This window comes from Coregonus clupeaformis, chromosome 40 (genome assembly GCF_020615455.1).
Source record: "Coregonus clupeaformis isolate EN_2021a chromosome 40, ASM2061545v1, whole genome shotgun sequence".
NCBI classification, from domain to species: Eukaryota; Metazoa; Chordata; class Actinopteri; order Salmoniformes; family Salmonidae; genus Coregonus; species Coregonus clupeaformis.
Window position 1 is genome coordinate 34,014,071 of NC_059231.1, and position 72,089 is coordinate 34,086,159.

The following is a 72,089-nucleotide window of genomic DNA, read 5'->3' on the forward strand; positions in this document are numbered from 1 at the left end:
TGATCGATAATGTCAAAAGCCGTCTAACAAAACAGCTCCCACAATATTTGTATCATCAATTTCTCTTAGCCAATCATCGGTCATTTGTGTAAGTGCTGTGCTTGTTGATTGTCCTTCCCTATAAGAGTGCTGAAAGTCTGTTGTCAATTTGTTTAAAGTAAAATACCATTGTATTTGGTCAAACACAACTTTTTCCAAAAGTTTACTAAGGGTTGGTAACAGGCTGATTGGTCGGCAGGCAGTGCCCCGTCAGATGCAGAGGGAGGGAAAGGAGCCGAACTCGACGACGACGACGCTGCTAGAGTCATTGAATACTAATCTCACCATAACATCCTGATACCCTTGTCAAAATACACTAAGAAAGTTGGCTGTGATCTATGATTATCCAAGTTAAATAGTGTCCATGATACTTTTAGGCAGTACGTCTTAACCTGAAAACACGTGGTAACTCTTAAGATTAAAGATAGAATACTTATATGCTACATCCATTTTTTGATTTATGAATTAATGATGTATACCCATTGAGTCATGAAGAATACAGTGCCTTGCAAAAGTATTCATCATCCTTGGCGTTTTTCCTATTTTGTTGCATTACAACCTGTAATTGAAATGCGTCATGAGCTTGGTTCAACTGTCTTACAACATCAGAACACCAAATGCAAGATCATTTTACTCAAATGTTTGTAAACAATGTAAATCTAAAGAAACACTGTTTAGCCTCAAAGCAAGTTTAAAAAATGTTAAACAATGGATGATCAGTCCTTGCATCCGTTGCTCTGTCTATGAATTTGAGAGTGGTTAAATTTCTCCCGACCCATCCCTCAGCTTTTTACCAAAACGGAGGTGGGAAGAAGGAATATTCATTGTTTCTATTAAGGATTCTAGATTTAATATAACTAGGAACATTATAATAATAAATAAAAACATTATAATTTTACTCAATATGTATGCTTCTGTGTTTATTTACATGTCCTCCTCTTCCGTGTGGAGAGACTGTAGGACGAGTGGAGAGACTTTGGGACTGTGTTGTGGTACGGTTGGGTGGAGAGATGAATCACATGTTAACATTAACAGACGTCTAATGTTCAGTACCAGTCAAAAGTTTGGACACCTACTCATTCCAAGGTTTTTCTTTATTTTTTACTATTTTCTACATTGTAGAAATGGAATCATGTAGTAACCAAAGAAGTGTAAAACAAATAAAAAACCTTAATGACTTGAAGAAGATCTGCAAAGAGGAGTGGGACAAAATGTATCCTGAGATGTGTGCAAACCTGGTGGCCAACTACAAGAAACGTCTGACCTCTGTGATTGCCAACAAGAGTTTTGCCACCAAGTACTAAGTCATATTTTGCAGAGGGGTCAAATACTTATTTCCCTAATTAAAATGCAAATCAATTTATAACATTTTTGACATGCGTTTTTCTGGATTTGTTTGTTGCTATTCTGTCTCTCACTGTTCAAATAAACCTACCATTAAAATTATAGACTGATAATTTCTTTGTCAGTGAGCAAACGTACAAAATCAGCAGGGGATCAAATACTTTTTTCCCTCACTGTAGCTGACGTGTATAGTGTTGAATCATCCTCATACATAGACACACTGGCTTTACTCAAGGCCAGTGGCATATTGTTAGTTAAGATTGAAAAAAGTAAGGGGCCTAGACAGCTGCCCTGGGGAATTCCTGATTCTACCTGTATTATGTTGGGGAGGCTTCCATTAAAAAACACCCTTTGTGTTCTGTTAGACAGGTAGCACATTATCCACAATATAGCAGAGGGTGTAAAGCCATAACACATACTTTTTTCCATTAGCGGACTCTAATCGATAATGTCAAAAGTTGTCTAACAAAACAGCTCCCACAATATTTTTATCATCAATTTCTCTTAGCCAATCATCGATCATTTGTGTAAGTGATGTGCTTATTGATTGTCCTTCCCTATAAGAGTGCTGAAAGTCTGTTGTCAATTTGTTTAATGTAAAATACCATTGTATTTGGTCAAACACAACTTTTTCCAAAAGTTTACTAAGGGTTGGTAACAGGCTGATTGGTTGGCAGGCAGTGCCCCGTCAGATGCAGAGGGAGGGAAAGGAGCCGAACTCGACGACGACGACGCTGCTGGAGTCATTGAGATGGAAGGAGAAAGGTCGCCGAAGGAGGAGGTCGTCGGGTAAGCTTGGCGTCGGGTAAGCTTGGCTTTAGACATAGCTTGGGCTTTGTCGAGTAAGGCTTAAACTATGTATTTAGATTGTAGTTAGGTATTGTAGGTAGTTATCGTGGGTTGTTGTATGTAATTATTGTAGGTTAGTATTGTATTCGGCTGTGCCCGGTGTAGCACGAAGCTAGCTAGCTAACCCACCACTTGGACTAGCTGGCGAGTAGCTATTAGCAACGGTATAGTTGTTTCACGCCTGAGAGTGCCTGTAATTACGCCAGCTGGCTGCCTACAATAATTACATACAATAATTGCCTATCATTCAGCTGTTTTCTAACCTCATTGTCTGAACCGTTAACGTTAGGTAGCAAGTGGCTACTGTGCTTGAAATTTAGCTAGCTTGTTGCTACCTGGATAGCTACTAGTAAACAATAGCTGGAACGACCTAGCGAACAGACGCGAACTGGCTGAGTCAATTCAGTGGCTAGCTTTGCACTTGGCTAGCTAACAGTAGCTGCTAGGGGTAAGTCATAACCTACATTTGTCATTTGTTTGTGTTTTGTATTTTACATATTGGTAGCCCGAGTCGTTCAAGGAATTCGGGACATGGGTGACTAGTTAACGTTAGTTTGGCTCTCTCTGTGTGTTCGTGCCATGAAAGGAGGGGTTCTTCTTTGTCTGAAAGCAATGGCTAGCTAGTTTGCTAACTATTCTAGCTAACTAACTGGCTGAATAAGTTGACGACGGACTCGCTCAAGCTGTCGGGACTAACCCACAACGTTAGACACGGACACGAACGATCTGCTTGCGTGTTGATACACTGGTGGTTTGTTGTGGCCGAGTATTGGCGCTAAACCGTGTTGTTGGAGTCCGGCATGCTAGCTGGCTGTGGCGTCTTATGACTAGGTGGCCGGACGATTTTCACTGAATAATACTGTACCTAGTTAGCTAGCTGAAAAAACTAAATTAGTCTATTCCTAGAAGACATTGAACCGCTGTAGTTTACAACAATTATAGTTTCTGAGGTGGAAGTTGGGAGAGTTATATTTGGGAGTTGTGGTGAGGGAGGCCCCGCTCTCTCCTTTCCCAGATGTTTAGTTCATTTCATTCCGATCTCCTCTGCATTATTGTAGCCATTTGCTGCAGCCTGTCAACTATGCCTCTGCCTATCCCTGTACTCTCCTCTCCGCATAGGCTATACAAACGCCTCACACCGCGTGGCTGCTTCCTCTCTAACCTGGTGGTCCCTGCACGCACCACCCACGTGGAGTTCCAAGTCTCAGGCAGCCTCTGGAACTGCCGTTCTGCTGCCAACAAGGCAGAGTTCATCTCAGCCTATGCTACCCTCCAGTCCCTCGACTTCTTGGCGCTGACGGAAACATGGATTACCACTGAAAACACTGCTACTCCTACTGCTCTCTCCTCGTCTGACCATGTGTTCTCGCATACCCCGAGAGCATCTGGTCAGCGGGGTGGTGGCACAGGAATCCTCATCTCTCCCAAGTGGACATTCTCAATTTTTCCCCTGACCCATCTGTCTATCTCCTCATTTAGAATTCCATGCTGTCACAGTCACTAGCCCATTTAAGCTTAATATCCTTGTCATCTATCGCCCTCCAGGTTCCCTTGGAGAGTTCATCAATGAGCTTGACGCCTTGATAAGTTCCTTTCCTGAGGATGGCTCACCCCTCACAGTTCTGGGGGATTTCAACCTCCCTACGTCTACATTTGACTCATTTCTCTCTGCCTCCTTCTTTCCACTCCTCTCCTCTTTTGACCTCACCGTCCCCCCCTACTCACAAGGCAGGCAATACGCTTGACCTCATCTTTACTAGATGCTGTTCTTCTACTAATCTCACTGCAACTCCCCTACAAGTCTCCGACCACTACTTTGTATCCTTTTCTCTCTCGCTCTCCTCCAACACTACTCACTCTGCCCCTACACAGATGGTAATGCGCCGTCGCAACCTTCGTTCTCTCTCTCCCGCTCCTCTCTCCTCTTCCATCCTATCATCTCTTCCCTCTGCTCAATCCTTCTCCCTCCAATCTCCTGATTCTGCCTCCTCAACCCTCCTCTCCTCCCTTTCTGCATCCTTTGACTCTCTATGTCCCCTTTCCTCCCGGCCGGCTCGGTCCTCCCCTCCAGCTCCGTGGCTTGATGACTCATTGCGAGCTCACAGAACAGAGCTCTGGGCAGCTGAGCGGAAATGGAAGACAACTAGACTCCCTGCGGACCTGGCATCTTTTCACTCCCTCCTCTCTACATTTTCTTCATCTGTTTCTGCTGCTAAGGCCACTTTCTACCACTCTAAATTCCAAGCATCTGCCTCTAACCCTAGGAAGCTCTTTGCCACATTCTCCTCCCTGCTGAATCCCCCCCCCTCCTCCCTCTCTGTGGATGACTTCGTCAACCATTTTGAAAAGAAGGTTGACGACATCCGATCCTTGTTTGTTAAGTCAAATGACACTGCTGGTCCTGCTCACACTGCCCTACCCTATGCTTTGACTTCTTTCTCCCCTCTCTCTCCAGATAAAATCTTGCAACTTGTGACGACAGGCCGCCCAACAACCTGCCCGCTTGACCCTATCCCCTCCTCTCTTCTCCACACCATCTCCGGTGACCTTCTCCCTTACCTCACCTCGCTGATCAACTCATCCTTGACCGCTGGCTATGTCCCTTCCGTCTTCAAGAGAGCGAGAGTTGCACCCGTTCTCAAAAAACCAACACTCGACCCATCTGATGTCAACAACTACAGACCAGTATCCCTTCTTTCTTTTCTCTCCAAAACTATTGAGCGTGCCTTCTTTAGCCAACTCTCTTGCTATCTCTCTCAGAATGACCTTCTTGATCCAAACCAGTCAGGTTTCAAGACTGGTCATTCAACTGAGACTGCTCTTCTCTGTGTCACAGAGGCTCTCCGCACTGCTAAAGCTCACTCTCTCTCCTCTGCTCTTGTCCTTCTAGACCTGTCTGCTGCCTTTGATACTGTGAACCATCAGATCCTCCTCTCCACCCTCTCCGAGCTGGGCATCTCCAGCGCGGCTCACTCTTGGATTGCGTCCTACCTGACCGGTCGCTCCTACCAAGTGGCGTGGCGAGAGGCTGTCTCCGCACCACATGCTCTCACCACTGGTGTCCCCCAGGGCTCAGTTCTAGGCCCTCTCCTATTCTCGCTATACACCAAGTCACTTGGCTCTGTCATATCCTCACATGGCCTCTCCTATCATTGCTACGCAGACGACACACAACTAATCTTCTCCTTTCCCCCTTCTGATAACCAGGTGGCGAATCGCATCTCTGCATGTCTGGCAGACATATCAGTATGGTTGACGGATCACCACCTCAAGCTGAACCTTGGCAAGACCGAGCTGCTCTTCCTCCTGGGGAAGGACTGCCTGTTCCATGATCTCGCCATCACGGTTGACAACTCTGTTGTGTCCTCCTCCCAGAGTGCGAAGAGCCTTGGCGTGACCCTGGACAACACCTTGTCGTTCTCCGCTAACATCAAGGCGGTGACCCGATCCTGTAGGTTCATGCTCTACAACATTCGGAGAGTACGACCCTGCCTTACACAGGAAGCGGCACAGGTCCTAATCCAGGCACTTGTCATCTCCCGTCTGGATTACTGCAACTCGCTGTTGGCTGGGCTCCCTGCCTGTGCCATTAAACCCCTACAACTCATCCAGAATGCCGCAGCCCGTCTGGTGTTCAACCTTCCCAAGTTCTCTCACGTCACCCCGCTCCTCCGCACACTCCACTGGCTTCCAGTTGAAGCTCGCATCTGCTACAAGACCATGGTGCTTGCCTACGGAGCTGTGAGGGGAACGGCACCTCCGTACCTTCAGGCTCTGATCAGTCCCTACACCCAAACGAGGGCATTGCGTTCATCCACCTCTGGCCTGCTGGCTACCCTACCTCTGCGGAAGCATAGTTCCCGCTCAGCCCAGTCAAAACTGTTCGCTGCTCTGGCACCCCAATGGTGGAACAAGCTCCCTCACAACGCCAGGACAGCGGAGTCACTCACCACCTTCCGGAGACATTTGAAACCCCACCTCTTTAAGGAATACCTGGGATAGGATAAAGTAATCCTTCTACCCCCCCTTACCCCAACCCCCCCACAAAAAAACAAACAAAAAAAACACACAAAAAAAAAACATTGTAAAGTGGTTATCCCACTGGCTATAAGGTGAATGCACCAATTTGTAAGTCGCTCTGGATAAGAGTGTCTGCTAAATGACGTAAATGTAAATGTAATTGAATACTAATCTCACCATAACATCCTGATACCCTTGTCAAAATACACTAAGAAAGTTGGCACCCTTTGCCTTGATGACAGCTTTGAACACTCTTGGCATTCTCTCAACCAGCTTCACCTGGAATGCTTTTCCAACAGTCTTGTAGGAGTTCCCACATATGCTGAGCACTTGTTGGCTGCTTTTCCTTCACTCTTCGGTCCAACTCATCCCAAACCATCTCAGTTGGGTTGAGGTCGGGTGATTGTGGAGGCCAGGTCATCTGATGCAGCACTCCATCACTCTCCTTCTTGGTCAAATAGCCCTTAAACAGCCTGGAGGTGTGTTGGCTCATTGTCCTGTTCAAAAACAAATGATAGTCCCACTAAGCGCAAACCAGATGGGATGGCGTATTGCTGCAGAATGCTGTGGTAGCCATGCTGGTTAAGTGTGCCTTGAATTCTAAATAAATCACTGACTGTGTCACCAGCAATGCACCCCCACTCCATCACACCTCCTCCTCCAAGCTTCACGGTGGGAACCAAACATGCGAAGATCATCTGTTCACCTTCTCTGCAGCTCACAAAGACATGGCGGTTGGATCCAAAAATCTCAAATTTGGACTCATCAGACCAAAGGACAGATTTCCAGCGGTCTAATGTCCATTGCTCGTGTTTCTTGGCCCAAGCATGTCTCTTCTTCTTATTGGTGTCCTTTAGTAGTGGTTTCTTTGCAGCAATTCGACCATGAAGGCCTGATTCACGCAGTCTCCTCTGAACAGTTGATGTTGAGATGTGTCTGTTACTTGAACTCTGTGAAGCATTTATTTGGGCTGCAATCTGAGGTGCAGTTAACTCTAATGAACTTATCCTCTGCAGCAGAGGTAACTCTGGGTCTACCTTTCCTGTGGCAGTCCTCATGAGAGCCAGTTTCATCATAGCGCTTGATGGTTTTTGCGACTGCATTGAAGAAACTTTCAAAGTTCTTGAAATTTTCCAGATTGACTGACCTTCATGTCTTAAAGTAATGATGGACTGTCATTTCTCTTTGCTTATTTGAGCTGTTCTTGCCATAATATGGACTTGGTCTTTTACCAAATAGGGCGATCTTCTGTATACCACCCCTACCTTGTCACAACACAACTGATTGGCTTAAACACCTTAAGAAGGAAAGAAATTCCACAAATTTACTTTTAACAAAGCACACCTGGGACCCTGGGACTAAACGCCTCCCTCTGCAACTGGATCCTGGACTTCCTGACGGGCCGCCCCCAGGTGGTAAGGGTAGGTAACAACACATCCGCCACGCTGATCCTCAACACAGGGGCCCCTCAGGGGTGCGTGGTCAGTCTCTGCTGTACTCCCTGTTCAGTCACCATCATTAAGTTTGCCGATGACACAACAGTGATCACCGACAACGATGAGACAGCCTATAGGGAGGAGGTCAGAGACCTGGCCTGGTGCCAGGACAACAACCTCTCCCTCAACGTGATCAAGACAAAGGAGATGATTGTGGACTACAGGAAAAAGAAGAGGACCAAGCACACCCCCATTCTCATCGACAGGGCTGTAGTGGAGCAGTTTGAGAGCTTCAAGTTCCTTGGTGTCCACATCACCAACAAATTAACATGGTCCAAGTACACCAAGACAGTCGTGAAGAGGGCACGACAAAACCTATTCCCCCTAAGGAGACTGAAAAGATTCGGCATGGGTCCTCAGATCCTTAAAAGGTTATACAGCTGCACCATCGAGAGCATCCTGAATGGCACTACAGAGGGTGTATCATGTCAACAGTAAAGCATCCTGAGACCATTCATGTGCGGGGTTGCTTCTCAGCCAAGGGAGTGGGCTCACTCACAGTTTTGCCTAAGAACACAGCCATGAATAAAGAATGGTACCAACACATCCTCCGAGAGCAACTTCTCCCAACCATCCAAGAACAGTTTGGTGATGAACAATGCCTTTTCCAGCATGATGGAGCACCTTGCCATAAGGCAAAAGTGATAACTAAGTGGCTCGGGAACAAAACATCGACATTTTGGGTCCATGGCCAGGAAACTCCCCAGACCTTAATCCCATTGAGATTGTGTTCAATCCTCAAGAGGCGGGTGGACAAACAAAAACCCACAAATTCTAACAAACTCCAAGTATTGATTATGCAAGAATGGGCTGCCATCAATCAGGATGTGGCCCAGAAGTTAATTGACAGCATGCCAGGGCGGATTGCAGAGGTCTTGAAAAAGAAGGGTCAACACTGCAAATGTTGACTCTTTGCATAAACTTTATGTAATTGTCAATAAAAGCCTTTGACACTTTGATACCATAGTAACATCTGACAAAAATATGTGAAAACATTGAAGCAGCAAACTTTGTGAAGACCAATACTTGTGTCATTCTCAAAACATTTGACCACAACTGTATGCTTGGGGTCATTGTCCATTTTGAAGACCCATTTGCGACCAAGCTTTAACTTCCTGACTGATGTCTTGAGATGTTGCTTCAATATATCCATATAATTTTCCTTCCTCATGATGCCATCTAATTTGTGAAGTGCACCAGTCCCTCCTGCAGCAAAGCACCCCCACAGCATGATGCTGCCACCCCCGTGCTTCACGGTTTGAATGGTGTTCTTCGGCTTGCAAGCATCCCCCTTTTTCCTCCAAACATAACAATGGTAATTAAGGCCAAACAGTTATATTTTTGTTTCATCAGACCAGAGGACATTTCTCCAAAAAGTACAATATTTGTCTCCATGTGCAGTTGCAAACCGTAGTCTGGCTTTTTTATGGCGGTTTTGTAGCAGTGGCTTCTTACTTGCTGAGCAGCCTTTCAGGTTATGTCGATATAGGACTAGTTTTACTGTGGATATAGATACTTTTGTACCTGTTTCCTACAGCATCTTCACAAGGACCTTTGCTGTTGTTCTGGGATTGATTTGCACTTTTCGCACCAAAGTACGTTCATCTCTAGGAGACAGAACACGTCTCCTTCCTGAGCGGTATGACGGCTGCGTGGTCCCATGGTGTTTACATTTGCGTACTATTGTTTGTACAGATGAACGTGGTACCTTCAGGTGTTTGGAAATTGCTCCCAAGGATGAACCAGACTTGTGGAGGTCCCCAAAGAGGCACTGAGTTTGAAGGTGGGCCTTGAAATACATCCACAGGTACACCTCCAATTGACTCAAATGATGTCAAATAGCCTATGTTTGAACAGGTTGGCGCCGACGAAGATGGCGGCCTCGCGACTCGCTCTTAGGATAGTTTGCAGTATTTTGTTTTTTTATGTATTATTTTTTACATTATTAGCTCAGAAAGTGTTTTGCATCATTACATACAGCCGGGAAAAACTATATCAGAGCGGCGGTAACTCACCAGCATTACGACCAGGAATACGACTTTCCCGAAGCAGATCCTTTGTTTGCTCTCCCCAGGGCAACTGAACTGATTCCAGCGGCTGACCCAAAACATTGCCGGCGGAGGAAAGGCACTCGGAGTGGCATGCTGGTTCGACTAAGGAGGCGCGCACACCACCCTCCACTTCCAAGTATTCTACTCGCTAATGTTCAGTCTTTGGTTAACAAGCTCGACGAACTACGGGCAAGGATTTCCATACAGAGAGACATCAAAGCCTGTAACATCCTCTGTTTCACGGAAACATTGCTCTCTTGGGATATTCTGTGGGAATCGGTCCAGCCAGATGGGTTCTCAGTTCATCGCGCAGACAGGAATAAATATCTATCCGGGAAGCAGAAGGGCGGAGGTGTGTGTTTCATGATTAACGACTCATGGTGTAAATTTAGAGTAACTCGAGTCCTTCTGTTTACCCGACCTAGAATATCTCACAATCAAAAGCCGACCGTATTATCTCCCAAGAGAATTTAATTTGGTTATAGTCACGGCCATGTATATCCCCCCCTCAAGCCGATACCACGACGGCCCTCAAAGAACTTCACTGGACCTTATGCAAACTGGAAACCACTTATCCTGAGGCTGCATTTATTGTAGCCAGGGATTTTGAGGACTAGGCTGCCGAAGTTCTATCAACATATTGACTGTTGTACTCGTGCTGCAAAAATCCTCGACCATTGCTATTCGATCTTCCGGGATGGTTATAAGGCCCTCCCCCGCCCTCCTTTCGGCAAATCTGACCATGACTCCATTTTGCTTCTCCCTTCCTATAGGAAGAAACTCAAACAGGAAGTACCCGTGCTAAGGACTATTCAACGCTGGTCTGACCAAACGGAATCCACGCTTCAAGATTGTTTTGATCACGCGGACTGGGATATGAAAATAATTTAGACGTATATACTGAAACGGTGACTGAGTTTATCAGGAAGTGTATAGGTGATGTTGTGCCCACTGTGACTATTAAAACCTACCCTAACCAGAACCGTGGATAGATGGCAGCATTCGCGCAAATCTGAAAGCGCGAACCACCGCATTCAACCATGGCAAGGTGACTGGGAATATGGCAGAATACAAACAGTGTAGCTACTCACTCCGCAAGGCAATTCAACTGGCAAAACATCAGTATAGAGACAAAGTGGAGTCGCAATTCAACGGCTCAGACACGAGATGTATGTGGCAGGGTCTACAGACAATCACGGACTACAAAAGGAAAACCAGCCACGTCGCCGACACCGACGTCTCGCTTCCAGACAAGCTACATTTTGAGCGTGTGTATGTTTACGCTTCCAGACACACTTTATTTTAAGCAATTGGCATTTGTTTCAGCATTATGTGATTGAGATTTGCATGTTAATTAAAAAAAGTGTAGATGAGTGAGTGAAATGTGCAACTGGTTGGATGTGAACCGTGGTGTCCCACTTATCCAAAGATTGGATGTGGAATTGCATTTTTATGAGACGCCATGTTGATGGATGATCCAAATCATTGCACAAATATAGGCATAAGCTTGAGGGTGTTTTCCACCGTATTCAATAACTTTGTTACAAATCCAGGAAGGGAAGTGAACAAATGCAGACCTCAGGGGAAAGGACAGATTAATGGGACAAAAGGCAGAGGCATTTTGGAGTCGACCCGCTCATGACTATCAAATTTCATGAAAGTTTTTTTTTAAAAGTGCCAGGGTTTGTATGAACTCCTTCAAGACTGTTGGAAAAGCATTCCAGGTGAAGCTGGTTGAGAGAATGCCAAGAGTGTGCAAAGCTGTCATCAAGGCAAAGGGTGGCTATTTGAAGACACTTTTTTGGTTACTACATGATTCCATATGTGTTATTTCATAGTTTTGACATCTTCGCTAATATTCTACAATGTAGAAAATAGTAAAAATAAAGAAAAATCCTTGAATGAGTAGGTGTTCTAAAACTTTTGACCGGTAGTGTGTCACGCTTCATTAGAAAGTTGACGCCACAAAATAAGGTATATTGTTTGATGTGAATGCTTCAATGTATTTAAATATATGAAGTTACTGTAAGCCATTTATGTCTGCTGTCTTGCGGTACGGTTGGTTGGAGAGATGTCTGAGGCAAAATTAATCACATGTTAACATTAACAGACTTCTAATGTACACTATATGGCCAAAAGTATGTGGACACCTGCTCGTCGAACATCTCATTCCAAAATCATGTGCATTAATATGGAGTTGGTCCCCCCTTTGCTGCTATAACAGCCTCCACTCTTCTGGGAAGGCTTTCCACTAGATGTTGGAACATTGCTGTAGGGACTTGCTTCCATTCAGCCACAAGATCATTATTGAGGACGGGCACTGATGTTGGGCGATTAGGCCTGGCTCGCAGTCGGCGTTCCAATTCCAATTCACTTTCAGAGGCAGTTTGGAACTTGGTAATCAGTGTTGCAACCGATGACAGACGATTTTTACACACTATGTGCTTCAGCACTCAGCAGTCCCATTCCGTGTGGCCTACCAGTTCGCGGCTGAGCGTTGTTGCTCCTAGACGTTTCCACTTCACAATAACAGCACTTACAGTTGACTGGGGCAGCTCTAGCAGGGCAGAAATTTGACGAACTGACTTGTTGGAAAGGTGGCATCCTATGACGGTGCCACGTTGAAAGTCACTGAGCTCTTCAGTAAGGCCAGTTTACTGCCAAAGTTTGTCTATAGAGATTGCATGGCTGTGTGCTCAATTTTATACACCTGTCAGCAACCGGTGTGGCTGAAATAGCCAAATCCACTAATTTGAAGGGGTGTCCACATACTTTTGTATATATAGTGTATGTCATACTTCATTTGAAAGTTCAGGCTCTAAAGTATGACACTACAAAATAAGGTCCACTGTTTCGATGTGAATGCTTCAATGTTTTTAAATACTATCAAGTCACTGTAGGCCATTTTCCTCTGCTCTGTGACACTTCCAGGTGAGCTTGTTGGAGAAACCTTTGTGAGACAAAATGAATCACATGTTAACAATAACAGACGTCTAATGTACGTATGTCACACTTCATTTGTAAATTCTGATTCAAAAAGTATGGCCCAATCCCAAATCAACCCCTAGACCCATCAAACTCATCTATGGACCTCGATGCCAGTTCAACTGCATTTTTTTCATTGTTTCCCTCTAATCAGGGACTGATTTAGACCTGGGAAACAAGCTGTGAATAATTCATTATCAGGTAGAGCAGAAAACCAGCAGGCTCCGACCCTCGTAGGGTAAGAGTTGAATACCCCTGCCCTAGACCCTACTCCCTATAAACTTGAGGAGATCTGAGAGGATTTTACAGGTGTAAGCAATTTGGTAATACTGTAATTCCAATTAGCTAGGTGGAAGTTTCACCATATTGTTTATACCCATCAAATCGTCTCAGCTCTCCACAAGTGCATAGGGTATAGGGGTCCATTTGGGATTGGGCCTATGACAACAAAATAAGTCCACTGTTTCGATGAGAATGCTTCAATGATATCAACTTACTGTAAGCCATTTACCTTAGAGGTTGAGTAGGTGTTCACAAGTGGTGGTGTCCCACAATTGCTCCATCTTTAGAAAAGGAAAACGGTAGCCAAGAGATTAGTAGCTGTAGGAGCAATCCATTTTCGTGAACGGGGTGGTGTGTCTAATAAACTGTCTGGTGAGTGTACATTGTAGTAGTAAAGTAAACCTGCTCAGCTTTAAATAGTAGACTTCTGTACAAAATGGAGCTGCAAATGAGACAAATAATCAGAAACCGATTAATTACTTAGTAAATGTGTTGTTTTCTCATGCACTTATCATCTCTGTGGTGGCCGTCTATTAAACTGCTTCAAATATAAGGTAGAGAATTACAGTGACTAGAGGATAACTCATATGGTGCAGGTGGGGAAACTGTCCAAGCAAGCTAAAAGTTAAACAAAAAGTGATGTTAAAATAATCAATTTCTATATACTGTAAACTTGTTTTATTCAATTGTGACCAAATTAAACAATTGTTTTAAACCTCTCTTTACTATTTAATTGCAACAATTTCCTTATTTACTGTACATGATGGCTCATGTGACTTGGTTACTATCGTCAGGTACTAGGCAAGTAGCCTGGTCATTCAACAAATCAAATCTATCGCCATCCGTTTCAAAATTATATCCCAATTTATGACATAGCATGAGCGTTATCAGACCTCATTTGTCACTCTTCATGGAAACAAGTTTTTAAAATTGTTTTTATGGTCAGACCTAGCTAGCAGCCAATGCAGCTGGAGAACATGCTAGCTAGGCTAGCTAACTTACGCATAAAGAAACATATGCTGCATACACAACACATTCAAACATAACTATGTTACCCCCTAACACATGTTGTAGTTTTAGTATGTTTCTCTGACTCCTTACCTGTACAAATTGTAATATTAGCAGTACTTGAAACAAGCTTAACTGCCTGGCAGCCATTTCTCCAACTGTCAACAGTTGCTATGGTGACCAAGGTGTCACATGACCATTTGTCTTGTAAACAAATTGTAAAGGAGAATTCAAAAAATGTTTTTTTGGGGGGGAATAAAAAACTAGTTAGCTATTTACAAAATGATGTGCACTCACCTCCACACACACTTGATCTCCTCTTTCAGCAATGTGATCCAAAATGGCCCTTAGATATGCAACGTTCCCAGAACGTTCCCAGAACATATTTTCTTCCAACAACCAAACGGGAACCACAGGGGAACTATATGTAAAAGTTCTAATTCACCCCAAAAATTATGTTATTTTATGAGGTTATTTGAACGTTCTCAGAAAAATGTGTTTCTACGTTACCAAAATATCAACGTTCCCTAAATGTTCTCCTTTGGTCCTTTGAAATTGTCTAATAACCAAAGGAGAACCTTTAGGGAACGTTACAGGAATGTTCTGTGCTAGCTGGGTAGGCCTAATTATGTGCACAAGCACAAATCACCACATCCGTAATATAAGTCTCGTCCGAATCTGCTATGTTGGTCATTTTGACATCGCATGAGAGAAATACTGTATAATTTCAGCCTAGAATAAAAACCTCCAAATCAAATCAAATCAAATCAAATTTTATTGGTCACATGCGCCGAATACAACAGGTGCAGACATTACAGTGAAATGCTTACTTACAGCCCTTAACCAACAGTGCATTTATTTTAAACAAAAAAGTAAGAATAAAACAACAACAAAAAAGTGTTGAGAAAAAAAGAGCAGAAGTAAAATAAAGTGACAGTAGGGAGGCTATATATACAGTAAAATAAAGTGACAGTAGGGAGGCTATATATACAGGGGGGTACCGTTGCATAGTCAATGTGCGGGGGCACCGGCTAGTTGAGGTAGTTGAGGTAATATGTACATGTGGGTAGAGTTAAAGTGACTATGCATAAATACTTAACAGAGTAGCAGCAGCGTAAAAGGATGGGGTGGGGGGCAGTGCAAATAGTCCGGGTAGCCATGATTAGCTGTTCAGGAGTCTTATGGCTTGGGGGTAGAAGCTGTTGAGAAGTCTTTTGGACCTAGACTTGGCACTCCGGTACCGCTTGCCGTGCGGTAGCAGAGAGAATAGTCTATGACTAGCGTGGCTGGAGTCTTTGACAATTTTGAGGGCCTTCCTCTGACACCGCCTGGTATAGAGGTCCTGGATGGCAGGGAGCTTTGCCCCAGTGATGTACTGGGCCGTACGCACTACCCTCTGTAGTGCCTTGCGGTCAGAGGCCAAGCAGTTGCCATACCAGGCGGTGATGCAACCAGTCAGGATGCTCTCGATGGTGCAGCTGTATAATTTTTTGAGGATCTGAGGACCCATGCCAAATCTTTTTAGTCTCCTGAGGGGGAATAGGCTTTGTCGTGCCCTCTTCACGACTGTCTTGGTGTGTTTGGACCATGATAGTTCGTTGGTGATGTGGACACCAAGGAACTTGAAGCTCTCAACCTGTTCCACTACAGCCCCGTCGATGAGAATGGGGGCGTGCTCAGTCCTCTTTTTTTTCCTGTAGTCCACGATCAGCTCCTTTGTCTTGGTCACGTTGAGGGAGAGGTTGTTGTCCTGGCACCACACGGCCAGATCTCTGACCTCCTCCCTATAGGCTGTCTCATCGTTGTCGGTGATCAGGCCTACCACTGTTGTGTCGTCGGCAAACTTAATGATGGTGTTGGAGTCGTGCCTGGCCATGCAGTCATGGGTGAACAGAGAGTACAGGAGGGGACTGAGCACGCACCCCTGAGGGGCCCCCGTGTTGAGGATCAGTGTGGCAGATGTGTTGTTACCTACCCTTACCACCTGGGGGCGGCCCGTCAGGAAGTCCAGGATCCAGTTGCAGAGGGAGGTGTTTAGTCCCAGGATCCTTAGCTTAGTGATGAGCTTAGAGGGCACTATGGTGTTGAATGCTGAGCTGTAGTCAATGAATAGCATTCTCACGTAGGTGTTCCTCTTGTCCAGGTGGGAAAGGGCAGTGTGGAGTGCGATAGAGATTGCATCATCTGTGGATCTGTTGGGGCGGTATGCAAATTGGAGTGGGTCTAGGGTTTCTGGGATTATGCTGTTGATGTGAGCCATGACCAGTCTTTCAAAGCACTTCATGGCTACAGACGTCAGTGCTACGGGTCGGTAGTCATTTAGGCAGGTTATCTTAGAGTTCTTGGGCACGGGGACTATGGTGGTCTGCTTGAAACATGTTGGTATTACAGACTCAGTCAGGGACATGTTGAAAATGTCAGTGAAGACACTTGCCAGTTGGTCAGCACATGCTCGGAGTACACGTCCTGGTAATCCGTCTGGCCCTGCGGCCTTGTGAATGTTGACCTGCTTAAAAGTCTTACTCACATCGGCTACGGAGAGCGTGATCACATAGTCGTCCGGAACAGCTGGTGCTCTCATGCATGCTTCAGTGTTGCTTGCCTCGAAGCGAGCATAGAAGTGGTTTAGCCTCGTCTGGTAGGCTTGTGTCACTGGGCAGCTCGCGGCTGTGCTTCCCTTTGTAGTCTGTAATAGTTTTCAAGCCCTGCCACATCCGACGAGCGTCAGAGCCAGTGTAGTATGATTCAATCTTAGACCTGTATTGACTCTTTGCCTGTTTGATGGTTCGTCGGAGGTCATAGCGGGATTTCTTATAAGCGTCCGGGTTAGAGTCCCGTTCCTTGAAAGCGGCAGCTCTACCCTTTAGCTCAGTGCGGATGTTTCCTGTAATCCATGGCTTCTGGTTGGGGTATGTACGTACGGTCACTGTGGGGACGACATCATCGATGCACTTATTGATGAAGCCAGTGACTGATGTGGTGTACTCCTCAATGCTGTCTGAAGAATCCCGGAACATGTTCCAGTCTGTGCTAGCAAAACAGTCCTGTAGCTTAGCTCCAGGCTTCAGTCATAGGCTTAACTGTCTTTATTGTGGAAAAAATTAGAATTACTGGGATGATTGGAAAAAAAACAATCCCCTCCGCATCGTTCCCTAGAATAATGGACATTCTGGGGTAATAACTACATTACCAACGTTCTCTACTAATACTAGTCCTGTGCGGATAGGGCTTTTGGGCAAGACATTTTAGCTAGACCTGGCAACCCTGGAGGTTATAGATCTACAGTCAGTGTCCAGATTTCAGTTGGGTTACTATTCCATTTAACCCATCTGAACAGTAGGCTTGCAGTTCCCTTGATGTGCCATTTTGAAGTCTCGCTCTTGTGACTGTCAAATTTGTAAACACCTCACAATCATCACACAAAACAGAGTCGGCACTGCTATCATCCTCTTTTACCACTTCAATAAATCTTTACCAAATCTGGCCCTCCCTTCTATTTATTTTCAGCTCTCCATTTCGCAGATTTTCCCTTATTGAGTTAAACTCGGACATTGTTCTTTTTGCCTCAATGGATTGATGTAAACTTTTTCGGCAATTGCCGTGTATTTGGCGTGCTACAGTTAGGCCCTAAATCTTCGGCTACGCACTAACGGCAGAAAAAAATATTAAAAGAAAAACCTAAATGTACCCTATAGATATGAATTGCACAAGACCTCTGACGTCACCTACTTAGGAAATTACCTTGATAAAAGCATTTTCGGAAGTTAAATGCAACAGCAAAACATTTTACAAAGCAATCTGTTAATATGGTTTTTGAACACTATAATTTTGTGTAATTTGTGACTCGTTTCAGGAAACTAGGTGTATGTCGTGTGTCACCACTTCACAGGCAAGGCAATTGCATTTCTTTTCAAAATGCATTTTTTCTCAGAAATGCCTTCTGGAACAGGTGAACTTTCATGTGCTGACTATGTGGTAGATATTGTACTGATAACAAACTTGTATGCCATCTGTACATGCAAATACAATTGTTAAATTACGAACCTAGTTGGTTTAGCCACGGAAAAAGACAGGAACCTTCCCGGTAGCGATGATTGGCTGAGATAATGGATGGGCTGGACATGCTGAGTTCGGATTGGTCTGCCATGTAGCACACCTCTGTCTATAACATGAGCTGGTCAGTATTTTACATTTTAGTCATTTAGCAGACACTCTTATCCAGAGGGACTTATAGTCAGAGGTGGGTAGAGTAGCCAAAAATTGTACTCAAGTAAAAGTACTGTTACTTCAGAATAATATGACTCAAGTAAAAGTAAAAAGTAGTCATCCAAATAATTACTTGAGTAAGAGTAAAAAAGTACTTGGTGAAAAAACTACTCAAGTACTGAGTAACTGTTGAGTAACGTCTGATTTATTTTTTAACACAAGACAACAATCAGACAGACAAAAATACAAAATAATCATCTTTAATGAATTACAAAATAGCTTAAATTAAAATAATTCAGGTAAATTCAAGTATTAAAAAATAATATAATAATAAATAAAAAATAAATAAGCACAAGTAACACACATTTCCAAACCTTTATACTTTTTTTTACCACGCAGAACTAGAACGAGGCAGCCCATAAACTCTCATAAACGGTGTGTGTGTCTCCACAGTGACAGAACAACAGAAGGAAACACACAAACATTTCATACCAGGCATGCTGAACAGAAAACTGCACACCAGAAGGAAGCGGTCAACGTAAAATAATCAATAGGTGTTGATTAGGCCTACTCAGTACCTTTGTATTGCATGGCAAGCAACAGCCCTTTTTCTGTGTGCCTAGAAATGAATACTCTGATCTGTGATTAGGCCACACTGCACATCTCACTGAGCAGAGGAAAAGAGCAGCAGTACACATCAACTGAAAAAGCACCAGTCCATGATAGATGGCCAAATAAAACAATATTGCAGGCCTAGTATCCCAGAACACAAATTAAGCTGAATGCATGTTCTCTAAAAGGCATTAGAGGAGAGTGATGTAGTTGTAGATCGGGCATTATGTTTACTTCCAGTTCCAATATCTAACAAGAAAAGTCAGCAAAAAAAAAGTCACACTAACTATATTGCCACCCTGTGGTTTGTCACTGACACACTATAATCCTAAATGACAGTAACATTATACAGAGTTATATAGGTCAATGTCTACTGGTTCACATTTGAATTGATAAACAAGTATATTTACCAGCATTTAAGATGTTCTCCTCTGTGGTCCAGGATGTTCTGAATCTTGGTAGGAGTATTGCTGCTGCAATCAGCTCAGGCTCTTTCATGACGTCTCCAAAACGTTTCTGGATCCCTTGCTGCAGGGCGTGAACAAGAGGTGTACACATTTTGCAAGTTGACTCCAACTTCTTCAGCTTGTCCCGCAACTGGTAAAGTGTTGGCAGCAGGAGGCCCATATGCACAGATGATTCCCCTTGGAGGATATTAAGGGCCATGGCAACAGGCTTCATCACAGCAGCATACTCGACCAAAAACCCATTTTCAGCTGGATTCAACCTATAAAAGATGTAATGATAAAACAATTACTTATAGCTATTTCTGGTACAATGTCTTTATTATGCATTGTACATGTTAAATACAAAAAATATATATATATATATATATATATATATTTCATTCAAGTCATCCACAATTGTCACACCACCATGCAAAGAAAACGTAGTTACTTGAGACAAGTGGATTCACCCATTAATCAGCAAGGCTTATTTACTTTTATTATTCTTTAAAAACAAAATATACATTTTGTCAACTTACATCTTTATCTTTAATGCTGTGCAGACATTGCGAATTGCTTGTTCTCCTTGCTCTCGGTGAATGCGCACAATCCTTTCTACAGCGAGGAACAGGGAGCTCCAGCGTGTCTGATTGGGTCGGAGAAACTGCAGCTTGCATTCACGTTCCACTAGCCATGCTTGACCTGCTGGTTTTATTCCAAAGAGAATGACATTTTGCAAAAGCAGACCGAGACAGCCTCTTGTAGGTTTCGTTTGCAGCTCCTCCTGCAGCAGTGGCATCAACTGTGGATATAAGATTGAGGAGATGGCATGCACACTTTTGGTGCCTTGGAAGTTGGTACTCAAGGCCTGTGTTGTCATCCAGAATTGCAGACATCTTGATACTCCACCTCTGACTCACTCTGATCTTCTGTTGCATCATCAAGGGTGGAGTCACTCTCCTCTTGTACATTGATGGCTTCCTCCTCTTTCTCCTCACCATATAATCGAAAGGAAGTTTGAGCCACTGTCTGTTGTCGTCCTGGTCACTTTTTCCCTGATGTGGTACTCAGAATGTATTTCCTCTAATGCAGCAGCAAGGACATCAAACGTGTGCGAGCCTTTGACAGGTCTACAAGCCAATGTGGAGTGCCTCTCCAGTGAGGTGTTGTCTATCCAGTGACAGGTGACACCTAAGTAGCTACGTTAGCAACATAGTTCACAGCACTCAGCTTTTTGATGATTATGCTCTTCTTGTGTTTTGCAGCTTCTTGTATTCTTGTGCATAACGTTTTCCTTGTCATTACTGTATGAGGTTGCAAGGTTTCTATCAAAATATTGAAGGATGGCGTCTCAACCACAGAAAATGGTTGGTTGGCCTCACATACAAAATTTAGCATCAGCTTGTCAAGCGTTGCTTGTGTTACCCGCCCTGGGGCAGCAAAGGCTGTGATTTTTGCATTTTTCACAAGAGTATCACTGGAAGAGGAGGACTTACGCTTTCTGTGGTTCTCTAGTAAGTCTGTGTACTTTGCCAGTTTGTTGGGGTGAATCCTCTGTGGACAAAAAAAAAATCTGTGAGGCTACAGGGAGATCAAGACATTAAAAGAGACTTATTATCACATCAAATGTGGATATATATATATATATATATATATATATATATATATATATATATATTATATATATATAGAAAATGTTTAAAACATATGTAACCTAAAAGACAAACATTCGCCTATCCACAGCAAAAAAAAACGAATTTAGGAAACTTACCGCTACATGTTTCCTCAAGTTAGATGTTGAGTTCTTGAATGCTGAAATGTCCGTTTGTTTTGGTAGACACAGAAGACACCGCATAATGTAGCTGTTCTTTCGCACTTTTACTAAGGTAAACATGCTTTCAATATGAGGCCAGGGGTGCGGGTGTTCCTCCTCGTCTGTGTCTGCATTGCCGACGGCTAATTCTGACATTTTTGTGTTGCTATGACTGTAAAGCCAACCCGTCCCGCCACTGAGATTGAGTATGGTAAAGTGACGAGACTGCACAACTACGTTTGATTGGTGAAACACAGTCACGTGGTAGAGCCTTAGCGGAAGTCTCTCTCTCTCTGTCAAAATAAAACATTAAAATAAGGCATATGCGGGGGGGATAAAGACAATGACGCGTAGAATACCAAAGAGGTAAAAAGAAAAGTAACGACCTCATTGTAGCCTAATGTAGCGGAGTAAGAGTACAGTTTCTTCTTCACAAATCTACTCAAGTAAAAGTAAAAAGTATAGTGATTTAAAACTACTCCTAGAAGTATAATTTTTCCAAAAACTTACTCAAGTAAATGTAACGGAGTAAATGTAACTCGTTACTACCCACCTCTGCTTATAGTTAGTGAGTGCATATATCTTTCATACTGGCCTCCCGTGGGAATCGAACCCACAACCCTGGCATTGCAAGCGCCATGCTCTACCAACTGAGCTACAGGAGGCCTGTATGTGTAGGTAATCCTTTCTAAAGTGGCTTTTTGACAATTACATTTTAGTCATTTAGCAGACGCTCTTATCCAGAGCGACTTTACAGTTAGTGAGTGCATACATTATTATTTTTTTCATACTGGCCCCCCGTGGGAATCGAACCCACAACCCTGGCATTGCAAGTGCCATGCTCTACCAACTGAGCTACACAGGGCTTTTGAAAGATATCACATAGTAGAACTGCAAAAGTGTTGCTCTCCTCTTTCTGGAGGACCGAGTTTTGAAATCAGTGGAATGCCCGGTGGAATTAGAGTATGATAGCTAAGGAGAGGGAGAAAATTCTGCCGTTTGATTGCAAATACGCAGAGGGAGTTGAAAAGAGAACACAGAAGGCTGTTTCCGGATTACATCTTCAAACTAAGGGCAACCATGGCATCCGTTTCACTACACCATCTGTATCCTGTGCATGTGACAAATAAACGTTGATTTTATTTGATATAGTATGTGTTTACCAGAGACGGTAATGTGAAGAACATGACCTGCACCAAAGTCAAATTAGGATATAACGTTAGGCCAACGAGACAGTGTCCAAGTTCTAAAACTCTCCGGTAGAATGCCTTGCTTTTATTTAGTCACACTCACAACCATAAGCTATTTTCTTTAATTGGCTCGCCATTAACTTGTAAATAATGATCTTGTCATGAGTTTATTTTCCTGTAATAATGAAGACAAATGAGCTAAAGTGAAGACGTTGTCAGCTATATGAACTGGCTAGCCAGCTAACTTAACATTAGCATACTACTAATAAGCTGGAAACTAACCAAAACATTGTTTAGAAAGTTACTTTTAGTTGCCTGGTTTGATAGATTGACATATACTACATTCATTTTTAATCGGGTGGGTTTATTGGTGTTAAAATACACTAGTTATGCTATTTTGGACCACCAGGCTGCTGATGTCATGCAGCCTGTAATTTTTGTGTTTATACTTTTTCATAACGACAACGACAAGTTTGATGTCGGATGACAATAGAATGATCATGATGTCACTGTGACAACTGTCGATAGACGTAGTATAAACCAGCCTTTAGTATTGAAATATTTGGTTGTTTAGTACATGGCCTCACATGTAAATCCTTAAAGAGATGGGTGGGGCTAAGGCTTAAGAGGGTGTGAACGATGCTGAATGGGTGTAGAAAAATAAGAGCTCTCCAGTAGGTTTAGTAGGAAGTCCACTGTGTTCAGCTCACTCTGCACTAACATAAGTAACATGAGAGTATATACTTCTACTAAGCGTTCCAGTAAAGCAATGAAAACAAGCAAGCATCCCAGTAAAGTGCTCAAAATAGCCCACGTTAACATATGTAGCTTAAGAAACCAGGTTCAGTAAATGAATAACTTGCTAGTAACATATGATATTCATATTCTGACTATCTCTGAAACTCACTTAGACAATACCTTTGATGATACAGTGGTAGCAATACAAGGTTATAAAATGTATGTTAAATACTGTTAAAGTAATATGGCTACAGGTTCATCTGCCTCACCAAAAGCCTATTCTTGTGGGAAGCTGCTATAGACCACCAAGTGACCCTACGCCCAATCTTGTTAAATCCACTCTCCTTCTCCTCTGTTGATTTTTACTCATTACTCTGAACAAACCCTGTTTAGAATCATAGCACCATGTCATTGTCTAATTTGATATTTCTCCTTACATCTGTTTACGTACTTGAAAACCACTCACCTATTCCCCTCAAAAAAATATTGAATTTTAAACGTTCGTTACAGCTTAGCTTTACCACAGATAAGCAGAATTTGACATAATAAAAAAAATGAAAGTCTGCTTACCTGTTAGTTCCGCTGTAAACTGCATCCTGTTCATTTAGATGCCAATCTGTTATGACAAGTTTCTTTGGTATCAAGTAATTCATGATGCAAGAAGATATTTAACACTTAGATGGAGATTTGTTGCAAAGTATTTAATTGATACGGTACCGGGTTCTTCTAACAAACGGCACGTGCTTTGCCTCTTGTCATCCCAACACTGGACAAAGGAAATCTTTCAGTTCATATTCTTCATGTTACACATTTCTTCAACAACATCTGGTAACCATCAGTGGGTACTCCCCACTCTGATGTTATTACCTTGTACCCCAAGTCAGTATATTCCATCTATCAATCATTCTAAGATAACCCCCAGTAAGCTACCTCGACATACTGGAATCCTTGGCATTCAGACTCTGTGGCACCAAGAGTTACCTATCTAACAGATTTAAATTTGTTCCAACAACACTACGACAAGACGTTATATCAACCACCAAGTGCTAACAGTCAGTATCTGGATAACATGTGTGAAATGCTTGATCATGTATGTGATATCAACAGAGAGGTATATTTTCTGGGTGATTTAAATATTGACTGGCTTTCATCAAGCTGCCCACTCAAGAAAAAGCTTCAAACTGTAACCAGTGCCTGCAACATGGTTCAGGTTATCAGTCAACCTACAAGGGTACTTACAAACAAACAGGAAGGAAATCATCAACATGTATTGATCACATATTTACTAATGCTGCAGAAATGTGCTTGAAAGCAGTATCAAGATTTATCAGATGTAGTGATCACAATATAGCAGCCATATCTAGGAAAACCAAAGTTCCAAAGGATGGGCCTAATATAGTGTAGAAGAGGTCATACAATAAGTTTTGTAGTGATTCCTAAGTTGTTGATGTAAATAATATTTGTTGGTCCGTGGTGTGTAATGAGGAGCAAACAGATGCTGCACTTGACACATTTATGAAATTGCTTATCCCAGTTACTAATAAGCATGCACCCATTAAGAAAATGACTGTAAAAATGATTAAATCCCTGTGGATTGATGAGGAATTGAAAAATGGTATGGTTGAGAGGGATGAGGCAAAAGGAATGGCAAATAAATCTGGCTGCACAATCGATTGGCAAACATACTGCAAATTGAGAAATCATGTGACTGAACTGAATAAAACGAAGAAGAAACTACACTATGAAACAAAGATAAATTACATAAATAATGATAGTAAAAAGCTTTGGAGAACCTTCAATTACATTTTGGGAAAAAAGGCAAACTCAGCTCCATCATTCAGTGAATCAGATGGCTCATTCATTACAAAACCGACTGATATTGCCAACTACTTTAATTATCTTTTTCATTGGCTGGATTAGCTAATTTAGGCATGACATGCCAGCAACAAATGCTGACACTACACATGCAAATATATCTGACCAAATTATGAAATAATTCAGTAAAGTAAGTGTGGAAAAGGTGAAAAAATATTGTTGTCTATCAACAATGACAAGCCACCGGGGTCTGACAACTTGGATGGAAAATTACTGAAGATAATAGCAGATGATATTGCCACTCCTATTTGCCATATCTTTAATTTAAGCCTCCTAGTAGGTGTAAGCCCTAAGGCCTGGAGGGAAGCAAAAGTCATTCCGCTACCTAAGAATGGTAAACCCCCTTTACTGGCTCAAATAGCCAACCAATCAACCTGTTAACAACCCGAAGTAAAGTTTGGAAAAAATTGTGTTTCACCAGATACAATGCTATTTACAGTAAACAAATTGAAAACAGACTTTCAGCATGCTGATAGGGAAGGACATTCAACAAGCACAGCACTTATACAAATGACTGATGATTGGCTGATAGAAATTGATGATACAAATATTGTGGGAGCTGTTTTGTTAGACTTCAGTGCGGCTTTTGACATTATCAATCATAGTCTGCTGCTGGAAAAACATATGTGTTATGTCTTTATGCCCCCTGCTGCACCATCGAGAGCATCCTGACTGGTTGCATTACCGCCTGGTATGGCAGCTGCTCAGCCTCCGACAGCAAGGCACTACAGAGGGTAGTGCGTACGGCCCAGTACATCACTGGGGCCAAGCTTCCTGCCATCCAGGACCTCTATACCAGGCGGTGTGAGAGGAAGGCCCTCAAAATTGTCAAAGACTCCAGCCACCCTAGTCATAGACTGTTCTCTCTGCTACCGCACAGCAAGCGGTACCGGAGCGCCAAGTCTAGGTCAAAAAGGCTTCTCAACAGCTTCTACCCCCAAGCCATAAGACTCCTGACCAGCTAATAATTTCTACCCGGACTATTTGTACTGCTACCCGAAATGTTTGACCCAAGTTAAACAATTTAAAGGCAATGCTACCAAATACTAATTGAGTGTATGTAAACTTCTGACCCACTGGGAATGTGATGAAAGAAATAAAAGCTGAAATAAATAATTCTCTCTACTATTATTCTGACATTTCACATTCTTGAAATAAAGTGGTGATTCTAACTGACCTAAGACAGGTAATTTTTACTAGGATTAAATGTCAGGAATTGTGAAAAACTGAGTTTAAATGTCTTTGGCTAAGGTGTATGTAAACTTCCGACTTCAACTGTAAATATTTCAAAAACTAAAAGCATTGTATTTGGGATAAATTATTCACTAAACCCTAAACCTCAACTAAATCTTGCAATAAATAATGTGGAAATTGAGCAAATTGAGGTGACTACACTGCTTGGAGTAACCCTGGATTGTAAACTGTGATGGTGAAAACGTATTGATACAACAGTAGCTAAGAAGTCTGTCCATAATAAAGCCCTGCTCTACCTTCTTAACAGCACTATCAACAAGGCAGGTCCTACAGGCTCTAGTTTTGTCCCATCTGGACTACTGTTTAGTCGTGTGGTCAGGTGCCACAAAGAGGGACTTAGGAAAATTGCAATTGGCTCAGAATAAGGTATTGCCCTTGGATGTACACATAGAGCAAACATTAATAATATGCATGTCAATCTCTCCTGGCTCAAAGTAGAGGAGAGATTGACTTCATCACTACTTGTATTTGTGAGAGGTATTGACATGTTCAAAGCACCGAGTTGTCTATTTAAACGACTAGCACACAGCTCAGACACCCATGCCTACCCCACAAGACCTGAAACCAGAGGTCTCTTCACAGACCCCAAGTCCAGAACAGACAATGGGAGGCGCACAGTATTACATATAGCCATGACTACATGGAACTCTATTCCACATCAGTTAACTGGTGCAAGCAGTAGAATCAGATAAAATAGAAATACACATTTTGGAACTGCGGGGACTGTGAAGCAACACAAACATAGGCACAGACACATGCATACACACACATGATAACATACGCACTATACACACACGTACACATGGATTTTGTGTTGTAGATATGTGGTAGTGGAGTATGGGCCTGAGGGCACACACTTAGTGTGTTGCGAATTCTCTAATGAATGTATTGTAATGTTTTTAAAATTGTATAACTGCCTTAAGTTTGCCGGACCCCAAGGCAGCAGCTAATGGGGATCCATAATAAATACAAATACAGATAACAAAACATTCAAGGGCCATTTTCTCAAAAGTGAGGTTACACTTTTATCAACTTTAAAAGCAGAATTACTTTCCCATTGTTCCTCAACTGTAGTGTATGATATACCATTTTCTAGCTCTGAGTCTCTACTTTTATCTAATGTAAAAAACACAATATCAAGTTTTGCTACATAAGACCTAATCGAGACGGTTGGTCACATTTGTTTACAAGCATGATAGCTGTACTTTTAGCTCATGGTTTAGCAGCTTGTTTTTTCAACGAGTTCATGGCACTTGAATGCATCCAACTGGTATTTACAACTTCACAAATGCTAAATTCCCACCTGCCACTTGGTTACGAATGCAGCATTACAAGGTGGTACTTATTTAAATAAGGTAAGAGAATAAGACGCAGGGGACGTGGTCTGTGAGTTTATGATCAAACTTCATACTTTAGTCATCCTACTTTGATCTGGTTTCATCCAAATATCATCCAATTTGATAAAAACATGATTTTGACTGTGCAGGACCTTTAAAGGGATTGGTCCTGTTGAGTGATGTGTTTCTTCATCTGCATCTAGTATCCTACTGTGTGTGTGTGTGTGTGTGTGTGTGTGTGTGTGTGTGTGTGTGTGTGTGCTTGAGTATTTTTATGGCAAATGAGCTTTGATTAATACCCAGAGTGCACAGGGACACAGCCAGGGGACTTGCCAGTCATTACCGTTCCCGGTTAGAAAATTGCTCATAGTTAGCCATTGTCCACAAGGCCATTCCAAACACCTGTGCTGCTGTACGCTGCCTGGCGGCACTCGCTGGAAAACAAATACGTTACTATTACTGTCAAACATCCAGAGAGAGAGAGCGAGAGAAAGAGACGCTGGCACCAACATAGGTATCTGGCAACTGCTGTATTATTGCTACATTGTTACTCTTTACAGAACCAGCATCCACATCATCTGGCCTAGTTTCAATCTCCTTTCAACACTAAGCTACAAAATGCATTCAGGCTCTTCTCGTTGCGCAAGTCCAAACTCTCATTGCTTTGCCCACTGTCACGTTCGTTTACAGACGGGACGGACCAAGGCGCAGCGTGATATGCATACATGTTTATTTTAAACTTAATAAACAACGACAAAACAATAAACCAACTAAATGTGACGTCCAAAGGTAACACACAACAAACCTCACACGGAACAAGATCCCACAACACCTAATTGCCAATAGGCTGCCTAAGTATGCTCCCCAATCAGAGACAACGAACGACAGCTGCCTCTGATTGGGAAACACACCCGGCCAAACATTGAACTACAAAACCTAGATCACAAATACAACATAGAAAATCACACCCTAACTCAACAAATAAGAGTCCCCAGAGTCAGGGCGTGACAGTACCCCCCCCCCCCCAAAGGTGCGGACTCCGACCGCACAACCTTTACTTAACAGGGTAGGATCCGGCTCCGGGAGTGACAACCACCTATTCTCCGCCTCCCTGTTGTGCCCCTGGTCTGGTCTGGACCTCGGCGCGCTGCTTCCCCTCTCCTTCCTCCCACTATACTCCAAGCCCTGTCTGGACCCTGGTGTGGGAGACCCCGAACCTGGAGAGGGGCTGACGTCTGGGTCTGGACTGGAGCCACTGACCGGAGCGGACTACTCAGGCTCCGGACTGGAGCCGCTGACCGGAGCTGGACTGGGCACCGGTGGAGCGGACTGCTCTGGCTCCGGAGTGGAGCCGCTGACCGGATCTGGAGTGGACCCCGGTCAGGGCGTGACACCCACAGAAAATATTACATGCATAAAGTTGCATGCAGTATGTTAATAATGATTGGTTTCAATCAACAGTTTGTACAGTAATATTTGTCCAGATGGTAAGCTTTTTCAAAATGTATTCATCAAAAATCTTATATTTCTACAGTATAACCAAGGAAACTGCCTCATTCTTTTCGTTCGATTTGAGTCACTATTGCCATCTAGTGATGAGGGTGCCAGGGTCTTAGAATACATCACTGCAGAGTCTCATCTCACTCCTCACCATCACACCCTGATGGAGACCTTGATGCCAAAATCTATTGTTTCTTCGTTATAAAGAGAAGTCTACTTGGACTTTTTTCAATTGGCCTTTTTCCTCACATTGACTGAATATCTCTTCCACATTCACTGTCTAATCTAACCATGGTCTGCAAGGTTAGAAGCCCACTAAGCACTTCTTTAGGATGTATTTTTTTTGTGCATGAGACAGATAGAAGAAATATGAAATATTGCATTCTATTAAAATGCTTACTTCATTGAGAATGTACAGTATAGCAGTTGAAATTTGTCCATAGAATCAATGACTGAAAAATATGAATTTTCAACGTCTGTAAGTGACATCTTTTCAACGTCCGGAAAATAAAGAACCAGTCAAAAGTTTGGAAACTCATTCAAGAGTTTTTCTTTATTTTTAAAATTATTTACATTGTAAAATAATAGTGAAGACATCAAAACTATTAAATAACACATAAAGAATCATGTAGTAACCAAAAAAGTGTTAAACAAATCAAAATATGATATAAAAAAAGTAATATATGTCCAGCCTCTCTCCTCATCCTCATAATCTTTCACTATGCATTCATTTTCTACCATTCCGCATCTTCATTCGGGACAGAGCTGCCTCCAGAACATGATTAATCCCAAATAAAGTCAACCTGGATAATTGTCTCCTCATAGTCAGATAAACAACATCAATCCAACATATTTGGGAACACAGATGCACGGGACATAACGGACATAATCTGTGAGTTGGCTTTGTCAACATCCCTGATTCCCTAATACTCCCCTGTTTATGGACAGCATTTCAGGACGAAATGTATTCTTGAATTACTCAGTTTGTTGTGGTATTTGAGGTAAGTATGAATATTCCAATTTAGGTAGCTCATTAGATGTTAGCTCTGCTCTTCCTTTGGGGAGCACTGGCTGTGTTTGTTTCATACCACAGATTATTTGCATGATGTATTATACAGTTTTATATGCAGTGATAGGAAAATATGTTGTTTGGGGCTGATGACAATGAGACCTTAGGGGCGACTGTGCAACAGTCAGCTTTATTTACTGCCTACATCAAAGGGCACGCTGCTTTGCCCCAATTTCTATTTCACAGTCAGTCAGTATCTTTGAGCAACTCTACCGTTTCCTTCATCACATCTCCCCCCACCGAAACAAGGCTACTGTGCTCTCTGCTTTGACATTGGACATGGTTATGTGTTGACATTGGACATTCTCAGAAACAGTGATACCAACATTTACCAGAGAGTGGAGAGAGAGACATTGTATTCCAAATGTAATAAATCAAATCAAATCAATCAATGTTAGATTTGGACTGCTCTCACTGATGATTATTTGTAGTCCAATAAATAAAGCACAAAGCACTTTAAACAACACAGCACTACAAAATGTAGCACCACATACTACAGTAGGATAATTCCTTGTATACCTGAGGGTCCATTGCAACGAACAAGCTGAACTTCGCACCTACCACTGTCAAAGACGGAAGAGGAAGCGAGAAAATCCATAATACATTTTAAAAACATTCCAACATATATTATGGATTGTATTTGAAATGCATATAAAATTTACAGTATATCACAATATATGTTTAATGCATAAAAAAAAGTATTCATGTTTTTATTTTTAATTTTTAATTTCACCTTTATTTAACCAGGTAAGCCAGTTGAGAACAAGTTCTCATTAACAACTGCGACCTGGCCAAGATAAAGCAAAGCAGTGCGATAAAAACAACAACAACACAGAGTTACATATGGAATAAACAAAACGTACAGTCAATAACACAATAGAAAATCTATATACAGTGTGTGCAAATGTAGTAAGTTATGGAGGTAAGGCAATAAATAGGCCGTAGTGCAAAATAATTACAATTTAATATTAACACTGGAGTGATAGATGTGCAGAAGATGATGTGCAAATAGAGATACTGGGGTGCAAATGAGCAAAATAAATAACAATGTAAATAACAATATGGGGATGGGGTAGTTGGGTGGGCTAATTACAGATGGGCTGTGTACAGGTGCAGTGATCGGTAAGCTGCTCTGACAACTGATGCTTAAAGTTACTAAAGGAAATAAGTGTCTCCAGCTTCAGAGATTTTTGCAGTTCGTTCCAGTCATTTGCAGCAGAGAACTGGAAGGAATGGCGGCCAAAGGAGGTGTTGGCTTTTGGAATGACCAGTGAGATATACCTGCTGAAACGCATACTACGGGTGGGTGTTGCTATGGTGACCAATGAGCTAAGATAAGGCGGGGATTTGCCTAGAAGTGATTTATAGATGACCTGGAGCCAGTGGGTTTGGCAATGAATATGTAGTGAGGGCCAGCCAATGAGAGCGTACAGGTCACAATGGTGGGTAGTATATGGGGCTTTGGTGACAAAATGGATGGCACTGTGATAGACTACATCCAATTTGCTGAGTAGAGTGTTTGTTTGTTTGTAAATGACATCGCCGAAGTCAAGGAACGGTAGGATAATCGGTTTTACAAGGGCATGTTTAGCAGCATGAGTGAAGGAGGCTTTGTTTGCCAAATAGGAAGCCAATTCTAGATTTAACTTTGGATTGGAGATGCTTAATATGAGTCTGGAAGGAGAGTTTATGGTCTAACCAGACACCTAGGTATTTGTAGTTGTCCACATATTCTAAGTCAGACCCGCCGAGAGTAGTGATTCTAGTCGGGCGGGCGGGTGCAAGCAGCGTTCGATTGAAGAGCATGCATTTAGATTTGCTAGCATTTAATTGCAGTTGGAGGCTACGGAAGGAGTGTTGTATGGCATTGAAGCTCGTTTGGAGGTTTGTTAACACAGTGTCCAATGAAGGGCCAGATGTATACAAAATGGTGTCGTCTGCGTAGAGGTGGATCTGAGAGTCACCAGCAGCAAGAGCGACATCATTGATATACACAGAGAATAGAGTCGGCCCGAGAATTCAACCCTGTGGCACCCCCATAGAGACTGCCAGAGGTCCAGACAACAGGCCCTCCGATTTGACACATTGAACTCTATCTGAGAAGTAGTTGGTGAACCAGGCGAGGCAGTCATTCGAGAAACCAAGGCTATTTAGTCTGCCAATAAGAATGCGGTGATTGACAGAGTCAAAAGCCTTGGCCAGGTCGATGAAGACGGCTGCACAGTACTGTCTTTTATCGATCGCGGTTATTATATCATTTAGGACCTTGAGCGTGGCTGAGGTGCACCCATGACCAGCTCGGAAACTAGATTGCATAGCGGAGAAGGTACGGTGGGATTCGAAATGGTCGGTGATCTGTTTGTTAACTTGGCTTTCAAATACTTTCGAAAGGCAGGGCAGGATGGATATAGGTCTGTAACAATTTGGATCTAGAGTATCACCCCCTTTGAAGAGGGGGATGACCGTGGCAGCTTTCCAATCTCTGGGGTTCTCAGACGATACGAAAGAGAGGTTGAACAGTCTAGTAATAGGGGTTGCGACAATTTCAGCGGCTAATTCTAGAAAGAAAGGGTCCATATTGTCTAGCCCAGCTGATTTGTAGGGGTCCAGATTTTGCAGCTCTTTCAGGACATCAGCTATCTGAATTTGGGTGAAGGAGAAGCGGGGGGGTGGCATGGGCAAGTTGCAGTGGAGGGTGCAGAGCTGGTGGCCAGGGTAGGGGTAGCATGGCCAGCCGTAGCAAAATGCTTATTGAAATTCTTTATTATCGTAGATTTATCGGTGGTGACAGTGTTTCCTAGCCTCAGTGCAGTGGGTAAATTGGAGGAGGTGCTCTTATTCTCCATGGACTTTACAGTGTCCCAAAACTTTTTGGAGTTAGTGCTACAGGATGCAAATTTCTGTTTGAAAAAGCTAGCCTTTGCTTTCCTAACTGATTGTGTATATTGGTTCCTGACTTCCCTGAAAAGTTGCATATCGCGGGGGCTGTTCGATGCTAATGCAGTATGCCACAGAATGTTTTTGTGCTGGTCAAGGGCAGTCAAGTCTGGGGTGAACCAGGGGCTATATCTGTTCTTAGTTCTGAATTTTTTGAATGGGGCATGCTTATTTAAGATGGAGAGGAAAGCACTTTTGAAGAACATCCAGGCATCTTCTACTGACGGAATGAGGTCAATATCCATCCAGGATACCCGGGCCAAGTCAATTAGAAAGGCCTGCTCGCTGAAGTGTATTAGGGAGTGTTTGACAGTGATGAGGGATGGTCGTTTGACCGCAGACCCATTACGGACACAGGCAATGAGGCAGTGATCCCTGAGATCCTGGTTGAAGACAGCGGAGGTGTATTTAGAGGGTAAATTAGTCAGGATGATAAGAGCGTCTGCTAAATGACAGAAATGTAAAATGTTTGAGGGTGCCAATGTTTACGGATTTAGGGTTGTACCTGGTAGGTTCCTTGATAATCTGTGTGAGATTGAGGGCATCTAGTTTAGATTGTAGGATGGCCAGGGTGTTAAGCATATCCCAGATTACGAACTCTGAGGATAGATGGGGGGCAAGCAATTCACATATTGTGTGTCCAGGGCACAACTGGGGGCTGAGGGGGGTCTGTAGCAAGCGGCAACAGTGAGAGACTTATTTCTGGAAAGGTGGATTTTTAGAAGTAGAAGCTCAAACTGTTTGGGCACAGACCTGTACAGTATGATAGAGCTCTGCAGGCTATCTCTACAGTAGATTGCAACTCCGCCCCCTTTGGCAGTTCTATCTAGACGGAAAATGTTGTAGTTCGGGATGGACATTTCTAAGCCAGAATTCAGACCCTGCTAGAACATCAGGGTTGGCAGAGTGTGCTAACGCATTGAATAACTCAAACTTGGGGAGGAGGCTTCTGATGTTAACATGCAAGAAAATAAGGCTTTTACGGTTACAGAAGTCAACAAATGATAGCGCCTGGGGAGTAGGAGTGATACTGGGGGCTTCAGGGCCTGGGTTAACCTCTACATCACCAGAGGAACAGAGGAGGAATAGAATAAGGATACGGCTAAAGGCTTTAAGAACGGATATGGAAGAATATGAGTACAGTGGAGGTACACCTAAGCATTGGGTAACGATGAAAGAGATAGCATCACTGGAGGTACCGATTGAGCCGGTCTCCGCGTGTATGGGGGGTGGGAGAAAGGAGCTATCTGAGGAAGGTTGAGAGGGAGTGGGGGCTCTACAGTAAAATAGTACAATAAGAACTAACCCAAACAGCAATAGGCTAGGCATATTGACATGGGAGAGAGGCACAACGCAATCACAGGTGTTATTCGAGACGGCTAAGACAACAACTGGTAATGGCGACGAAAGTTTGGGCTGAGGCTAAACAGATAAACAGGATGGGGTACCGTGTAAAGGAACAGTCCAACAGGCATCAGCTGTGTAGCTGAGTGATCATAAGGTCCGGTGAACAGCAATAGGTAAGTTCTGGAGCAGTTCATAGGCTGCTACAGCACAGGCGAGCAGGAGGCACGCCTGTTGATTGCGCGTGCTAGCGGGCCGGGGCTAGCAGATGGATCTTCGTGGTCGTCGCAACGGGAAGCCTGTTGAAACCACATCAGACGATTACGTCGGCAGACCAGTTGTGATGGATCGGCGGGGCTCCGTGTCGACACTAGGAGGTCCCGTCCGGTTGACAGAGAGGTAGATAGCCGGGAGATGGGCCTGGCTTGAGGCTAGCTCAAGGCTAACTGTTGCGTCGGGACAGTGGTTATTAGTCAACAACAGCCATTTGGTTGCAGCAAGCTAGTTGGGATGATCCGGTGTTAAGGTCCAGTGATTCAGTGATTCCGGCAGAAAATCCGATATGCTCTGGGTCGATAGCACACTGTGCAGACTGGCCGATAATTGTCCAGACTAGAGCTGGCTGGTAGGTAGTGCAGTCCACAGACAGTGGTGAAGACCGCTAACGGTGGCTAATAGCAAGTAACTAGTTAGTTGGCTAGCTGGCTAGTTTCAGCCGTAGGTTCTTCATAAAAATAAAGAAATAATAGAATCCGTTCCACATTGGGTGAGGCGGGTTGCAGGAAGGTATATTTAGTTAAAGAATGGAAAGTGAGATAGAGAAATATATACGAAAAAAGACAACAACAAAAAATAAACAGGCTATTTACACGAGGACACAACAGAATACACGACCGCACTGCTACGCCATCTTGGTAATCAAGATGAATTTCAAAATATATTCTGAAATACATTCATTAAGGGGGGGTTCTACTTAGCTATATGGAATAGTTTTAAGAGGGTCATACCAAGGATCATTTAGCTATTTGATTTTGAATTTTAAGACCCCTTGAAGTATCAATAAAAAAATATTAACAAATCATTTGATTAAAATGTATTTTTGGCCTTACTGCTACTAGCCCATACAAATGCATTGAATAACAGATGTACTACATTGAACAACACATAGTCCCCCCAAACAATCTAAAGGAATTTTGTTCTGAAGAGCAAAACGGAGAACACCATCGTGTTTGTGAGAGTCTCATCTTTCCATAAAGGGTCATAATAGTTTTTAGGCCAAACTGTCCAGACGCTACAGACAATTTTGTGAGAATGATTTTCGAGATGTCTCAGGGTTCGACAAACACCGCTCTAACTCAGTCACCTTTCACCCCAGATGCGGTAGTGCGACAACCAGGGTTGCCAGGTCATGTAAAAATGTCTAGCCTAATGACCTATTAAAACCCGCAACAAGGCCTGAAAACTATCCCCCAAAAAAGGGCTGTTCTTGGCCCAAGAGAGGGGTTGCCACATTTATCCAATAAACCCTTTTCCCATAACCTTATCGAGCGAATTTAGAAGGAATATCGACTGCATTTTTAATGATGTAGGCTAAGAAGCAAAATTTGGTTTCCATCAAAATAACAATTCTTGCCAGTTTAACAATATGTAGCAAGAGAAAAGATAAATTGCCCTTATTAAACTCTCCAGATCATTTTCCTTCAATGGATGTCGATGTAAATTGCTTAGACTGCTATGATTAAGCAATAAGGCCCGAGGAGGTGTGGTATATGGCCAATATACCACGGCTAAGGGCTGTTCTTAGGACATAGCCCTTAGGTGTGGTATATTGGCCATATACCACAAACCAGAGGTGCCTTATTGCTATTATCAACTTGTTGACAACTTAATTAGATTAGTAAAAAGTATGTTTTTGTCATTCCCGTGGGACACATAATATAAACTCAGCAAAAAAAGAAACATCCCTTTTTCAGGACCCTGTCTTTCAAAGATAATTCGTAAAAATCCAAATAACTTCACAGATCTTCATTGTAAAGGGTTTAAACACTGTTTCCCATGCTTGTTCAATGAACCATAAACAATTAATGAACATGCACCTGTGGAACGGTCGTTAAGACACTAACAGCTTACAGACGGTAGGCAATTAAGGTCACAGTTATGAAAACTTAGGACACTAAAGAGGCCTTTCTACTGACTCTGAAAAACACCAAAAGAAAGATGCCCAGGGTCCCTGCTCATCTGCGTGAACGTGCCTTAGGCATGCTGCAAGGAGCATGAGGACTGCAGATGTGGCCAGGGCAAGAAATTTCAATGTCTGTACTGTGGGACGCCAAAGACAGTGCTACAGGGAGACAGGACGGACAGCTGATCGTCCTCGCAGTGGCAGAGCACGTGTAACAACACCTGCACAGGATCGGTACATCCGAACATCACACCTGCGGGACAGGTACAGGATGGCAACAACAACTGCCCGAGTTACACCAGGAACGCACAATCCCTCCATCAGTGCTCAGACTGTCCGCAATAGGCTGAGAGAGGCAGGACTGAGGGCTTGTAGGCCTGTTGTAAGGCAGGTCCTCACCAGACATCTCCGGCAACAACGTCAACTATGGGCACAAACCCACCATCTCTGGACCAGACAGGACTGGCAAAAAGTGCTCTTCACTGACGAGTCGTGGTTTTGTCTCACCAGGGGTGATGGTCGGAATCGCGTTTATCGTCAAACGAATGAGCGTTACACCGAGGCCTGTACTCTGGAGCGGGATCGATTTGGAGGTGGAGGGTCCGTCATGGTCTGGGGCGGTGTGTCACAGCATCATCGGACTGAGCTTGTTGTTATTGCAGGCAATCTCAACGCTGTGCGTTACAGGGAAGACATCCTCCTCCCTCATGTTGTACCCTTCCTGCAGGCTTATCCTGGCATGACCCTCCAGCATGACAATGCCACCAGCTATACTGCTCGTGCGTGATTTCCTACAAGACAGGAATGTCAGTGTTCTGCCATGGCCAGCGACGAGCCCGGATCTCAATCCCATTGAGCACGTCTGTGACCTGTTGGATCGGAGGGTTAGGGCTAGGGCCATTCCCCCCAGAAATGTCTGGGAACTTGCAGGTGCCTTGGTGGAAGAGTGGTGTAACATCTCACAGCAAGAACTGGCAAATCTGGTGCAGTCCATGAGGAGGAGATGCACTGCAGTACTTAATACAGCTGGTGGCCACACCATATACTGACTGTTACTTTTGTTATGTTCATACATTTTACATTTTAGTCATTTAGCAGACGCTCTTATCCAGAGCGACTTACAGTTAGTGAGTGCATACATTATTTTTTTTATTTTTTTATACTGGCCCCCCGTGGGAATCGAACCCACAACCCTGGCGTTGCAAACGCCATGCTCTACCAACTGAGCTACATCCCTGCCGGCCATTCCCTCCCCTACCCTGGACGACGCTGGGCAAATTGTGCGCCGCCCAATGGGTCTCCCGGTCGTGGCCGGCTACGACAGAGCCTGGATTCGAACCAGGATCTCTAGTGGCACAGCTAGCACTGCGATGCAGTGCCTTATACCACTGCGCCACTCGGGAGACGCCATACAAATATTTACACATGTTAAGTTTGCTGAAAATAAACGCAGTTGACAGTGAGAGGACATATCTTTTTTTGCTGAGTTTACACCATGGCTTTCAACCAATCAGTATTCAGGGCTCAAACCACCCAGCTTATAATTGTGAATAAATCTCGTTTGTGCATATGCATAACTATTGATAAATTCGACAGGAGAGTTTGAGTGATGAAAGTTGGACAGAGGATCTTGAAATCTCTATGCAAGAAACACTTGGACGAACTAAAAAAAAATGAATGTTTGGCTATTTTCTGGCAATTGTGCGGTTATTATCAAATAAAATCAAATTGTATTGGTCACATACACATATTTAGCAGATTATATTGCGGGCGTAGCGAAACGCTTGTGTTCCTAGCTCCAACAGACATTTTACATTTACATTTTAGTCATTTAGCAGACGCTCTTATCCAGAGCGACTTACAGGAGCAATTAGGGTTAAGTGCCTTGCTCAAGGGCACATTTACGTCATTTAGCAGACGCTCTTTTTGACTGGGCTGAGCGGGAACTATGCTTCCGCAGAGGAAGGGGAGCCAGCAGTGCAGTAGTATGTAACAATTCATAACAATACACACAAATCTAAAAGTAAAAGAATGGAATTAAGAAATATATACCAGTCAAAGGTTTGGACACACCTACTCATTCAAGGGTTTTTCTTTATTTGTACTATTTTCTACATTGTAGAATAATAGTGAAGACATCAAAACTATGAAATAACACATATAGAATCATGTAGTAACCAAAAAAGTGTTAAACAAATCAAAATATATTTTAGATTTTAGATTCTTCAAAGTAGCCACCCTTTGCCTTGATGACAGCTTTGCACACTCTTGGCATTCTCTCAACCAGTTTCATGAGGAATGCTTTTCCAACAGTCTTGAAGGAGCTTCCACATATGCTGAGCATTTGTTGGCTGCTTTTCCTTCATTCTGCGGTCTGACTAATCTCAAACCATCTCAATTGGGGTGAGATCGGGTGATTGTGGAGGCCAGGTCATCTGATGCAGCACTCCATCACTCTCCTTCCTGATCAAATAGCCCTTACACAGCCTGGAGGTGTGTTTCGGGTCATTGTCCTGTTGAAAAACAAATTATAGTCCCACTAAGCGCAAACCAGATGGGAATTCTAAATAAATCAAAGACATTGTCACCAGCAAAGCACCCCCACACCATCAAACCTCCTCCTCCATGCTTCACGGTGGGAACCACACACGCGGAGATCATCCGTTCACCTACTCTGCGTCTCACAAAGACACAGTGGTTGGAACCAGAAATCTCAAATTTGGACTCATCAGACCAAACAACAGATTTCCAGCGGTCTAATGTCCATTGCTCGTGTTTCTTGGCCCAAGCAAGTCTCTTCTTCTTATTGGTGTCCTTTAGTAGTCATTTCTTTGCAGCTATTCGACCATGAAGGCCTGATTCACGCAGTCTCCTTTGAACAGTTGATGTGTCTGTTACTTGAATTCTGTGAAGCATTTATTTGGGATGCAATCTGAGGTGCAGTTAACTCTAATGAATTTATCCTCTGCAGCAGAGGTAACTCTGGGTCTTCCTTTCCTGTGGCGGTCCTCGTGAGAGCCAGTTTCATCATAGCGCTTGATGGTTTTTGCGACTGCACTTGAAGAACTTTTCAAAGTTCTTGAAATGTTCCTGATTGACTGACCTTCATGTCTTAAAGTAATGATGGACTGTCGTTTTTCTTTGCTTATTTGAGCTGTTCTTGCCATGGACTTGGTATTTTACTAAATAGGGCTATCTTCTGTATACCTCCCCTACCTTGTCACAACACAACTGATTGGCTTAAACACATTAAGATGAAAATAAATTCCACAAATGAACTTTTGACAAGGCACACGTGTTAATTGAAATGCATTCCATTCCTTATGAAGCTGGTCTAGAGAATCCTAAGAGTGTGCAAAGGGTGGCTACTTTCTCAAATATATTTTGATTTAACACTTTTTTGGTTACTACATGATTCCATATGTGTTATTTCATAGTTTTGATGTCTTCACTATTATTCTACAATGTAGAAAATAGTACAAATATTACATCTAAGGCCCATCCGAAAGAGAATGCCCAATCGACCCCTTTCCACAAAGGCCTGGGTCCAAAAGAGATACATGACGAAGACTTCCAACACGTAAATACATGCATTACTTCTTACCAAACGGGCGGGGTTCGAGGCAAGGTATTAGGATTACTGTGAGCGTAGTTGCATGTGTATCCAAGTGTTTTCTCTCTCTCTTGCTCTCTCTTTAACTCGCCACGTGATTTTTGGAAAGTTGGCAATAGATCCTGAAAATCCATCAGGTGGTCCATCTACAGCATCCCCAGCCTCTTCTCCAGAGTCCACTAGGTCAGCCCTGTAGTGTCCCCAATGTAAGCTTTGTCCTTCAGGGTGCCATTTTAGAGAGTGCCTTAACTACCCACCTTCAAGTAGGATCACCCTAGATATGACATTAGAGACAATGCCATGATAGAGTCATTTAGCCAAGACCTGGGATGTATATAGAACATAGTACAATTAGATGATTAAGGTGTGGTCACTATATTTTGTATATCTTTTGTTTATTTTTGTTGCATTTCCTTTGACACTTAGGAAGTGATAGAGCCACAAACAAGTTCCCCATACAACCACCAGTTAGTGCCACTGCACCGCTCATTTGGGGAAGAAATGTATTGATGTATTTAGTGAGTGGTGTGCGTTATTAATGTCTGTCAATGCCTAGATGCTACAAAGAGCCCCACACCAGGACATCAGATTGTCATTCTTTTGGTGGATTACAACTTGCAGAATACGTCCAAGGTTGGAACACACCAGAGGGGGACTGTCATGACTCTCATGTGATGGTTTCACGTGAGAAGCCCAAGATCGAAATACAGAGAAGCAACAGTCTACAGATCTCCCTCTCTCTCCCGCAGAACAAAGAAGGGATTGACAAGGTAGGAGTGGGGGGTGGTTTGACCACTTGCGCCAAATCCTACATGGTTTGCTAGTATTGGCGATCTGAATGCCTCTGTGTTACAGGGACAGATTGCTGCACAAAACTCTAAATGACCAAAAGTGGACACTGGAACAGTATATTTCAACATCCAAATGTTGGGAGTGATGAAAGAGAGAATTTGGAAAATGAATGTCTATTTTGTGATGCCATTACAACTTTTATTAAAACGTTATAATGAAAGCATTGTAACTTGAGGAGCTTTCATACTGTGCATTTCAAGTTTACATCCATTATAATGTGTAGGAAATATCCAGGAGAAAGATAATATTTTTATAAAGATAGGACGATGATTTTGGTTCTTTAAACGAAATCATAGTGTTCAGAATACTTTGCCCCAGTAACTAGCCACGCCCACGGGAGCTCAAAAAGAGTGTCCACATGACGTAAACGCCCTCTTTACCAGAGTGCATAAAAGATTGAGTTAAGAATTAACAAACCAGACCAGCAGACATGCAGCGCGAGCTGAATATGGCAAAATGGTTTAAACGCTACAGACCAGGAAGACTAGTCGGACCTCAAGCTGCAGCGAGGTCCATATTGGTCCCGACCCTGAAAATCAACACGAGGTGAAGACGACAAAGTTGCCTCAACTAACAATCAATGTTACGGCTGAGTAGCTGTTCTAAGTACTGTATCTAAGAAGGTGGATTTAAGTGGGACCATCCTGTTACTCTCTTCAAACCATTGTCTACTACACTGGTCTCAACACCCCACAGGGGATTATCGACACAGCTGATTAGCAGTCCTCAGAAGACCACTAGTCCTTAGCAGTCCACAACGAGTGAAAATTAAACCGACAACTAAGAAGAAGGACATTGTGACCTCTTGTGGACAATCGGAGCCTTACATCTAATGCCCATCCGAAAGAGAAGGCCCAATCGACCACTTTCCACGAAAGCCTGGATCCAACAGAGATACACCACGAAGACTTCCAACACGTAAATACATGCATTACTTCTTACCAAACGGGTGGGGTTCGGGGCAAGGTATTAGCATTACTGTGAGCGTAGTTCCATGTGTATCCAAATGTTTTCTCTCTCTCTTGCTCTCTCTTTAACTCGCCATCTGTTGTAACAAGTGTCATATTGTGTTAGTCCGCTAGGGACCCGTTTTCATTGTATTAATCCCTAACCTATACGTGTAAGTGTTTGTATCTTATGTTATCATTTTAATTAGTTAGTAAATAAATAATTAAATCAATTTGTGTGTTACGGAATGATCAGTAAGACCCGGGTTTGCTAAGACTTAAAGAGTCTACAACTTTCAGAATGAGACTGATATGAGGTAAATGATTAATAAATGACTGTTAAATGATAAGAGATATCTAGATATCTTTAGAATTAATTCAGGAAACGGTAACTCATTAAACAACTTTTCCCGTGGTGCCCCCAAATTCCCATGATGCAGCCACCATTATGCTTGAAAATATGGACAGTAATACTCAGTAATGTGTTGTATTGGATTTGGGCCAAATTTAACACTTTGTATTCAGGACAAAAAGTGAATTGCTATGCCACGTTTTTTGCAGTATTACTTTAGTGCCTTGTTGCAAAAAGGATGCATGTTTTGGAATATGTTTATTCTGTACAGGCTTCCTTCTTTTCACTCTGTCATTTACGTTAGTATTGCGGAGTACCTACAATGTTGTTGATCCATCCTCAGTTTTCTCCTTTCACAGCCATTAAACTCGGTAACTGTTTAAAAGTCATCATTGGCCTCATAGTGAAATCCCTGAGCAGTTTCCTTCCTCTCCGACAACTGAGTTAGGAAGGAAGGACACCCGTATCTTTGTAGTGACTTGGTGTATTGATACACCTTTCAAAGTGCGACTAATAACTTCACCATGCTCAAAGAGATATTCAATGTCTGTAGTTTTTTTTTTTAACCCATCTACCAATAGGTGCCCCTTCTTTGAAAGGCATTGGAAAACCTCCCTGGTCTTTGTGGTTGAGTCTGTGTTTGAAATTCACTGCTCGACTGAGGGACCTTACAGATAATTGTATGTGTGGAATACAGAGATGAGGTAGCCATTACAATATCATGTTAAACACTATTATTGCACACAGAGTGAGTCCATACAAGTTATTATGTGACTTGTTAAGAAAATTTGTACTCCTGAACTTATTTAGAAATGCCATAACATAGGGGTTGAATAATTATTGACTCAAGACATTTCAGCTGTACATTTTTTATTAATTAGTAAACATTTCGAAAAAACATAATTTTGACATTATGGGGTATTGTGTGTAGGCCAGTGACAACAAATCTCAATCTAATCAATTTTAAATGCACGCTGTAACACAACAAAATGTATAAAAAGTCAAGGGGTGTGAATACTTTCTGAAGGCACTGTAGCTCAGTATTTGAATGATTTATTTTATACAGTCATTATTGCTCATCTTTATCAAGGGTGTCAATTTCAGACCCCACTATATGTAATGGGGAATTGATAATGATAAACATAAACAATCAAATGGCAACAATTCACAAAATGAAACAACAAATGCGCACAAATTGGCGGGAGACAGAGAGCGCATTCTGGAGAGAGACGTTCTTAGTGCATCTTCGCCACAGACCCCTCCCCTTCTTCTTGTTGTGACATTTTAAATTATACTCAAGACACATTATCTTCACACATAAGGAATACTCTCACAAACATAGTCAGGTCCAAAGCAGTAGCCATTTATGGAAAACCAATGCAATTTCGAAACAAATGCAATTTAACTTTTATTCCCATTTTATTAAATAGCTTGTGGTGCTAAGGCAAATACCCTCAGGTGCCAGCCTTGGCATGCGTGACATACGTTGCCGAAGGCTGCTCTATATTCTACTAATCCAAATCCCTATTTTATTCACCCACACAACAGTAATGGTATACACACACACACACACACACATATACACACACACACACACAGCGCATCACACATCTCCCCTCTCCCCCTCCCACACATGCACAAACACATACCCCTCCTCTCTCACACACACCACAGCTCTAAATATGAGGTTGACACTAACTAATCAGGGCCAGTGGAGTTTTCATTTAGAGCTGGACGGGAGCCTTTAATTGACAGCCTGTCACCAAGTCAGTCATTCAGCCAGCCTCTGCCACATTATGTTCTCTAAGCATCACACATACACACACTCTCTATATATTTTCCCCTCCCTCCCTCCCTCCTCTCTCTGTGTCTCTCTGACACCATGCTGTCAGTCCTACTATATTACCCTGGATGGAATGCACCAGAGGAGCATGAAAACAAGACAATGAGCTCCGCGCCGCAGAGGTTACCGCTGGCAAATGACAATAACCACTGCTTCACGCCTCTGTATAGGTGCCTCTCTAGCACAAAGAGAACAGGCTACAGATTTGTCTCTCTCTGCAGAGAGAGAGCGGGAGAGAGAAAGAGAGAGAGACAGAGAGAGTCGATGTTAGAGAAAGGCAAAAACAAGAATGACAAGGCAGTATATATAATAAGACTGCAGTCAGCTAGAGTCTGTTTAGGTGAAGGAGGTTGAAGTGGAAAGTGGAAGGTTTTATGTTCCTGATTGTGATGTCATGACAGTGGTGATCTCTGTCCCTGTGGTGGAATGTCATTTAGTGAATCCAAGCATGCTAAAGACTCTTGAGAGTCATGGGCGGTCCTTGAAAACCAACCGTATATGCTCTTGAACTATTGAATAAAAATACTGAATGATCTGCTTCGCCGTGCGTTATCTTGTTGGCTTGTTGAGATAGAGAGCGAGGTGAGACGTTATTTGAATCTCCTAACCTGTTCTGTAGCATTAAGGTATGCCAGTGTCATCCTGGGGACAAGATTGGACGCTGACATGTTTGTCAAGTTATGACAAATTAGCTGTCCACCCAGATGCCAGATTGTTTGACCTTTATTCAGGCAACGGGAAGGGAGCCTGAAGGGGGCAGTGCTAAATGGTGCCACTCTCCAATAAGACCAGGGCTGTGTCTCAAATAGCACCCTATCACAATATAGGGAATATGGTGGCATTTGGGACACAGACCAGTATGGGAAATGCACATTTGGGCCGTGTCCATTATCATTCAGCTCAAGATCCAGCTGAATTGCCTCCAACTAAACCAATAGGCCTTTTACATTACCTTTTGTCTGCCTAAATAACCCCCCCAAAATGCCTTTCTCCGAAGACGTGTTAAACCATTCCCATTTGGTGGCAGAAAAAGTGTAATCAGTATTTCACATTGCTTTCTCCCCTGAAAATAAATAGTTAATTTTGATCTTATTTGGGATCATTACACATGTGAGCACGGGAAGCAAGGGAGGCACACAACTAATCTTCTGCTGAGCCTGGCTATAGTCATTGTTCCTCCCTTCATCTCCTTTTCAATGCTCGCGCTGACACTAATGAAAAGAGCTTCAATCACATTAGAAATTAGATATCTCTGGCAAACTGACTGGTGAAAACTGAAGACATGTTAAGTAACATTACAATGAGACTGGATCTTCATACAGACAGACACGTGGAATGTCAGTGGTATAGCTGTAACCGTAATAACAGTAATACAGAAGGAAGCCTTTACATATTGTTAGATGGTGTAAATTGCTCAAGAGTTCACACAAACATATTGTGTGTGTGTGTGCATGCGTGCGTGCATGTGTGTGTGTGGGTGTGTCATCACCGTTTATCTGCATCATTGTAATGCTGTCCAGAGAATGTGTTCAGTCAGCCAACATGTTGATGTGATCTCTCCTGTCTGATAGACATGACTGACGTGTATTCTCTAAAGCACAGCACAACACCAAACATGCAACCAGGAAACCTGAAAGTAAAAATACACACACAGGAAGCTGAGCGGTGTTATAAGGAACATTTAAAATAAACTCTATCCAAGTCTCCTAATTCTAATTGAGTTGATGGATTCTCTCTTCCCCCCCTCTCTCCCTCACTCTCCCTCCCCTTTCTGTGGGTATTTGTTTGTGTTTTTGTGTACATTAATGTGCACATGCGTGCATGCTTATGTCCGTCTGTCTGTGTGTGTGCGCATGTGTGTCGATGCCAGAGGAAGCAGCACACATCTCTCACACAGATAGAGAGAGACAAGTCCAAATCCATTTCTTTCAGAGGTGACACTCCATCCGTCTCCCTCTCCACTGGCCCTGCAGAAGGATCAATGTCTGCTGAGGTGGTCAAACGAACCCAACAAGCTGCTATCTGCATCTACATCAGTATTCCTCTGTGGTGGGCACAGCGGTTCGGCTTCCGGGCCCCGGAAAGCGCGGGCAATGCATTTGCCACGTCGATAGATTGATAAGACAAGAGAGACATGGCCCTCGAGGGCTAGGGGTGGACAGAGTGATTTAACCCACCGCCGGTTGTCCACCTTTCTTCTGACACACACACACACACAAGAAAAAAACAGATACAGACACGTTACAGGAAGGAATGGGTCTCATCGGTCTCGGCCAGTGAAGGACACAGTGACAAAGACATATGAGGTATCCATCATAGTTGTGTGTTGTTGTATAGTAGATATTTTGCTGCATTATGGCAGATTGGTTGCATTTTTCAACATACTGCATACGGCTCTGTTAGAGTGCCTTGTAGATGAGGGTCACTGTTGAGTGTGCTGGTAAATCATGATTATGCTTTTTGATCTGTCCTGTCATCATTATTATTACTATTATTATTATTATTATTATTATTATTATTATTATTATTATTATTATTATTATTATTATTATTATGTATTTTATTTAGTTTAGGTCCTTATTCATTCTGATGCTATGACCATATGGAGGGTAAGCATGATGATGATGATGATGATGATGATGATGATGATAGTGTCATTATGCCCTGAGATTCAACTCCCCTACACTTATATAATATGTCTTGGAAACATACCAACTGTAATAGCTTCTTTGTCCCAACAACAACAACAAAAAGTGAATAATATCTCACTGAAATGTGAATACTGCAGTTATAGGTCAAAGCTACAGGAAAAAACTCCAGCAACAACTATCTTTATGACACTTAACAAGAGTCAGGGTCCAGCAGGCCCTTCTGAATGTATGTTCGTTTTCTGGGGCAAACTCACTTCTTACCCTTTTAGTACTGCACAAACAACAGCACAGCACAGCAGCACACACTTCATCCTATGACAAGAGGTGATTTTTAAACAGCCTGGGACGGGAACAGGGAGGTACTGGAGGGATTTCCAATGACCAATTAGCCCCGTCTATTCTGGAGGAAGGAACCCCAGGCCCTAGAGCCTGGTTGGTGCCATATTGATCTTCTTATCCTGGCTCTAGTCTATCGCCAACATCAGCTGCCTCAACACTGGCAGAAATGTTGGCAACAACACACACCACACCTCCACTTTGTCAAAGACACACTTTGTTAATAATATAGGTGCTGTTAAATGCTTAAACTGCCTTTACAACCCTGGAAAAGGGTCCTGAAAATGACCCTTAGATATAAGGTGTGATACTTAGTGTTAACAGTAACTTAAATAACTTTGTATAAATAGAGATTGAAAAACCATTACAAAATAGTTTATATTGTAGGAGACTACATTGTGGATGATTCTCAAATGAGAAGTGCAGGACTTTAAACCAGAACCTTTTTACCATATGCACTATAGTGTCACGCCCTGACTCAGAGGACGCTTATATGTTGAGTCAGGGTGTGTATATTCCTTGTTGTGATTTTCTATGTTGTATTTTCTATGTTTAGATCTAGTATGTCTAGATCTATGTTGGCCGGTGTGGTTCCCAATCAGAGGCAGCTGTCGCTCGTTGTCTCTGATTGGGGACCATACTTAGGCAGCCTATTGGTTGTGGAATCTTGTTCTGTGTGAGGTATGTTGTTTGTGTACCTTGGACGTCACGTGTTGTTTTTGTCGTTGTTTATTCGGTTCAAATAAACATGTATGCATATCACGCTGCGCCTTGGTCTGACCCGTCTATGAACGAACGTGACATATAGAGAAAATATTGCAATTTGAGTAACAGCCTGTGTGTCTAATCTTGACAAGATGGTGAAATTAATTTCCAAAACCGTTGTCAATATTCCTGAAGTGCAGCACTGAGCACAGAGATCTGCATTAAGCTTTCATGAAAGTGAAAGGAAGTGTCCCAATTCCCTATGTAGTGCATTACTTCTGACAAGAGCCCTATGGCCCTGGTCAACAGTAGCACACTACATAGGGAAAAGGGTGCCATTTGGGACATAAACAAAGTTAATTAGATATGATGGCTAAACTCAGGGGATGGTAATTAGCCGAACTGCTTGACTGCTCACCAGTAATTAAATGTCATATTCTCTCAGTCCACTGAGCCTGAAAAACCACAGCAAAAAATTTAAAATGCAACAAATTCACCTGTGCCCTGCAGGGCTGGCCAAAGCTGGACACTGATGGAAGAGAAAAAAGGAGATGTGTGTAAAAGATTGTGTTAAGTAATCTCTTAAAGCTAGAATCCTTGATTCAAACAATAACAAAGCAGCCACCGGCCTCTGTTTTGGTATAAAGCTGAGGGATGGGCCTGGAGAAATGTAACCACTCTCAAATTCATAGACAGAGCTATGGATGCAAGAACTGACCATCCATGATATCAAAATTGGTTTAAACCATGTTTTTGAGGCTTTGTTTACATTTAAATTGTTTACAAACATTGGAGTAACACAAGCTTATATTTTGGGTTCTCATGGGGTATGACAGTTGAAGTACTGTAAGCTCATGAGGCATTTATAAGTTATATTTTTCAAGAATCAATCAGTATATATCATTAATTTATAGACCCAAAAATGATAATACAAATTGTTTGTGCTTTCTTGTGGTTTGGAAGTCAAAGTAGAAAGTGAGAGAGTGAGAGTAGAGGTTGTTTCAGAAGGTGAGAATGAAATGTCACTTCTTATCTGTCAAACATCACATGCTGCTGACCCCAGAATAAGAGAAGCAGGGAGCTGGTTCCAGCTGAGATCTACTGTCATCAGGCCATCAATGTAAATTAACATTTGTTCTTAATTGACTCGGTTAGATAAACAAAGGTTAAATAAAATAAAACATTGTTTTATTTGAAGAGCAGAGGAAAACAACTCAGTTATACCTGTGTGGAATGACGCAGTGACTGATATCAGAGGCCAACTCAAGGGCAACAAGATGACAAGTGACAATGTTCCAGGCCAGTCACACTGTGCCGTAAGTGCCATGCACTGACACATAATGATCCAGTTGAAAGGTCTTAATGACAGTGAATGGTGAAAAGGTCATGCAGCTAATCATCATGTTATGTTTTTAACAAGAGTTGCCATGAAGATGACATGAAGATGAAGCGTGTGTGTGTGTGTGTGTGTGTGTGTGCGTGTGCGTGCGTGTGTATGTGAGAAGCCAGCTTAATTACGTATCCAGTACGGACAGAAATTGATCACTAGAATGTAATAAGATTTAAACGTGTTTACTGGAGAAACGACTGCAGAGCTCCTGTGGTGTTTGGAATTAGAAAAGCTACAGGTAAAAACCCCTCCTGCGTCTCAGAGTGAAACACCAATGAATGGAAGAAATCACTTTCAATTTTTTCATTGTAAACATATTTTTTTATCGTACTGTATTAGCACAAAGGCAGGTTTTTATGACATCAACTGACTTTTGAAGGTGACAATCGACAAGAAACAGATCTTGAGAAATGTCATTATGTGTTTGAGAGTATTCTTATGCTAGGAGAAAAAAAAATAATAGACTTAGAATGACTACAATGGACATTCCCATTCAAGTAATTCAAATTATATGCTCTAGAATTCTAAAAATAGTATCTAGACAATGTGTACTTTGTGTCAGCCCAAATAATGTGCCACTGAACCCTCCACCCTTTCACCTAAATCATTTTCTTCAGGATACAACCTGATTATAATTACCGTAATGAGATTACAGCAATGCACTGTACTGTGGTTTTACGCAACCAGCTACCTCCGTCTCTACACAACCAGCTACCTCAGCCTACAGGCAGGAGAGGTGTCAGCCTCTAATTCCACCCAATACTTTAATTGCCTCATTAATTTAGCCTGACAGGTTAAACCCTCTCTCTGATCTCAGCAATCCCACACAGGCACTAAGAGCCATACCTGACTGTAGCTCTGTAGGCTCTGTAAGGCCCCGGCCGTGTTTAACGTGTTTAAAGTAATTATAGAACAAGACTACTGCATTAGTGCAAAATGGTCTTATATCTTCAGTTGGATCAGGGTGTTTGGTTAGATATTGAAATGTAGATAGCTGGAGAGGAGAACAAATCCATGAGGAGAGGAGAGTAGTGTTGCTGTTTCAACAGGACTGGAGAAAATAAAATGAAGGTGAGACAGAGGTTTACACTGTTGTTTTTACAGTAACTTACTGTTACATGTAAATATATATATATATATATATATATATATATATATATATATATATATATATATATATATATATATATATATATATATATATATATATATATATATATAAAATTATGCATTTTACAGTATCCAATACTGTTACTGTAATCTTTTTTACCATTGTGTTGATGGTAACTTACAGGCAACTGGCTGCCTGTAAATTAGCATAAAACAACAGTACATTACTGTAATCTTATTATGGTAATTGTAATGAATGAATGGATTAATTAAATTCATTGAGAGATGGCTTTGTATTTTACATGAGTTTACTGTAATTACATGGAATTGGTGCTAGCATGTTGGCTGCTACACTGTAAAAACGTGTTATGGTTTTTACGGTAACTTACAGTATATACATGGTACTGTAGTATGTTACCATAAATTCCTAACTGAATTCTTTACAGTAATTTACTGTTAAACCAAAGTTTTGTTGGAAAATATGGTAACATACTGTACTTTTTTACAGTAACGTACAGGTAACTGACTTCCAGTAAGTTACCATAAAAACAATTTACGGATTTTACTGTGTACTTTAAAGCAGGGGTGTCAAACTCATTCCATGGAGGACCTAGTGTCTGCTGGTTTTTGGTTTTTCCTTTCAATTAAGACCTAGACAACCAGGTGAGGGAGGTTCTTTACTAATCAGTGACCTTAATTAATCAATCAAGTACAAGGGACGAGTGAAAACCCACAGACACATCCCTCCGTAGAATGAGTTTGACACGTGCTTTAATGTGCTTTGATTTTGTCGACCTTTTGCTCTTTGTGTGGCGTTCTATTTTGAGCATTCACAAATACAGTAAGTAAACTGCTACTGTATGTTACGTAGCATATTTTACGATAAAATCCAAAGTACATCAAATATTACGGTAATATCCAAAATACATCAAATATTTCCAGTCCGTTGAATATTTTCCCACAATGCAATGTACGGTAATCTACTGTATTCAGTTGATGTAGTATGTACTCTTGACTATATATGAATTTACTGTGACAATTACATGATTTTGTTTTTCCAGTGTAGGATGTGGTATGGTACTGTACGGTACGATTGAATGGCACAATTTATGTTGCAGGATGGTATGGTATGGAATGGATGATGAGGGCACTCCCACATCAGCCCCTGACTACTGATATGATTAGAGTAGACATAAGGCAGTAAGACGTGTGAGAACCCAATGCTGCAGTATGGAGGTTGGGTATGGAGGGGTGAAATTGCTTTCCCATGCCTGGATAAGGGTGTTGATACTGGAGAGAGAGAGAGAGAGAGACAGAGAGAGAGAGAGAGAGAGAGGCAGACCTGACTCTCAAGAGAAGACAGGCTATGTGCACACTGCCCACAAAATGAGGTGGAAACTGAGATGCACTTCCTAACCTCCTGCCAAATGTATGACCATATTAGAGACACATATTTCCCTCAGATTACAGCGATCCACAAAGAATTCGAAAACAAATCCAATTTTGATAAACTCCCTTATCTACTGGGTGAAAAACCACAGTGTGCCATCACAGCTGCAAGATTTGTGACCTGTTGCCACAAGAAAAGGGCAACCAGTGAAGAACAAACACCATTGTAAATACAACCCATATTTATGTTTATTTATTTTCCCATTTGTACTTTAACTATTTGCACATTGTTACAACACTGTATATATACATAATATGACATTTGAAATGTCTTTATTCTTTTGAAACTTCTGAGTGTAATGTTTACTGTTAATATTTATTGTTTATATCACTTTTGTTTACTATCTACTTCAATTGCTTTGGCAATGTTAACACACGTTTCCCATGCCAATAAAGCCCTTAAATTGAATTGAAAAATTGAATTGAATTGAGAGAGAGAGAGAGAGAGAGAAAAAGAGAGAAAGAAAAAAAACACACACTCCCATATCTATTAGTTGAAATATCACAGTGTGCCACAACAGCAGCGAGATATGTGCCCTGTGGCCCTTTCGTACTTCAACTATTTGCACATTCTTACAACACTGTACATAGCCAATAATATAACATTTGAAATGTCTATATTCTTTTAAAACTTTTGTGAGTGTAATGTTTACTCTTCATTTCTGATTGTTTATTTCTCTTTTGTTTATTGTCTATTTCACTTGCTTTGGCAATGTAAACATGGCCCCGTGTAGCTCAGTTGGTAGAGCATGGCACTTGCAACACCAGGGTTGTGGGTTCGTTTCCCACGGGGGGCCAGTATGAAAAAATTGATGCACTCACTAACTGTAAGTTGCTCTGGATAAGAGTGTCTGCTAAATGACTAAAATGTATATGTTTCCCATGCAAATAAAGCCCCTTGAATTGAATTGATAGAGAGAAAGAGTGGGACGCAGAGAGCAAGAGAAAGACAGAAAGGAGAGAGAGTGGAGAGAGAGAGCGGCAGGGCATAAGATTGATCACTGGCACGTCTTCACTCTGCGATTTCCCATCTCTCCAGAGCCCCAGCCGAGGAGCCGCTCATAACCCGGCTCCCGACCGCCGATGCCGCCGTGTAACAGATAAATCGACAGATGGTGGTGGAGGAGATAAAGGTTAACAAAATCACAAGGTTGTTGAAAGGAAAAAAGAGAAAGAGGTTGAGAGAGAGATATTAGGCAGAGAGTGAGAGATACACAGAAACAATATACAGATAAAGAGATGAATGGGGTGGTCATGGAGGTGAATAGATTCAATGAAAAGAGACTGAATTATATTAGATGCCAGGCATATAAAAAAAAAAATGTGAACACCAGCTGAATGTGAGCATGGACTAAGTAGGGGCAGATCTAAACAAGTGGCTGGTATGGAATCAGGATCTCAAACCACAGTGGTAGTCTAGGTCTGTGCCCCAAATGTCACCCATAGGTAATAGGGTGCGATTTGGGATGCATCCTAGATCGGCACTTCTACTACACATGGGAATCAGTCCTCTTTACAAATCGAGATTAAGTGCAACAGGTTGAGAGTTCAAGTAGAATTCCTTTTGTCATTCTAAAGGCATTGAGCTATTTGAGGAGCCAATAAGCAAACACTCAAGAGAGAAATTAAAGTACTGTATGTTCTGAATGGGAGAATTTATAAGTTTTAAGATATAGCCAATATAGGAATTCGAACTGCCAGACAAAATATCAGACAAAAGCTAATATCGTATTTTGTATTAATATACATATATATATATATATATGTATATATATATATATATATGTATATATATATATACAATATATATATATATATATATATATATATATATATATATATATATATATATATATATATAAATACAAAAAAATAATTCGCTTTTGTCTGAAGCCTATATATTAGCTTTTATATAACGCCTCTCCACACACACTCTCCTTACTCCTGATCTGTTCACCCTATTAGTTACTTATGAACTAACAGGAAATTCATAAAATAGTTTGACCTATGCACTAACAAGGCTTTTTCTTGACTACTGCTAGAGTACGGTAGATTTATTGATCTACTGTACTTCAACAGTAGAGTAGGTTTATCCCATTCATGTACTTGGTAATGTAAATGTGTTTTTTCATGTAAAACATAATCATTTAAACATTATGGGGAGGTTTTCCTGGACACAGATTAAGGCTAGCCCTGGACTACAAAGCAAGATCAATGGAAAATCTCCTGCCAAAATGATTTCTAGTCCAGGACTAGGTGTAATCTGTATCTGCGAAACTGCTCCTTAACTTTAAGTGTGTTCCACAATGCGCTAGCGGAGTGGAATTAACCTTCCAAGGAAGTGCATTATTTTCCAGAGAATGCATAGATCTTGGAGTTGATTATTATATATTATATATATATAATAATAAATAATAATAATATGCCATTTAGCAGACGCTTTTATCCAAAGCGACTTACAGTTATCTCTTTTATACCATGGCTATCATTTAACACATTTGCTACTGGAAATGTGTTAATTTGAAGGTAGAAATGTGTTCAACATCCACTGAAATAGCTAGCAAGTTTACCTTCACACCCGTGAGTCAATACTTTGAAAAAGCAGAATTGGCAGTGATTACAGCTGTGAGTCTTTCTGGGTAAATCTGTAAGAGCTTTCCACACCTGGATTGTGCAACATTTGCCAATTATTATTTTCAAAATGCTTCAAACTCTGTCAAATTGGTTGTTGGTCTTTGCTTGACAACCATTTTCAGGTCTTGCCATAGATTTTCAAGTAGCTTTAAGTCAAAACTGTAATTCGGCCACTCAGGAACTTTCACTGTCTTCTTGGAAAGCAACTCCAGTGTAGATTTGGCCTTGTGTTTTAGATTATTGTCATGCTGAAAGGTGAATTCATCTCCCATGTCTCCCGAGTGGCGCAGTGGTCTAAGGCACTGCATCGCAGTGCTAGCTGTGCCACTAGAGATCCTGGTTCGAATACAGGCTCTGTCGTAGCCGGCCGTGACCGGGAGACCCATGGGGCGGCGCACAATTGGCCCAGCGTCGTCCAGGGTAGGGGAGGGAATGGCTTGCAGGGTTGTGGGTTTGTTTCCCATGGGGGGGCAGTATGAAAAAACATAAAAAATGTGTTTTATGTATGCACTCACTACCTGTAAGTCGCTCTGGATAAGAGCGTCTGCTAAATGACTAAAATGTAAATGTAAATGTAAAGCAGACTGAACCAGGTTTTCCTCTTGGATTGTGCATCTGCTTAGCTCCATTCCATTTATTTTTTATCCTGTAAACTCCTCAGTCCTTATAGATGACAAGCATACCATAACATGATGCAACCACCACCATGCTTGAAAATATGGACAGTGATACTCAGTAATGTCCTGTATTGGATTTGCCCCAAACATAACACTTGGTATTCAGGACAAAACGTGAATTGCTTTGCCACATTTGCAGTATTCTGTGCAGGCTTCCTTCTTTCACTCTGTCTTTTAGGTTAGTATTGTGGAGTAACTACAATGTTGTTGATCTATCCTCAGTTTTCTCCTAACAAAGCCATTCAACTCTGTAACTGTTTTAAAGTCACCATTGGCCTCATAGTGAAATCCCTGAGTGGTTTCCTTCCTCTCCAGCAACTGAGTTAGGAAGGACGGAAGTATCTTTGTAGTGACTGGTTGTATTGATACACCATCCAAAGTGTAATTAATAATGTCACCATGCTCAAAGGGATATTCAATGTCTGCTTTTATATTTTTTACCTATCTAGCAATAGGTGCCCTTTTTTGCGAGGCATTGGAAAACCTCCCTGGTCTTTGTGGTTGAATCTGTGTTTGAAATTCACTGCTCGACTGATAGACCTTACAGATAATTGAATGTGTGGAGTACAGAGATGAGGTAGTCATTAAAAAATCATGTTAAACACTATTATTGCACACAGAGTGAGTCCATGCAACTTATTATGTGACTTATTAAGCAAATTTGTACTCCTGAATTTATTTAGGCTTGCCATAACAAATGGGTTGAATACTTATTGACTCAATATATTTCAGCTTTTTATATGTAATTAATTAGTAAAACATTAAAAAATATATCATTCCACTTTGACATTATGGGGTATTTTGTGTAGGCCAGTGACAAAAAATCTCAATTTAATTTATTTTAAATTCAGGCTGTAACACATCAAAATATGGGAAAATTCAAGGGGTGTGAATACTTTATGAAGGCACTGTATGCGGTGAGACTGTATGTACAAAAGCCGCTCAAGTATTATAATTGTAAAACATTTGGACATGTGGCATGTGTTTGCAGAAGAAACAAATATTTTGTTGTTGAAGAGTCTGAGGGAGAACAGTGCTGTAATTGTAATGAGAATCATGTTCCCGGAGTACCCTGTTAGGGTAAAATAGGTTTCAGTAGCTAGGATCAAGGCTATCCAGAAGGTCTCCTATGTGGAGTGATACCCCACAGCCTGCAGTGAATGTCATTCGCAAGAGGGCTCATGAGGTACTAACAGTGAAGAAGGTAGACTTTGGTGCGTTTATTGCGCAAGTAAATACATTGCACTGGACAAACTAATAAAAAAATGGAAGAAACTAGATATCATTGTGAAGGCGGCAAAAAATATTTTTGGATCTTCAGGACTTCATGGTCGAGATGTTACAAGAAATACTGAATGAAGAGGTTCCCCCTCTCAGGCTCCTGAGCCTGTGTAGGGTTCTGAGAAGACATTTGAATCCGATTGAAGGAGTGAAGTTTTTGTTTTTGTTCACCCTTCCCCTTTCCCCTATTATTTCTGCATTAAAGTTGATCAGTTTTCACCCATCCAGTAGGTGGCGACATGCACCTCTAACCTTGGTTGCAGACCTCCATAATACCGAAGAAGAAGAAGAAGAAGAAGAAGAAGAAGAAGAAGAAGAAGAAGAAGAAGAAGAAGAAGAAGAAGAAGAAGAAGAAGAAGAAGAAGAAGAAGAAGAAGAAGAAGAAGAAGAAGAAGAAGAAGAAGAAGAAGAAGAAGAAGAAGAAGAAGAAGAAGAAGAAGAAGAAGAAGAAGAAGAAGAAGAAGAAGAAGAAGAAGAAGACATTTTTATACATCATCTTCAGAGATTGGATTATTGTACCAGTGTTGAATGTCCAAACTGAAACACCTAACTAGCTTTATGTTAAGAATTATTTAAGGTAAAAAATTGTTGCTTTGTTTGTCGCTGGGCAGTGACGTTGTATCGCTGATATTAGCGGACACGTTAGCTACCAAAATAGCTATCTATCTAGCTAACTATCTAACTAGCTAATGTTAGGTCACAGACAACTAACTAGATAGCTAGCCAAGTTATCTAGCTAGCTGGGCCCGGTTTCCCAAAAGCATCTTAAGGCTAAGTTCATTGTTAGAACCTTCATAGAAGCATCATTAGATCTCTGAGCTGTTTCCCATAACCATCGTTACTAAAGTTGCTCTTGAAAACGCTTGTTATTTAACGACTGTCTCAGACCACTCGTAGAACAGCTAAGTAAGTTGTTAGCTTGTTTGCCCTTCTGCCTCACTTTATACACAGAAGATCTCTACTAAACACAAAATCAAGATATTTACCTGTCTTTATATAACTGTTGATAACTTCAGAACGAATGTAACAGTAGCCATGTTTCAATTAACTTGTCCAGTTATTTTTTTGTTGACATTTAGAAAGTTGGCATAGAAAATAGTGTGACAAGACAATTGCCTGCAAGGGTGCGTTTCCATTTAACTATCTTTTGTCGTGAAAAACAGCTGGACGTAATGACATCACTTTTTCGCAAAAACCTACAGTGTCGAATACATTTTTGTGGTTTCCATTACCAATTCAGGCAAATTGCACATTAATAAATTGAAGACAGCCTGTATGCCCTTCCACTTATCTGCTTCATGCCTCTGGTACCCGGCGAAAGCCATCATGGATAGAATAGAATAATTGACAAATATTTGCCATATTCTAATAATTCTCATGTGCCAACGAATCGCAACGGATCTAGTGCCCATGGGCATGAACTATCGGCTGCCTAAGCTAGTCCGTGCCATGGTGAAACTTGCACTCCTGTAGATCTGAAATAATTGGATGGTGAAAGTTACCAGCCAACCAGAATATCAAGGCGAAGCAACTCAGGCATTTTTGAAAGTCTGGACAATTTGCAAGCAGTATGCATTTAGAATTAAATGTAGAGTGGAGCATATAGTTACGTGATGACATCATACAGTGAGGGAAAAAAGTATTTGATCCCCTGCTGATTTTGTACGTATGGCCACTGACAAAGAAATGATCAGTCTATAATTTTAATGGTAGGTTTATTTGAACAGTGAGAGACAGAATAACAACAACAAAAATGTCAAAAATGTTATAAATTGATTTGCATTTTAATCAATCAGAAGGATTTCTGGCTCCCAGGTGTCTTTTATACAGGTAACGAGCTGAGATTAGGAGCACACTCTTAAAGGGAGTGCTCCTAATCTCAGTTTGTTACCTGTATAAAAGACACCTGTCCACAGAAGCAATCAATCAATCAGATTCCAAACTCTCCACCATGGCCAAGACCAAAGAGCTCTCCAAGGATGTCAGGGACAAGATTGTAGACCTACACAAGGCTGGAATGGGCTAAAAGAGCATCGCCAAGCAGCTTGGTGAGAAGGTGACCACAGTTGGTGCGATTATTCGCAAATGGAAGAAACACAAAAGAACAGTCAATCTCCCTCGGCCTGGGGCTCCATGCAAGATCTCACCTCGTGGAGTTGCAATGATCATGAGAACGGTGAGGAATCAGCCCAGAACTACACGGGAGGATCTTGTCAATGATCTCAAGGCAGCTGGGACCATAGTCACCAAGAAAACAATTGGTAACACACTACGCTGTGAAGGACTGAAATCCTGCAGCACCCGCAAGGTCCCCCTGCTCAAGAAAGCACATATACAGGCCCGTCTGAAATTTGCCAATGAACATCTGAATGATTCAGAGGAGAACTGGGTGAAAGTGTTGTGGTCAGATGAGACCAAAATCGAGCTCTTTGGCATCAACTGAACTCGCCGTGTTTGGAGGAGGAATGCTGCCTATGACCCCAAGAACACCATCCCCACCGTCAAACATGGAGGTGGATCAAATACTTTTTTCCCTCACTGTACCTTCAAATCTTTTCGGCAATAACCATTTATACGAAGAATTGTTTCCATCATCATTTTGTTGCAATAAAGAAAGTTAGACCCAAAAAAATCCACCAGTCTAACAGATATTTAGAACATTTTTCATATCTGACGTTTCCATTACACATGTTGCAATTACTTTTTTTTGCGACATTGCTTTTGTCGAATAAACCTGGGTCAATGGAAACCTTACTACAGACTACAAATACAAAGCTGCCCATTTCTCTGCAAGGATACAAAGACGTTTCAAATGAAAACAGAGATTACTGTATGAAAAGATAAATACAGTATAGGCTACATAGACCAAATATTTGAATGATATTGAAATAGTGCTTCCTTTAAAAAAAATCTTATCAGTATGGACACAGGCCTCAATGACTCACTTAGCGAACGTTCTCTCTGCGTGGTGTTTTGAGAAATGCTTGTTACATCTTTGGCCGTTGTAGGAAAGATGCATCGTTACTTGTAAGCCTAAATTCCATCGCTATTGGGAAACTGGGCCCTGGCTAGCTACAGACTGGTGACCTTTGGTCTCTGCTTCGGCAAGAAAAACCCTTGAATGAGTAGGTGTTCTAAAACTTTTGACCGGTAGTGTATGTTCTGTCAATGTAACCTCTACAAAATAAATGTTTCCTAACAGGTTTTGATATTGTTTTTATAAGTCATCATATAAAACCCCATAACAATTACTATAAGAAACATATAGTGAGTGATGTAGATGAAGCTACAACACTGAACATGAGGCAATTGGTGTTCACACCAGATACAGACTGGTTTTCTGATCCACACCCCTACCTTTTTTTAAGGTATCTGTGACCAACAGATGCATATCTGTATTCCCAGTCATGTGAAATCCATAGAGTAGGGCCTAATGAATGTATTTCAATTGACTGATTTCCTTCTATGAACTGTAACTCAGTAAAATCTTTTAAATTGTTGCATGTTGAGTTTATATTTTTGTTCAATCAAGCGATCTGAATACTTGACGAATACATATACAGTGGGGAGAACAAGTATTTGATACACTGCCGATTTTGCAGGTTTTCCTATTTACAAATCATGTAGAGGTCTGTAATTTTTATCATAGGTACACTTCAACTGTGAGAGATGGAATCATAAACAAAAATCCAGAAAATCACATTGTATGATTTTTAAGTAATTAATTTGCATTTTATTGCATGACATAAGTATTTGATACATCAGAAAAGCAGAACTTAATATTTGGTACAGAAACCTTTGTTTGCAATTACAGAGATCATATGTTTCCTGTAGGTCTTGACCAGGTTTGCACACACTGCAGCAGGGATTTTGGCCCACTCCTCCATACAGACCTTCTCCAGATCCTTCAGGTTTTGGGGGCTGTCGCTGGGCAATACGGACTTTAGCTCCCTCCAAAGATTTTCTATTGGGTTCAGGTCTGGAGACTGGCTAGGCCACTCCAGGACCTTGAGATGCTTCTTACGGAGCCACTCCTTAGTTGCCCTGGCTGTGTGTTTCGGGTCGTTGTCATGCTGGAAGACCCAGCCACGACCCATCTTCAATGCTCTCACTGAGGGAAGGAGGTTGTTGGCCAAGATCTCACGAAACATGGCCCCATCCATCCTCCCCTCAATATGGTGCAGTCGTCATGTCCCCTTTGCAGAAAAGCAACCCCAAAGACTGATGTTTCCACCTCCATGCTTCACGGTTGGGATGGTGTTCTTGGGGTTGTACTCATCCTTCTTCTTCCTCCAAAAACAGCGAGTGGAATTTAGACCAAAAAGCTCTATTATCAGACCACATGACCTTCTCCCATTCCTCCTCTGGATCATCCAGATGGTCATTGGCAAACTTCAGACGGGCCTGGACATGCGCTGGCTTGAGCAGGGGGACCTTGCGTGCACTGCAGGATTTTAATCCATGACGGCGTAGTGTGTTACTAATGGTTTTCTTTGAGACCGTGGTCCCAGCTCTCTTCAGGTCATTGACCAGGTCCTGCCGCGTAGTTCTAGGATGATCCCTCACCTTCCTCATTATCATTGATGCCCCACGAGGTGATTGACTGTCATCTTGAACTTTTCTAACAATTTTATCCCTGATGTCCTTACACAGCTCTCTGGTCTTGGTCATTGTGGAGAGGTTGGAGTCTGTTTGATTGAGTGTGTGGACAGGTCTCTTTTATACAGGTAACGAGTTCAAACAGGTGCAGTTAATACAGGTAATGAGTGGATAACAGGAGGGCTTCTTAAAGAAAAACTAACAGGTCTGTGAGAGCCGGAATTCTTACTGGTTGGTAGGTGATCAAATTCTAATGTCATGCAATAAAATGCAAATTAATTACCTAAAAATCATACAATGTGATTTTCTGGAGTTTTGTTTTAGATTCCATCTCTCACAGTTGGAGTGTACCTATGATACAAATTACAGACCTCTACATGCTTTGTAAGTAGGAAAACCTGCAAAATCAGCAGTGTATCAAATACTTGTTCTCCCCACTGTATATACTACATGACCAAAAGCATGTGGACACCTGCTCTTAAAATGGAGTTGGGACCCCCTTTGCTGCTATAACAGCCTACACTCTTCTGGGAAGGCTTTCCACTAGATGTTGGAACATTTCTTTCGGGGACTTGCTTCCATTCAGCAACATGAGCATTAGTGAGGTCAGGCACTGATGTTGGACGATTACGCCTGGCTCGCAGTCGGTGTTCCAATTCATCCCACAGGTGTTCGATGGGGTTGGGATCAGGGCTCTGTGCAGGCCAGTCAAGTTCTTCCACAATGATCCCGACAAACCATTTCTGCATGGACCTTGCTTTGTGCACAGGGTCATTGTCATGCTGAAACAGGAAAGGGCCTTCTCCAAACTATTGCCACAAAGTTGGAAGCAGAGAATCGTCTAGAATGTCATTGTATGCTGTAGTGTTAAGATATCTCTTCACTGGAACTAAGGGGCCTAGCCCGAACCATGAAAAACATCCCCAGATCATTATTCCTCCTCCACCAAACTTTACAGTTGGCACTATGCATTCGGGGCAGGTATCGTTCTCCTGGCATCCGCCAAACCCAGATTTGTCCGTCGGACTGCCAGATGGTGAACGCATTTACACTGCTTTACACCACTCCAGCCATTGCTTGGCATTGCGCGTGGTGATTTTAGGCTTAAGTGCGGCTGCTCGGCCATGGAAACCCATTTCAAGAAGCTCCCGACTAATAGTTATTGTGCTGATGTTGCTTCCAGAGGCAGTTTGGAACTCGTTAGTGAGTGTTGCAACTGAGGACAGAACTCGGCGGTCCCATTCTGTGAGCTTGTGTGGCCTACCACTTCGCGGCTGAGCCGTTGTTGCTCCTAGACGTTTGCACTTCACAATAACAGCACTTACAGTTGACCATGGCAGCTTTAGCAAGGCAAAAATTTGACGAACTGACTTGTTGGAAAGGTGGCATCCTATGACGGTGCCACGTTGAAAGTCACTGAGCTCTTCAGTAAGGCCATTCTACTACCAATGTTTGTCTATGCAGATTGCATGGCTGTGTGCTCGATTTTATACACCTGTCAGCAACGGGTGTGGCTGAAACAGACAAATCCACTACTTTTAGGGATGTCCACATACTTTTGTATACAGAGTGTATATATATATATATATATATATATATATATATATTGTGTATAAAATGTCATTTTCAGTTATGAGTTTTGTATATAATTTGTTTATAATTTATATACAAAATTATTATTTTCAATTATGACTTTCCACGTTTAGAACACCCATGCAAGACATGATCAGTCTATAATTTTAATGGTAGGTTTATTTGAACAGTGAGAGACAGAATAACAACAAAATAATCCAGAAAAACGCATGTCAAAAATGTTATCAATTGATTTGCATTTTAATGAGGGAAATAAGTATTTGACCCCTCTGCAAAACATGACTTAGTACTTGGTGGCAAAACCCTTGTTGGCAGTCACAGAGGTCAGACGTTTCTTGTAGTTGGCCACCAGGTTTGCACACATCTCAAGAGGGATTTTGTTCCACTCCTCTTTGCAGATCTTCTCCAAGTCATTAAGGTTTCGAGGCTGATGTTTGGCAACTCGAACCTTCAGCTCCCTCCACAGATTTTCTATGGGATTAAGGTCTGGAGACTGGCTAGGCCACTCCAGGACCTTAATGTGCTTCTTCTTGAGCCACTCCTTTGTTGCCTTGGTCGTGTGTTTTGGGTCATTGTCATGCTGAATACCCATCCATTCGACCCATTTTCAATGCCCTGGCTGAGGGAAGGAGGTTCTCATCCAAGATTTGACGGTACATGGCCCTGTCCATCGTCCCTTTGATGCGGTGAAGTTGTCCTGTCCCCTTAGCAGAAAAACACCCCCAAAGCATAATGTTTCCACCTCTATGTTTGACGGTGGGGATGGTGTTCTTGGGGTCATAGGCAGCATTCCTCCTCCTCCAAACACGGCGAGTTGAGTTGATGCCAAAGAGCTCGATTTTGGTCTCATCTGACCACAACACTTTCACCCAGTTCTCCTCTGAATCATTCGGATGTTCATTGGCAAACATCAGACGGCCCTGTATATGTGCTTTCTTGAGCAGGGGGACCTTGCGGGCGCTGCAGGATTTCAGTCCTTCACAGCGTAGTGTGTTTCCAATTGTTTTCTTGGTGACTATGGTCCCAGCTGCCTTGAGATCATTGACAAGATCCTCCCCTGTAGTTCTGGGCTGATTCCTCACCGTTCTCATGATCATTGCAACTCCACGAGGTGAGATCTTGTATGGAGCCCCAGGCCGAGGGAAATTGACAGTTATTTTGTGTTTCTTCCATTTGCGAATAATCGCACCAACTGTTGTCACCTTCTCACCAAGCTGCTTGGCGATGGTCTTGTAGCCCATTCCAGCCTTGTGTAGGTCTACAATCTTGTCCCTGACATCCTTGGAGAGCTCTTTGGTCTTGGCCATGGTGGAGAGTTTGGAATCTGATTGATTGCTTCTGTGGACAGGTGTCTTTTATACAGGTAACAAGCTGAGATTAGGAGCACTCCCTTTAAGAGTGTGCTCCTAATTTCAGCTTGTTACCTGTATAAAAGACACCTGGGAGCCAGAAATCTTTCTGATAGAGAGGGGGTCAAATACCAAATCAATTTATAACATTTTTTACATGCGTTTTTCTGGATTTTTTTGTTGTTATTCTGTCTCTCACTGTTCAAATAAACCTACCATAAAAATTATAGACTGATCATTTCTTTGTCAGTGGGCAAACTTACAAAATCAGCAGGGAATCAAATACTTTTTTCCCTCACTGTATATTCTGCTCCTTATTCTTGGACTTCTGTTCTGAGATTTTTGCGTTGATAGCTGAGACGATGTTAACTGGAAGGGTGTTCGGCCACTTCTAGAGAGTAGCCCCTATAATATAAAAGGGGAAAAGGAAATTAAGTAAACACTTACAATAAAGGATGAAAGTAAGTAAATGTACAAAGGCCTGTGTTCCTGTTTGCAATTTTAGTTAAGCTTAGGCCGGACAAAGTTGAATTATACGTTACCCGATTATCAAAAGCACTCTGGTATATGGACGCCCATCTAGAGAAGTTCAAAGAGAGAGGCTTAGCTATACCAGACAGATTCCTGCAATTACCACAAGGCCTTGGATCCTACAACAGATACCAGGAAACACGACAAAAGGCACCAAAACTAAGTCAACATCAGCTTCGGGATCATTGCAGTCAGCTCTCTATCTCAATATCCCAGCCCTGGGCACTCCGGAATCACTTCACAGGTATTTTAATGAATGTATTGTGTCATTTGTCTATATCAATTAAGTTTGTTGCACACTAATTCTCCTTGTAGATTCATGTCAAACATACTGTGTCTGATATTCTAAAATGTCACCATTTATTCAGGAAATGTAAAACGTTTATTTTTAAAAGTAAGTGTAAGCTTTATGTTTTAAACCTCTCAACTAAAACTGCCTGTATTCCTTCACATTCGATCTCAGAGAAGATCTGATGCATCTAACAGACTCCATAGCAGCTTATGCATCACACTTGGAGAAGGTGAATCAAGCAATGGCCAGACGTCACCAACAGCACACTCCCCTACGTACACCAGAGTCTGATGTTTTATGCTACACTGTGAGAGCATCATGCGGACCAGTCAGCCCCCAGTACAGCACTCTTTCTGTTACAAGCTTTGGAGAAAGTGCCCCAATACCACCCCCTCTTTCTACTGGACTTTGCTCCAGAAGATAGATTCCAGAGAAGGAAATGGATTGACAACTTGAAACTTCCATTGACTTTCACTTTGTACAAGTATGCCTGTGGTAACTACCTAGGCACTCTGACATTCATATGGAAGGTATCCTCACATAGCAATGGTGTTCATGAGACCAGGCAAGCTTCTGTCATATCCACACTGAGAAAATAAATACCAACATACCAGATGCAAAAAGCATTCCTGAACAAATGTGCACATGCTGCCACAGTGAACAGCTACTTCCTGAGAGAAATGTATCGGTTTCTGACAGATGACAAGAGTTCAACAAACGAAGATGAACAGGGCCTACTTGATGAGAGAGTATCCTTGTTCCTCCTTGATGGTGATGACCCAGACCTGATCATGGATTTAAGGAAGCTGAATGGCAAACCACAATCCTCATTCCAGCCCTTTTGGGATGAAGTACAGAAGTATTTTAACGAATACACCATGTCAAAGATCGCAGACATGGGGAGTACTTGTACTTACTGCACACGGCCAAATTTAGTTATGGTGTCTTGTGAAGATGTTCTTGATTTTTATCCGAGATTTTTTTTAAATCAGGAATATAGAAATTGTCACAAGTTATACTTCCCTTGTGTTTCATTGCTCATGGTTATAATAACATTGTAACATCTGCATTCTTTAAAAAAAAAATAGTGTAGGTTTTCGCAAGAAATAATATAACTCTTGAAGCTCATGTCGTGTATGAAGATTATGACTAGTCTTGAGGGACAAAGAAAAACTGTTTATCTTAGTTTGAATGTAGCAGTTGGAGGGTGACGCCACAGGGGAGACCGGTGATTGGACGAAAAAGGGAGCAACCCATTTATTGCCATTGTTTATAAGTAGGACCTAGACGAAGGGGGAGTCAGAAAGCATTCAGATTAATTTGGGAAGGTGCTTCTCCAGACACCGCGGGTCTGTAACGTATGCTGTAAACGTGTGCTATTAATAAAAGCCTCTAAACACGGTGCAGCCTAAGCGGACTCTTTGATTGACAGCAATAAGCCACCAACAGCAGACGCGACACGATAAATGGGGGCTCGTCCGGGATTCTGATTTCATCGTTCTTGGTTCCTTTCCTGAGTCGCGAGTTGACTACTGCCCAAGCCGGCTTTAAAGGTGAGATTACTCACAAAATTTGGGCATTGGTTATTCCGCTGATTCATGAGAGGGCATTGAAGGTGTACAGTTAAAAGTACTTGGGTCGTTGTTGATGTGACGTTATTGCTGTCGACTAAGAGTCTGTAATAATATTCTAAAATGTGATTCCATTGGTGAACGGCAGATAATTGGAATTTTAGAGCATAAAACGGTAGGAATTAAGTATTGGCAGGTGTACAATTAAAACAGATATGTATACATTAGAGCGCTGTACCGCGTAAAGACCCCGGAGTGGGCCATTTAGAATGGTCCGAAAAGCCGCTTGCATGATAGAATGTGCAAGTCGGTGTGTTTTTAAAGAAAAACTCGGGTTGATGGAATTTATCTGATTTGTGATTATTGCTCGACTTTCGTCCGACAGGGGGTCTGTTGGGTCTAATTTCTCGGTGAATTGTCATTAATTCCACAGTAGCACAAAACGGTAGGAAAATATGTCAAAAAGAAAAGGGCAGCGCGGGATGCTTATTTGTGTGGGGTAGGCCGCAGTTAGCTAAAGGCTAATGTTAATGCTAAATGCTGGATTGGGTTTCATGCTACATTGTACATAGCGGCTAATGCTAAAGGCTAATGCTAAATGCTAATTGTGTTGCGTGCTACATGCTAACGGGTATCCTTAGAGGGCCATTGCGATGGATTAAAGCCTCTTAAACTTGTTTGTGTGTGTGGAATTCAGAGTTCTACGCAAATGTGAGCTCTGTTATGTGTAATTGTTCGATTATAAGGTATAAAATAGTGAAGCTGTAGCGTAATGCTATCGTTCTACTGTGTGGCAATCGTAGGGTTAAATGGATTTGCGCATGCGCTTGATTTTACGGCGCTAAAACTACGACACGAGGTGATTTGCTAAAACTAAAACACGGGATTGTTGGTAAAGGGTCATATTTCTGTGGGGTTACACTGCAGGGGGAGAAATAGCCACAGACAAGAGGTATTTGGAGACGAATCTTCTAAATCGTTAAAGTGACTGTTGTTCGAACATGAAACTATTTGTTGAGATGTAGTGAATTTATAAATTAAATATATGTTGACGGAGTATAATGAATTAAATTAAATGACGGATTAAAATAAAATAAAAATGTTTTTGAGCGATCTATTTAGTCCTGAGTTCAGTCTTATAGCGAATATGAGTGGGGGAATATTGAATGTGGATAACTTGGTTAAGTGTATAAACTTTAAATGCTTGTCTGTCCCGTTTTGTTCCCTTGTCATATGAGAGGCGATAGGACGAGAGCAAAGGAGAGAGAGAGGAGGGGCTAACGTGTGCGTGACGTGACAAGGTGTGACGCAGGCAGAGGATCAGTCAAAATCAGGCCAGTGCTTTTTTGTTTACAAATCTTCCCCTACAGGATGTTTGATGTTATGACAATTTCTCAGACGCTTGGCAACAGACTGATCATTTGAATAAAATTTGCATTTTGGAGTCTGTGCATTACTTGGCTTGATTAGGGGTTCGGTTGGAAAGCAGGTACTGACATTATTCTGTGAAATTAAGATACTTGGGTGCATATTAAACAATGGAATTTATGAGTGTGGTAAGGTTGTAGATTGGAAGTCGTTGGTTTTTGGGATTGCTGTGAAGTTGACTACTGGTATTCACTTTCTGGATGGGTTAAGGTAAGTGGGCCACTAATTGATAAATTGGTAAGATAGGATATAGAAATTGGTTTTAATTATTTATAATTTTTTATTAATTTTTAATTGATTTTTTAATTGATTTTTATTTTATTTTAATTAGAAATATTTTCTGAAAAAAAAATTTAATTGAATTTTTTAATATTCATATTTTTATTGATTATTTTAAAAATAAAAATAAATAAAAGTTTTTTTGTTGTTGTTTTTTTTTGTTTTTTTTGGGGGTTGTTTAGGTTATATTAATAATTAAAGGGGGGAAGCCATAGGCTATATCGGCTATATAGGCTAAAATAAAATATTTTACAATAAAGGAATATAAAAGAGTAGTTACAATGGGGAGAAAGGACAGCAAGGCTATGAAAGTCATTACACCGGTTGATATAGTGGAACATAGTAATCCTTTAGTTAAGGGTATTGCGAGGTTATCCGGCAAATGGAACAAACGTTGGCCTGACATTGAACAACCATGGCCAGTGGAAGGGACTCTTAACCCTGACGTCATCAACATCATGAAAGTGCTTCTGTCAATTTACAAGGCAGTTCAAAAGAAGGGAAAACAAAAGGAACGATGTAAAGAAAAGAGACAAAGGGAGCTGGGTGTTCTTAAGCTGTTTGAAGATGAAGGACAAAAACTGATGAAAGATACCAACGATAAGGGAAGCAAAGGTATGGAGAAAAGGCTAAAGGAAGAGAAGTCGACAGAGAAACTAAGGGTAGAAGTCGGTATACCTTTCTCACATACGGATTCGGCGAAAAGACCCCCACCTTATGAGAAGGAAGTAGAGCTTAGGGATGCTTATCCTCAGCTTCCGGTGATCCTCCAGCAGGGTGATTATTACATCAGAGATGAAGATGAACGAATAATAGAGAGAGGACAAGCAGAAACGACCATAAAAATGCATCCAAGCTCCAAAGGTAAAAAGAAAACGAGAAGTCTGGAAACTAAGGGTGGAATGAGGTTAAGTAGGATGAAACTGGATGAGGACGATGATGATCAGAGTGATTTAGAGGGGATCATGGGTGGATATGATCCTGTGATCAAACGGAGGTTGGCCAGAACGGAGAGAAGGGGTGAGGAAGGTTGGAAGAAGAAGGATACAAGATATTCCAGGGCTGAGGGAAGGTTTGAAGAAGAAGGATACAATATATTCGAAGTTCTGAGGAGAGCAAAGATGAAGACAGCGATAAAGAGGAGACTAAAGGTGCTGTGTATTCGAAAGGAGTTTATCCTGCAAAGACTGGCACAGAAGAAATAGAAGGAGATATAGACCGATGCTTATCAGAACTGGAGAACGCAAGGACTGCAGGAGAGGTAAGAGAGCTAGAGGAAGAACTCCAGACGCTGACCATACAGAAGGAGAAACAGCTGAAAAAAGAATCCAAAAAAGGTGAGACAAAATATGCATTAAGGCCAAGGAAAGAGACCACAAGCAAAATGATACCAGTTATCATTCGACGTCAAAACTTTGAATATAAGCTGTTGCAAAATACCGATATGTCAAATATACTTGAGAAGCTGCCTATTCTTCAAAATGGGGCCTATCCTTGGATTTCGAAATTGGAAGAAATTACGGTGGGAACACAGTCAGCCATAGGAGACGTTAAGAGACTGTTGGCTAATCTCATTGGGATTCCAGATATGGAAGAAGTCTTTCAGAGAGCTGGACTCATTAGATATGTAGGGACTTCAGTGAACGATCCTGAATTGTTGGCTGCAAGTAGGAATCGTCTGTGGAGAGCATTGAAAGATACATTTCCAACAAATGTGCATCCTGATAATATTCTGATTGACCCACTAGGACAACAAGTAAATCCGAGAGCCTATGTGTCAAGAGTTCATCAAGTGTGGAGAAATATTACTGGAAATGATCCAGATGTGAGTCAAATTGAGCAGTCAATTTTGAGAGCTAAACTGCAAATGGGACTGCCCTCACCAGTAAGAAGCAAACTGGCAGAAGTGGTTGGACTTGGAAGCATGACAAAAGGCGTCTATACCGATCATATAGCCCATCAAGTGGATCTGTACAGGAAAAAGGAACATAATCAAAAAGAACAGGACGAAGAAACTCTCAGAAAACTCAATCAAATACAACTGGGGGAGAATAGAAAGGATAAGAAACAAGCTTTGGTTATGCAGAATCAGTGTGCACCAAATCAACAATCACTGCCACAGCTTCAACCAGAGCCAGTCCAACCGCAATTGTACCAACCACTAATGGCGGCACCAGTTGTTTCATATCCACAGCCAATTTCTGGACAGACACAGAATTGGAGAGGAAGAGGATGAGAAGGCTTCGAAGGAAGAGGAAGGTTTCAGCCACACTTCCAGCAATCTCAAGATGTGTGTTATAATTGTGGACAGGGTGGTCACTATGTCAGGGACTGCAATTGGTCAGGAGGAAACATCAGAGGGAATTTCAGAGGAAGATACAGGGGCCAGTCAAGATCATCTGAGGACCGGTGAACCCCTACAGGGGTCCGGAGCAAGGATTCTAGAGGTGCCTAGATGATCCGGAAAGGGGGTGTCAGCTGGTAGCATCAGGACCGGAAAAAGATCCAACAATTGAGGTGAAAATAAACAACCGACCATTGGAAGTGATGGCGGATAGCGGAGCTGCGTTCACCTGTGTTCGGCCTGAAGATGCTACACATCTCCCTATGTCCAATCAACTCATTAGGACAATCGGATTTGAGGGAGTAAAACAGCTGATTCCTCTTACGGAACCAATTGAGCTCTGCTATAAAGATCAGAAAATTACAATACCCATACTAGTATCAGAACATACACCTGTTGCATTGTTGGGAAGAGATGCATTGTGTAAGTTGAACTGTACAATAAGATGTACACCAGACGGCTGTCTGATAGAAATGCCAAAGGAAAAGGTTTACCAATTGTCGATGATGACAGAGATGGATTCGTTCAGTATTCTGGATTGGACATCTCAGTGAAGATTTTATGAAGCAGGCTAAGATATGGGAAAGATTTATTGTTGCAAATATGCCGGATGCGAAGCTTCCGGAATATCCATTCCATTGTACGCTCAAGTATTTCAAGAAGGCTGCTCAACCACACTCAGAGGAATGGTTGAGTCATCAACTCGAAGAATGTTCAACTTAGCTCAAGTTGCATTATTTTAGGACCACAAGGAGCAGCTATGAAAATAAACACAGACGACTATCTGAATAAAGAATTTGAGATTGAGAAGAGTGTGCCACATGTTACCTTGTTGGTTTCGGAAGGCTATGAGCAAAAGCAAATAGGAGAAATGATGACAGAAGCAGAGAAACTTAGTTTCAGACCAATGAAAGAGAATTTGGCGATCTGGAGAAGTGAAGATCAACGATTTCTTAAAATAATGATTTCGGCTCAAGGACAAGGAGAGCCACAGGCTGTAGGAATGACACATGAATCTATTTGCAATATGAAGATGGATTCAGACTCTATGAAAGAGGAGATGTTGCAACAAGTTCCAGAAGGGTTGTGGTCTCAACATAGTACCGATATTGGACTTGTGAAATCAGCCCAACCTGGGAAAGTTGAACTTCGACCAGGAGCCAGACCTCCATGGAAAAATCAGTATCCATTGAAAGATGAAGCAATCCAAGGGATTGAACCACAAATTGAAGGACTTTCGAAAGCAGGGGTGTTAAGGACAACAAAAAACCCTCGGAGTAACACGCCTTTGTGGCCTGTGGAAAAACCAGATGGAACTTATCGTGTAGTTCATGATTTGAGAGCAGTAAATGAGGTAGTGACTGACTTTCCAGCAGAAGTGCCAGACCCTCATACCTTGTTAGCCCAAGTTCCTCCTGATGCGACACATTTTACAGTACTAGACTTATGCGGAGCATTTTTCAGTGTTCCACTTAGTGTAGAGAGTCAGAATTTATTTGGGTTCACATATAAGGGACAATTCTATGAGTACAGTAGAATGCCACAGGGGTACCGGCATTCTCCTCATATCTTCAATAAAGTACTGAAGGAGGATTTGGTAGGGATAGATCAGATATTGCAGAGCACTGTCATTCAGTACGTGGATGATATAATGGTTTGCTGACAAAATAAGGAAACATGTCATAG